The sequence below is a fragment of the Sinohyriopsis cumingii genome, unplaced genomic scaffold (assembly GCF_028554795.1).
Source record: "Sinohyriopsis cumingii isolate HCF-2022 unplaced genomic scaffold, ASM2855479v2 utg002739l, whole genome shotgun sequence".
NCBI lineage: Eukaryota > Metazoa > Mollusca > Bivalvia > Unionida > Unionidae > Sinohyriopsis > Sinohyriopsis cumingii.
The window spans coordinates 7,036-79,124 of NW_028316287.1; the positions used below are offsets into that span (position 1 = coordinate 7,036).

Below are 72,089 nucleotides of genomic sequence, written 5' to 3' on the forward strand. Positions count from 1 at the left end.
TTTGTGTTTCAGCTGCAACAACAATTGCTGGTATCCTTAATATCATCGCAAAAAATATCTGCATGTACAAATACAAAATTGCACAAGTATACAATAAAGTTGCATACAGCGACTCTAGAATACTCCAAATTATCTTCGTTGATATCATCATGCCTTAGCGATGATATTATATCATATACTGAGTTCACATAAATGATTAAGATTTACAATGAGGCAATGACTGTGTCAGAATCTACGTCCAATTAAGAAAATTGGGATTTAGAATCCTGATTTAGAATCAGGATTTAGCAAATAATAAACAATGTCGTCATCGCAACAATTACTGCAGCAGTTCGTCGCTAATACAGCTCGTCAAAAACCACGATGATATCAGCAGGCTCAACCAACCCTGAGTTCAGCGTCAACTTTCCAACTGCAATTCCAGCGAAAACAAAATAGCACCAGCACAATGACGAGTATATCATAGTTGGCCAAATATCAGATCAAATTCATTCGGTGGGTTGCAAGCAAATACTTATCTGGTAGTTGCGTACAAATATAAACACGATGGAAATCCGAACTGCCAAGTTGTTGCTATTCCCACAGGTAATTATCAGAGCGAACAAATCAACGATGACTTCAAGAGCATAATTAAAGAATCCAAAATAGATATCACTGTTAACAAACCAACATTATCAGCCGCGATAGAAATGAATTCGCTAAAATACGACGTAGATATATTCTTCATCGATCAGAACCGTATTAGGTAGGTCAGAAGTTTAACCACCAGCACCTGCAGCGATAACAGAACCACGTGTGGATTTCTCCACGGAAACCAAATATTTGTAAAGTGTCCAGAGCATCAAAAAAAAATAATTCCTCCAAGTATAAAAAACCATTTCTGAATAAAGATAGCAAAATAGATAAAATAACCTAAACAGAATTACCGAAATTCCTAATACCAGTATTGAACACTGATGAACTAAAAAAAATCAGACAATGATATGACAGATGAAAATTTTCCAAAAATATTAGCCGCATGGAGAAAAATGAACCCACTGGCAAGTATTCTCAAACACAACAATTTCTCTCTCTTACAGTAGAGTTGTATTTCAAAAGTAACATACATTTGTTTGTCTTTGAAAATATCGATTTGGTTATATGAATTGCAACACGATGGGGAAAAAATAAACAAAAGTTTTTAATTTATTTTGGTTCATTATACTATTGTAAAATGTAGGCGAGATCACTTTTAATCGCTCTATATTTTACAAGACAAAGTTATCTCCCAATATCCGAGTGTTTGCATATATATATATATATATATATATATATATATATATATATATATATATATATATACATACATACATGCAACAACAAAGGTGTGATCAATGTATGCTACGATGCATGACCAACAAGCTGAGAAGATTTTTAATTATCTCGACAACAGATATTAGTTCAGTGAAAAATATATTGTAATGGTAGATAACGCCGAAGTAAACATAGTTGGATTATCCGTAACAAACGTGACCCTGTTCGATTACATCACACTGGAATATTGTTACGTTTAATACAAATTCCAAAACAGGAATGTTGACTGGTATTGACAAACCGCATTGTGAAATAGCGTAGCCTTAGACAGCAGTTATTTATGCATTGTGTCCGCCGAATGATAAATCTAGCGTTGATGATCTCAAGCCAATGAAATTTTCGACGCTAAATTGTGTAGCCGAACGAGTTTCTGAACACTTCACAAACGCGATACGTGGAAATAGTTTAACGGATCAAAGACATAAAAACATAAATGAGTGGAAAGAAGCAGTTAAAGATACTGGAGCGTCTATCAAAGACGTCGCTGCACTCGGAATGAAATTAATTATTTTAATAATGGTAAAATCAATATCAGGAGAAATTTTGTAGGAATCGAAAATTAAATCGAAAGTAGCTCCGATAAAATTTATTGATCATAATGCGCATGCGTGGACTTCGGCTATAACAATATTTCTACAAAATTGAACTGTTATGTTCTATAACGGTGATATCGAATATCAGAAATATCAACAAAAGCAATCCTGTGTCCGTGCGGCTGTTTCAAACTTCCGATGATGGAAACAATGATTAATTTGTACGACGTAATGGAGATATTTATCGTACATAATCTTTCCACGGAGAAATAAAACATCTTGCTTTGAAATATAGCCATGACAATACTGTACAATTAATTGTTTTACCGTTCTGTCAGTTGATGCTCATTTTGCTCAGAAGGAAAATTCATGGACACCAGCACGGTTGGAAGTTCTTGAAGAAATACAACGCAGCTGTGTTGAATACGGACAAGGTGGATTGTGGAATATTAAATACGACTAAAAGGATGGTATCTCGGTTGATATGGTTGCATGTTATCCCGGACGTTTTCTTGGAATGGGAGAGTATTTTGCATATTTAAGACATTTGGACATCCAACACACGAGATGACCAGAGTTGCAAGAAACAGACCCTTACCAGATTTTGACCTGACTGGATTTGCATGCGTTCAAATTTTCCAGGAAAACATTCATCCGATTGTAGCTGTTTTGGTTTGAAAAACATTTTAGCGAACGCGGTCAGGCTCCATTAGTTGTATTACGATATATGCTGAATGAAACAATATTAATATCCTTGATTGTAAGTGAAGCAATTATATCATATTGTCCACAGATACAAATTTGGTTACCACAGCAAAAGAAATATTCTGATGATGAAAATCCTGATATAACTGATTTTTAGAACAAGATAGCAAAAGATCTTGGCAGAAAAATGATTGGTAACTTTACGCAAGGAGGATCATATGACACTGAACAAGATTAATTATAGACGATGCTGAACTCGATTTCATAATTGCTGATACAACCAAGGGAAACACATTTATAAGTCGAAGTAATGTTAACTTATCGGACGGAACTAAATTAGGTGCAATTGTGAGTTATGCGATGGTGAGTCATCGCAGTTTACTCATTTACTCTTCAATGCTCGCATACGTTTCCATAAATTTATTATCGATGATAAATATATTTGCTGATGCCGCTGCTAAAAATCGCCACATATTCATTTCATATCAATAAAAAATACAGGATTGCTAGAACAACACCATATTAGCATTGATGCGTCATGGGTCAAATGGAGAATAAAGCAAGAAAAGATACTTAGTTATTCTGAATCTGCCGACGATGGAATCAATGATATTTATTAAAAAAATAATCAAATATCAGAATTTTCATCTGTACCATCGGTGTATGGTCCTGTGACCACATATTAGACTGTTTATCTTAATGGACCTGGGATTTCCAGTAAAACAACACGTGTGATCGAATTATTTCGTGGACTTGATATAATTGTATTAACCCATACACATAGACTCGCCTGATAAATGAACGAACGAGGAGTTAACTCTCATATTTATGACAGCTTCTTCCGATGGAAGCGAGATACGTGCACTCCTGAACTAATAGGTGAAACATACATTCCAAAGATTATTATCTGGGATGATATATGCACAGTGTCGTTGGAGACTTTAAAAGTATTTCTTGATTTTTCGTTGACAAAAATATTGCTGCGATAATGTGTGGCGATCATGGTCGGATTGTCTCCAAGTGAATGCCTGAAAAAGTTTGTGTATTATTATAAGGAGATAACTGATGATCATAGTGCCTTTGATCCAGGATTAAGAGAGTTTAAGAAATTAATCAGACTGCAACCAAATAAAGTTCAGTGTGAAATAATGCGTGTGATACATTCAGAAACTCCTATGAAGATTGTTTGGAATTTATGGGGACCAGATGATTTAATAGTTGCGAGTAGAAAGATAGTTCGCGATACACTTCAACAACAACTAGTTCTCTTACATAAAGAAAAAAATTCAAATCTGCCCGTACCATTGTGTTATCGCCCAGCAGATACTCCACGGCAAAATATCGACGTTGAAATTCCACGTTGTGGCAGTAAACAAAATATTGTGTTAAATGATATTGTTTTAGTTCCCCTAAGTGTTTTTGAGAGCGCGTTAACGATGGACTACACTCTATGGACGCTATGATATGCTATAACGATTCATTCGTCACAAGGATTAACTATTTCAGATATTAATATTTGGATTCTTGTTGATCGTATAGAATGGTCAAATTTAGTTTATCTCACAGTGTCTCGAGTCCAAAGAATATCTCAGCTGAGGAATTTTATCGTAGACTTCACTGAAAATAATAATCAAACTCAGGAAATCAACGATGATGTAGTAAGAAAAAAATTAGCTAATTATAAACAGTGCCACCAAAAAGATAAGCGCGACTTTGATCTCAGTCCTAAATTTATCATGAAATTGAAACAACGACATAATAATCATTATGCAAGCTGTAACACATTAATGATGTGGCTGTATCCAAATAATAATACAAGACAGTTTACCGTAGATATAATTGAGAGTCGTCGTGATCATACACGCGAAAATGTGATGCTGACCTGTCTTGAATGTAACCGACGTCGAGGCGCCAGTTAACAAAAGTGAAGCCGGTGGTAATTGTTTGTCTCCAGGAATTACTTGTTGAAGAGCAGTTGAATCTAATCTGTAGATTGCAGGTCTACCCGTGGAATTTACAAACGCTGGGAATGTTATGTGTCGTCACACTATACTTAGGATCAGTTGCTCTTTTATTACCTCTTCAAGTTCACCAGTTTCATATAAATATCTTACAGTCACATTACCTAGTACTGGTTGTTTTGAGAAGGAGTCATGTCGTTGTACTGGTATAAGTCTTGTGTGATCGTATTGATGGGTTTCATAGAAATCGAACGAGTAATTTCATCATTTGACGCAGCCTTTACATTTGGTAGTCTTGCAACACATTCGCGAGATTTCTTGTCTTTCTGAACTTTGTTCAGGGATATTTCCTGCCCATGATGATATCCCAATAACCGCTCAGCAAATGTTCGAATTAATCGTTCAACAATTGCCAGAATGCTAAGAATAGCGGTGTGTCCTCGTTTGATTTTGACGTTATGTTTTTCATCAGAGATGATACTACACCAAGAAATTCCCTGCCAGGATCAACCTGTAGCAACTGTGGACATCGCAAGGGTCCTCGTTGATAAATTCGTTCAAACGCAAATGCAACTTCAATTGTTGTTTTAGTTGATAGTGGTTCAGCTTCTTTATATTTACTTGCTGCATCAGCAACTTTACTAATCGATGCTCTACCCCTCAAATATCCTTTGGGCTATATTAAATTGATTCCATTATTATATTAATAATCGGTTGATTAATTACCAGCCCCTGGCACTAGTTTACCTTTCATCGCGGTTTTACTAGGAGGCTAGCAAGGTTTCCTCTGAGAGATTTATTTTTTTAATGAAATTTAACGAGGGAATCAACTTCACATATGCAATATGTCGTTGTTGTAAATCCTTATTGTTATACGCTATATCATGAATGTGACATGCTTGATCAATCGCATTTATTGGATACTCTCCAGGTCTTGGTTGATCTCGCTATTCAAGTCGGAAATCAAATCGGGTTCCAGGACCACAATAATTATATACAGGAAGACGTTTTTCTCCTGGATACCTATCCCATAGAGTTCCATGTAATTCCTCCAGGGAAGTGGCGATATCACCACCTGCTTTCCTTGATTTGTCAAGTGAGATAAATTTATGTATTTTTTTAAATTCACACACTTGCCTGTAAGTGCGCGCTCTTTATTGTGTTGCTGTTGTTGTTAATCTACTTGTGTGGGTTGGTGCTCTGTATCGAACACAATAACAATCCATGTTATTTGTTTTATTTATACAACATGGATATCATTGATTTCTCAGCGACACGTCAGCAAGAGCCAGTCAAACATCATCTAGCGCTACCAAATGCTATCAGAGCATTTATTATTGGCACATTTGGGTCTGGTAAGATGCAATTATTACTTAATCTCATCATGAGATGGATCAAATGGGATAAGTTATATTTATTGGCACCATCCGTAGATGATCAGCAATGCTACGATGTGCTTAAAGATTTTAATGAAAACGCAAAATTGTTGGACGGGTATGGCAATGATATTATTGAATTTATCACCGATATTGATGAAGCCCCATCTGTAGATGACCTCGATGGATTTATAAATAATCTCGTAATATACGATGATATGATACTAGACAAACAATCAAATCCAGCTCGGATATTTGCACAAAAACACAGACGTGATTTATGTTACTGAGCGATATACACAAATACCTAAAGTGATCAGAGATAACTACAGTATTTTAGTTTTGTTTAATGGAGTCGATACACATTCTCTGCAAAACATTCATCAGACTTGATGTTCAGGGCATATGGATATGATTAAGTTCAAAAACTTCTTTTCACGTGCGCAAGCTACCCCACTCTGATTTATCACGATAAATTTGTATGATCCTAGGTCACGATATCGCGTAGGTCTTGATAAAAATGTTGGTTAAGAGACAGCAGCAGGTAGGGTGACTACCAACAATGAGTGTTCGGGTGGGTAAAACAACACACATACAAATGTGAAAACACAAGCGACAAAGATAAAGTTACAAAATGAGCTAACGCAATTAGAAAAAAATCTCGCTCGGTTAGAGGCTAAGGTTTGACGTTATTTACCTTGTATTTTTAAATTTTTTTCGTAGGAGGTTTTATTTTCAAAAAAGACCTGCTCCAAAACTGGTCTGTTCATCCTCCCTGCTGCTGTATTTCATGACTATGATTCATCAAACACGGTCTGAGTGACTGTCTCAAACTTACTGTGACCTATATTCGCACATATATGGTGCGTGAAGGTTGACTTTGAGTGAATGTACCAACGCTATTGGGGGCTGAGAAATGCACGTCATTGGTACGTAGTGGTGGACATAGTGAAAGTACCAATGTTGATCTACACATAAGTGGTACTTGAAGACCGAATGAGTGAATGTACCAAACCTATTAGGTCCTAGATAGGCACACCAGTGGTACGTAGTGATTGACTTTGAGACAATGTACCAACCTTACTGGGGTCTTGCTATGCACATCAGTGGTATGTTAAGGCTGACTCTGAGTCTATGTTACAAAAGCTATTAGGACCTTGATATCCACATCCGTGGTTCGTAAAGATTGACACTCAGTGACTGTACCGAACCTATTTTGGAACTTGATATGTGTGTCAGTGGTACGTAATGGTAGACTCTGAGTGTATTTACCAAACCTATTGGGACCTTGATATGCATATCAGTGGTACGTAAAGGTTGACCGAGTGAATCTACCAAACCTTAGTGAGGCATAGATATCAGTGGTACGTAAAGGTTGAGTCTGAGTGAATGTACCAGACCTAGTGAGACCTTGAACTACTCATCTCATCCGTGGTACCCAAAGACCGACTGCATTAATGTGCTTAACCTATTGGGGCCTAGATATGCACACCAGTGGTACGTAAAGGCCGACCCTGAATAAATGTACCAAACATATTAGGACCTTAATATGCACATCAGTGATACGTAATGGGTGACTCTGAGTGAATGTACCAAATTTATTGAAGTCTTGATAGGCACATCAGTGGTACATAAATAGCTGTTATGACTCATATATATTGGAGACAAATTCGTGTCACGAAACAACTGTATGTTCTGATTATTAATTTGGTTCAAATGCACAGGTTCTCATCACATACAAAGGCATGGGTAACTTATTTTCTTACCATATTTCATAAACCGATCAACAAAGAAATCCTTGCTAAACTAAATATAGTTCTCTTTTTTGTAATTATTTTAACCTCTGTCTGTATATTTTTAACAGATACATGTGGACAAGAAATAGAAGGATACTTTTGTTGCATCTGCATTTCAAAATGCAATCGTTATGAGCAAGACCTCTGTAATTTTGGGTCTACTTGTCGTGGTCACTAACTTTAATATCTTGTATTGTTCCTTCCTTTCTTCATAAGTTGAAGATATACGCGTTGCACATGCCCACAGACTACATAACCAAACCAATAATAGAGAAATGTGCTTTCGGTGAGGACATGCGGACATGAAACAGTGTCGAGCATGGCCAACAATTTCGGGAAAGGTGGATACATATATACTTCCGCTAGTAAAAACAAAAGAAATGAAACAGAAAAGCAATGGCGGTTTGGCAAACAAGGCATCTATGTTATGAAACCCATCCAGTGGGCCAAGGCTGAAAACAAACATTAATGAAAAGTGCATGTCATTATCTAAGAAACGTGAAAACATTCCACCTCTCATGGCAGGAAAAAGTGTTCTAAGTTTTAATAATGAATCATTACTTAGTAGATTAGCAATGAACTAATAATGAATAAGCATGAAACAAATATCAGCAAAATGAAACAAATATCAGCAAGAATGACCTTTCTCCTCATTTCCTCTCTTTCGGTGTTCCGAGTTTAACGTTTTCTTTTATTGTTAATTATGCAGATTTATGGATGATATTTAATTTGAATGTTGCTTTGCATGACAAAAACAGGATCTATTGTGGCTTTACGGATTCTGGTTCAGGCAACTTTAATCACAACCTGAACAGTGGAAATAGTCGTAACATATTACAAGAGTGGGAAGACTAGGTTAGCTATGTTTCTATAACATATAAGAATTGTATGTATATTGTATGAGTTTTACAAACAAGTAATATAGATGAATAGACCATATAACGAATTTAATTACTACAGTATCAAATGGATTAACAATTTTAAATACAAAATTTAAGGTATCCTTTAAAATCTGTATGATACGGAGTTATCTTTCCTACTCATCACAAGTGTTGTTTTTTTGTGGAGGTTTTTATATTTTTTGTTTTCTTCTGAGTATGATGTTTCTAGAAATGTAATTTGGGTGCTGCTTTAGCATGATTCATTATGATTTTCTTCGGTTCGTACTGGCATGTTAGCCTTAAGTTCAAACTAGTTATTTCCTATGGAGTTTCTTGTGGTGGCTCGTTAGTTTTTTGTTTGTTAGTATTTAGGGGTTGATTGTTTTAATTTATTTAACACCAGATAACATAGAAATCATTTACTAGAGATATCTATACTGTTTCTGTAGTTTTCTCTCCCATGGGAATATCATCATAAAAACTACAATACTTACTGTTAGAAGCCTTAATACTTTCAAATACCATACTGAGCAATAAACATTGTGCATGGGTGAACTATGGAGTTAGCCCCCTTCCTCCATAAAATTTGTTGAGTAAGTGTGTTTAATATTTACTGAACTTATCTGATAAAAATGGACCTCAGTAAACAATTGATATGTAATTCTGATGAAGTGGCTTGAGATACATACAGAACCCTGATTTAATGTTTTTAGATCTTCGTAAAGTCCATATCCAGAACAACGTTTCTTTGGCAGCTAGTCCCCATCGCATTTTCAGTACGAAGGGACAACGATGTTAATATATATCTCTCATCAATATTGCACATACTTTTACAGGGTTATGAAACTGAAGTTTAGTTTTCAAAACATGATCGACTTTAATTGGACACATATTGAACCAATGTCTGTATTTATCCACAACACAATTTCGATGGTGTGTGGGGCCTTTACGAAGAATATTTAAAATTTCCTCGAGCGTGCTACAAACATTCTTCATCTATAACTTTATATTCTGGTATGTATATTTTTAGAACACCTGCTATATGATTTTATATAATTTTTAAAAGTTTTATTCATGGCTATAAATTGTACAGATTATCTTTAGTTAGACGTTCCATACCTGGCTTACAAATGTCTGTTTTAGGAATATTAAGAGCCTAAAATTACGAAGGATCTTTAAATAGGTGCTTACGTACGTTTTGACAGATGCTAATAATAAAATTATTAGTAGATATGACTGTGAGATTCGGCCTTTGTCACATTGGACATATCGATTAGGACGACTCTGTAAGAATTAATTTAATTGTTACTGGACGAGTTGTGTTCATGAATTCTTGTTTGTAATGAGTAGTATGATCTGTCATGTGGGGGTGGGGGTGTTGTGAAGTATACGGCGTAATAGAAGGTGTATATGAGAGAACTGAGCAATCAAATTTCATTCTTACTTTGGATCCATGCTTTATTCTTGTGATTCAGTTGTAACATCATGTATGCATGTGTCGTATGTTGTACTTATATACTATTTGAGATGAACACATTTGCTTCAATGGAAATAGAAAGTGCTCATTTTGTTACTGTACTATTCTCCTGGAACTATTGTGAATAATTCAAAGGAGTTCTGGGCAAAGCCATTTTGATAACGTCACTATTCTAGGTGGTTGAGTACATTACTCTGCTCAAGGTTTCGGTTCATTAGTTTGATCTTCAAGTCTAGATGTATTTTCAACAACAAATCTCCTAATGTTTTGAATGGAAATAATCTTAAAATGCGTTCCAATTGTTATTGAGAAATTAATACAAATATTATGTGTCATCGACGGGAAAACTATTATTAAGTATATTTAATTTGCATTCCAAGTTAGTTTGTTTTTATTTTTATTTCAATATACACTATTTATAATGTAACATTGTATGTTGGATTGACCTTGTCCAAAATCAAGTGCATTTTCTACTTGACCTGAATCATTGTGTTTTGTTGATTTTGTAGACAACTAATACATAGCTAAATATTTTCTCTACGGATATTGTTCAACTATTAGTATCATTAATTTTGCCTGAGTCAAAGACATGGTGTATAGTCCATTGTATATTCTAACTATAACTTTGAAACATTAGGATCCTTCTAGAAGGTGTTTTTCCAGTAGGCAATAGTTTTATTTAGAAAATGTTAGCTGTGTCATGAGGTCAGGTATATAATCTTATTTTTTTCTAGCAATTATTCCTTAGTACTTTAAGATATGAGGAGAATCTCTTGCATTGTTGTTGTGTCCATCTTTGCATTTGGGCTGTAGGTTTATTTATTAAAATGTATTCATTCAATGGAAATTGAAAGTGCTCATCAAAAATATATTCTTTGAAATGGTGACTTGAAATCATAGTTCTGAAGTTTCAAACACGAATTTATTCTTGGATTGTATTATTGTGACTTAACAGACGACTTTTGGCACATCATCACTACACGGGTCACCACATGCATGTCACCACTTCCAGCGCTGGATTTAATTTGGATTTGCACTAAAGTTTATTCATAACGTTAATGATTAGGATTTATATCCGTCATTCTATGTTTTTTTCGAATTGAATACCGTAATTCCTTTCTGCATTTTTCAATCTGTATTTTAAGGAAATAGATTATTTGTTGAATTTTACAAGGCTTGTTGCTTTTCACTCTTTCATGTTGCCTATTTTAAGAGAACATAATCGTGATAGTATTATACAGAGTTTCATTACGTTCATGATTGTGTTTAAAATATTCATATCCACACGTCTTAGTTCTTTTCCAAGCTGTAATTGCATTGAAGGAAACTTGTGTTGCTTTCTCTCACTTTCTTTGAAACTGCTAAATCAAAGACGTCATCATTAATTTATGTAAATAACAATATTTATTTATATATACTAATTGTTTTAGTGTGCAATACGTATTATGTAACATATAGAAATGCACTATTTCTCAGCTTTAGGACTAGTGAACTGTAAATGAAAACACTGAACAGCCCTTATATACCTTTTGCTCATATAAATATCGATCTTCTACAGAATAAAGAAAAACATCAGCAAAATAATAGTCGTATCTTTATGCAATATTACCACAGATTAAAAATTATCAGACATTATCTCAGGTAATTATCGGAAAACTAAATTTGAAATGATCCAAGTATATAAAAGCCAATATATTTCGCCTGAGTAAACAAACATATCATTATATGTTACCAGAAAATGCCATTGATTACACGGTTGAAAAATAAAATAAACCACTGATTAATACAAATTTTTGAAAAAGAATTTGTTACATTTATTTGAAATTTCTTAAGAAGGGCATATAAATTACAATTACAAAACCAAAACATGTCATTATTAAAACTTCAATTATTGTTTGTTTGTAAAAGAGGTATCTGAATGATAAGTATTAAAATTTTTTTGTATTTTCCGTAACAGTATTCATATTTAGTGAGAAATAATCACAAATAATAGTAATAATATGATCTCAACTTGATACACACATTTTGGGCCATTCTTAAACTAGAAAGGGATGAAGAAAACAAACTAATACATATGTTATATGGCCATTTTTAAACTGGAATGTGACGAAGAAAAGAAAGCGCAACGTCTTACTTTTTTCGTAACCACTTTATGTTGCAAAGACAATACCAACACATGTTTAGTAGGTTACAGATACAAGCCGTTTAAAAAATACACGGTCTTGATAATAGCTCTTTCTGTCTAAGCTTAATTGAATGAAAAGTATATTCATTATTTTCTATTCAACAAGATTAAAATGCGATACTATTAGCCCATTGTCAAACAACATGTCGATGTGCAGTCGTGCCTAGTCTTCAAAAGTCATCTGGTTGTAGCGAACTTTATAAGCTGCATCCTTATGTTAGACAAACACTCCTTCAGCATATTGTCTTCATCCAATTTCAGCATGAGTATCTCTTGTTGATAAATATTTAAATTCGAGCATGGACAATGTTATTGGTGGATATATGAGATATACAAGTATTTCATTTGTTTCGTTTTAACACGATGCCAAAATATATGTAACTTTTGATAGCCTTTCAATTTTTATGTTGTCGAAGGAAGCAAATCACATACAAACTTATCCATTACTAAATGTGATTTTAGCGAAGCGAATATTCTTCTTTTGTCTTCTGGCTGAGATCGCTGTGTCTATTCTTATTATGTCACCATGGACAGAGCTTAAAAGTTAAAGTCATCTTCATATATGTCACCTTTAAGTTTTATCAATGATTCTGGATTTTATCGTAAAGACAACCAGAATGAGAATACAAAAGCGGAATACGACAGTCTATAATATATGTATTACTTAGCAAGTAGATTTACAATGAAATTTAATAAAAGACTTTCCAAATAAATATATGCATGTTTATCTATCTCTACTTTTGTTAATGTTGCTTTGCATATAGAGGTATGATATAATGTACTTCACTTGATCAGTACAAAGATTTTGACTCGTGCATTAGACAAAAAAGACTTTACAGACAACATTGATTTGAGAAATACAAAGATCTTTTTGGTTTTAGGACTTAAGAGTCACATGCATGCTGGACTGTAAAAATATTATAAATGTATAACATTCGTATTGCTCAACAAAACATTTAAAACTAAATAACACATACTAAACAAAATGTTAAAACGAAACCTGGTTAATATTTACAGTAAATACAGCATATCATATAACGGCAAGAAGAAATCCTTTAATGTTCTTTAAAATATGTTATTTGTTGAAAGTATGAGGAAACAACTGAATCTTTTAGTGCACACAAGCAAGAAATCACTTTTATTGTGTTTGTTTTATACATGCAAACCAGTTCTATGTGGGACTGGGGCACACACTCATCATTTGCGTTGGCTCACAAAATAAATATGATATACCCATATCAGTGTCCTACATAAATTCCAACTCTCACTTTTTAATAGCGTCATTCACTCACACATAATTTTATACTCTAAGGTAAAATGTACTTTCCGCCCCCTTTTTACTCTCTGCTGCAAACATGTATTCCTATTTACATCATTACAATTGCAATCGCATCAGTTGATCAATCTTCAGAAGCTTTCCATTGGGCAGAACAAAACCATGTGATCGTACACAGTTGTATTTATTTCTGTATAAACAGTACAGAGAACTACTTTATACTTCTATAAATAGAGTCACGTGCAAAGCAATTAATGAAAACAATAATCGGAAGACATAGACACTGCATGCTTTTAAAACTAAAAACGGTGTAGCTATATTTTATTTCTATCCGCACGAGAATTGGTCCACTCGTTGTGAAGTACGGAAGACAGGTTCACGTACAAAACGGATTGCTGAATACGGGAATTGGTTTAATATTGATTGTTATGATCAAGCTCACACATTATTTACAAATCCTACTATTCATTATTCGAGAGATAATTGTAAAGGCAAGATTTATGGACCAACATTTAGACAGATACAAAATTGCAGAACTCGTGACCTAATGAAACACATCTGGCAATAAATTGAACTATTTATTTTCATACTATTTATCCTCTCTCGTTTTCGAAAGGAAAGAAAATCACTTCCTGATATGAATTTCTAACGAAGTAAAAATGTATTAGCTGTTAGAAATGATTCTGCGAATACAGTCTTTAGCATTTCCAAACGAACATCAAAATGAATTTAATCGGCCGGATTAATAAACCGAAACTCATGAGCTGCCTTTTCATCGAGGAATAATTTATTATTGACATAATGCATTCCAACATCATCGTATTAATGTATCACATTCAGTAAAATCAATGTTATCAGGTGCAATTACATTGTATAATTGTATTACAGTACGCGTCTTGGCAAACAATCGAACCATAGTAAATTTACTCTATTCTGAACGACTTCAGTGTAAAGAAGAGTACGACTAAAATTATCTTTGACCTGGGTTTCTCAATGCAACGTTTTGAAAAAGTAATAAAGTGGCATTGGGTATAATTTAAATTGCTTTGTAGCGTTATAAATCAGCTTCTTTGTACCGCTGGATTGTGAGCTTTAAAATAACGATATGTCATTTTATCAGTCAGCTTCTCAGACCGCAACATGTTTGAGCTGAAGGTTAACGGCTACGGCGGGGTGATTAAGAGCACAAACCGAGGCGAGAGGTACACCATTAATACAAGCGGTGTGCAGCCTTTCATTCAGACTATTGCAAAGTTCTGGGAACAATTGCAGGAATTTGAAAAGAGCCGACAATATATCTGCGCTAGCGTATCTTACGATGGAACAGACTTAGGCGATTGACAAACGAACTGATATAGGAACATATAAAGGATGTGCCAAAGACACCAGCACATGTTCCTAATGTACAAAATAATGTTCGGAACACCAATGGTAAAATTAACTGGGCGAAAGTCAATGCCTATAATGTCAAACTAATCCATATTCTGACGGTACAAGCTGTGCTGATCAGCAGTGTTACATGCTGAGTAGAGAGGTGACAGAATAGCACATTCAACACAGCCATTATTGGTGTTTCCCATGTTAAGAACAGACCACTGTGATATACAATTTATGTTCGAATATAGATCCGGCCTGCAAAGGACATTACTGGGACATATCTGTGTCAACCGCATCGAAATGGAAAAATTCCCCTCCAGACCCCTCCAGCATATAATTTCCAATGTGCTTCAGCATGACAACATTAACTTAGCCAGCCAATTGCACAAGTCCATCGCTGCAAACCACGACTACGGCCGTCATATCTCGGGCAGCCTACCGAAGTTCTTTGCAGCAAACATTCTCTTGACTAGGCTCTGTTTTCTCCAGTATTGCCATCAGAATGAAGCTAACCTTTAGGTCATCTCGGTTGCTAAGTTACTCAAATGGATGGCATGTACCTCAGGCATCATAGCATTAGAACATGTTAATGGGCTTGCATAGAGATCAAAATTTTCAGCCACGGTGGAGCAACAGTTTTTCATAACTGTGTTGAGTCTACCATGCCTCTTAACAAGTCGGGCAGTTCCCATAGTATGCCAGTCCGGCGTGGTACTAGAATAGGCATCCGTGGCTGTGTAAATGAATGATTGTAGAATCATATTTATAGTGTCATCGGTAAGCGCAATCTGCTGCGAGTCAATCTCTGGCTCAGGTTTCTGCATCCGCTTGGCACCGCGTCGAGTGTTTGGACGTAGCTCCCGTCGCTCACACCGTGTTTGTGTTGAAACTGGTTTATGAGCCCCATTTTCATATAGCGCAACCAACGCGCCATTTTCAATATGGGTTATCTGCCCTCTATTAGCCCACTGAAACGTGTGATATTTGGCAGGGCAGCGGTATCTCAAAGGTTATACCTATCAACCCCCGTCTCTCAATAAATTTTTGTGCTCAGATAAATCGTTATTGCTATACGCAATCCTATCTAAATGGAAAGCAAAACACGCACAAACACACTCATATAATATATATATATATATATATATATATATATATATATATATATATATATATATATATATATATATATATATATATATATATATATATATATATACACATGCAAATGATTTAGTTACTAATGTAATGAAAAGTAACTATAAAAAGCACTACACCAAAATATATTTTATCCAGGCTGCTTAATAATAATTACTTTAGTTGGAAATGGTAAAGATCCGAAATTGCGGTATACAGAGATTATTTTACATTTTGAATAGATTTATATGTTCTGAGGAAAGGTTTGTTTGTTATGGATTGTAATTTTTATTTAATGATTTCCCACACCACACCACCCTGATTATATAGCAATATAATCTCAATCACAGAACGTGTGATTCAACGATTTAATAAAATTCTGTCAGACTCGTGGTGTTCATAGAAACTATTCTGTTCACATCACTGAAGTATATCATGTTTGGGTGTATAACTGTGGCATGTCAAATCACGATCACATGACTCTGGAAAGTTATCGTTTTGAAGTCATAAACGGTAGAATAATATGTCCAGAACTAATGTAAGCTTTATGTCCATACAGTACATGTAATCACTGAAGCTATACTTGAACTCTGTGTTTTACAAATCCCCAGCAGCAATAAGGGTGAACAGACCACTTGCTGGAAGGTACATTTTTGAAAAATAAGGCTTCCTACGAAAACAAAAAAAATAAGGTCAATAACATCATGCAGAAGCCTGTAACTTGCCGAGAGTTTCTCTAATTGGATTAGTTTATCTTTGTCGTTTGTATTTTTCAAAACTGTGTTTACCCGTCGGGCCACTTATTTGTGGTCGCACCCTCTCTGCTGCTGTAATTAAATCATTAATATATCAATCTCTCAACCAAATATTTTATCAAGACCTATACGATATCGCGATCGAGGATCATGTAAATCTATTGTTATAAATCCGTGTGGAGTAGATTGTGCTTTTGGAAAGAAGGTTTTGAACCAAATCATGTCCATATCTCCCGATCACCAATTCTAATGAATGTCTCGCAGAGTAGGTGTATCGACTCCATTAAACACAACTAACATATTACAATTATCACTGATCACTTTAGGTATTTGTGTATATCACTGAGTAACATCAGTAACATCAGTATTTTTATATCTGTCTCGAGCAAATATTCTAGCTGGATTTGATTGTTTGTCCAGCTTTATATCATCGTAATCCACGAAATTATTAAATAATCCATCAAGGTCATCTACAGATGGAGCTTCATCAATATCGGTGATAAAATCAATAATATCATTACCGTCCTAGTCCAATAATTTTGCATTTTCATTAAAATCTTTAAGAACATCGTAGCATCTCTTATCATCTACGAAGGACTAAACTTATCCCACATGAGCCATCGCATTATCAAATTAAGAGTAATTGTGTTTTACCCGATCCGAATGGACCTATTATTATCATTCTGATGGAATTCGGTAATGCTGAAATATGTTTGACTGGCAATTGTTTTCGTGTCGCTGAGAAATCAATGACACCCATGTTATACAAATATAATAAATAATATGGATTTATATTGTGTTCGATGTACAGCATCCACCTCTACAAGTTGATTAGCAACAATAACAAAATGAAGAGCGTGAACTTACATGTAAATGTGTGAAATGTGGTACAAATAAATATAACTTTATTTCTAATAAAATTGGTGATGATATTGCTACTTCATTAGGAACATTACCAGGATATCCATGGACTAAATATCCAGGAGAAAAACATTTTCCAGGATATAGTTACTGTTGTCCTGGGACCCAGCTTGATATCCGACTTGACGAGCGAGAACAACCAAAACCTGGAGAGTATTCAATAAATGCTATTGATCAAGAATGTCACGTTCATGATATAGCTTATAAAAATCAAGATTTACAACGACATATTGCAGATGTGAAGTTGATTTACTCGTTAAATTCCATAAAAAGTAAATCTGTTTAGACTCATTAGCTACTTGGTTGATAAGACCCACAATGAAAGGTAAACTAGTGAAAGGGGCTGGTAATTAATCATCCAATTATTAAAATAATGTTAATCGATTTATTATAGCCCAAAAGGATATTGGAGGGGTAGAGCAGCGATTAGTAAACTCGCTGATGCAGCAAATGTTACACTTTATGTTGCTCCAAATTGGTTAGCACGATAGGCAATAAGGAAAATGTATCTACCACCACCTAAAAAAATTCACATGCACATTTTGATGTCTGCAGTCCTAATGACGTTCATCAAACAGTTATTTTATTTTTTACCACACGATACTATTAAAATTGGTAGACATCAATCACGTACATACAAATACGCGTTGACTGTCGTTGACGTTGCAAGTAGATGTAAGGAAGAAGAACTACTTTCAACTAAAATAGCAGATGAAGTTTCTTCTGCGTTTGAAGGAATTTATCAACAAGGACCCTTGCGATGGTCATAACTATTACAGGTTGATCCTGGCAATGAATTTCATGGTGCAGTATCGCGAATGGGTTGCAAGATTACCAAATGTGATAACTGCATTAAATAATGAAATTCCTCGAACAACTGCCATGAAACCAAACAATGCGATTACAAAAAAAAAAGAAACATGCTAATTCAACGACATGAATTTTCAGAACAACCAGTATTAGATAATGTTACTGTCAGGTATTTATATGAACCCCGTGAACCTAGGTGGTAACAAAAAGCGACTGATCCTATTTGGAGTATTACGACACACAATTTCTAGCGTGGTACGATCTAAGGGTAGACCTGCAATCTACAGATTAGATTCAACTGCCCCTCAACGTGGATACGTACTTGAACAATTATAAGTAATTCCTGAAGGCACACTATTACAACCGCATTAACCTTTGTAAACTAGCACCTCGACGTCGATAACATTCACGACTAGACAGCATCACATTTTCGCTTGTGTTGTCAAGACTAATATTAATTCTATCTGCGGTAAATTGTCATGGATTATTTTGTAAATATTGCCACAATAGTGTTGTGTTACAACTCGCACAATCACTAGTCTGTTGTTGTTTCAATGTCATGATAAATTCAACATCGAGATCAAAGTCGCGCTTATTTTGTTGTGTCACCCTGTTTGTAACTAGCTAACTGTTTTCTTACTATATCATCGCCATTGCCAGCAATAGTTTCCTGAATTTGAATATTATGTTCTGTGAAGTCTATGACAATTCTCCGCAGCTGAGATATTCTTCTGACTCGAGACACTGCGAGATAAACTAAGCTTGACGAAACATTTGTATCAGAGATGGATGGCCCTGAACGGATGACAACACCACACAATGTGATGAAAGATGATAATTTATGAAATTAATATATATATATATATATATATATATATATATATATATATATATATATATATATATATATATATATATATATATATATATATATATATATATTTCAAATACTCTATCCAAACATTCATAAATTGGTAGACTAAAAATGATTCATGTATTTCTCATGTATGACTAAGATTCAAATAATCTTATGTAACCTCATTTAATGAAAGTGAGATTCAACTAATCTCTAGGAATGAAAATAAGATTTAAATATTCTTCTGTGATGAAAGTGAGATTCAAATAATCTCATGGAATGAAAAAATGTTTCAGATAATCTTATGAAATGAAAGTGAGATTCACATATATCTCAAGTAATCAAAATGACTTAATTCTATTCAATTGAAAAAACAACCAATTGAAACAAACATGACTCAGTCATTTGTACAGCTGTATGATTCATACATATTTGTAAAACTTGCAAATGTGTCCACTGACAAACCACTCAGCTCTCCTGACTTCTTGGGAAGGCCCTCACTTTTATTGGCCGTACACCCTTCATGGATCCACCATGAGCACAAGTTCACAAACTAGCGGTTTAGTCTTTGTATGGCCTTGATGGTTACATAATCTTCTATATCCATATAGACACACATACGGCCCGATATACCCGCACAAACTTACATTACAAACAGCACACAGTTCTCCTGAATTGGGTTGGCCCACTTGTATTGGCTACACGCACCCTTCATGGATCCACCATGCTCATAGACATACGTATAGACATACGTACAGACAGCTACAGACAGCTCTAGACAGCTACAGACTGCCCTAAACAGCTACAATAAAAACAAACTGGTCATAATAATAGGCTCGAAAATAAAATCTATAGATACATGCTACTGAAATAAATCTAATAGCAACTTGTAAGTCAAAAGTTCACAACGTTTCAAATCTGCATAGTAGTAAAGGCATCATTTCACTATATGACATTAATAATTGAATACGCTTCACATATCAAATAAAATACAAATATAAGACTTATCCCTATGGCTGGAGAACACAAATGGAAAACGTTCACTCCTTGACAAGATCCAAAGACCAGTGTGTCAGTTAGAAAAGGGAACTTGCCTTAAATCCACAGGAGATTGAATATTAGTCATGGTAAAATACCCGTGCATACTGTGCATTTAGGGACTCTCGCCGCAAGCGATCTACGACGAGATACATGCTATTTCACTTGCTTACCTAGAAAAACAATTACCCACACTAGATAACGTTGTACGCATATACGACAAAAATGATCAAATTGTTTTAAGGCGAAACAAAGTTATTTCTTGCCTTATTCTGTGACAGATGGTGATGTATGAATTTTCATTGCGCAACCTAGCGTCCATGGAGTTTTGTCAATAGTCAACGCGCTCTCAACAACATTGACAGGAACTAAAACAATATCAGTTAAGACAACATTTTGTTTTTCTGACGATTTTGGTATATCAACGTCGATATTTTGTCGTCGCGTATCTGCTGGTCAATTAAACATAAGTACAGGTTGATTTGAAATTATTTCTTTATGTAACATAAATAATTGTTGTTGAAGTGTATCACGAACTATCTTTCTAATGCCACTACCAAATCATTTAGTCTCCATAAATTCCAAAAATTGTTAATATGAGTTTCTGAAATTATTTCACGCGGTATTTCACATCTAATTTTTTTCGGTTGTAGTCTGATTAATTTCTTAAACTCTCTTAATTCGAGATCAAGTACTCTATGATCATCAGTTATTTCTTCGTAATAATCTATAAAACTCCTCAGCCATTTATGTGGATGACAATCCAACAAAATGTGGTGGTTGACCATGATCGCCACACATTAGTACAGCAGTATGTTTTTGTCAATAACCAATCAAGAAATAGTGTTAACGTTTCTAATGAAACGGTACATATTTCATCCCAAACAATAATCCTTGGAATATATTTCTCGTCCATTCGTTCAGGAGTCCATTTATCTCCCTTCCATCGAAAGAATGTGTGATACGTGCATGATTTAATATTTCTTTCTTTCATTTCCCTTGCGAATCTCTGTGTGTGTGTGTGTGTGTGTGTGTGTGTGTGTGTGTGTGTGTGTGCTGGTGTTAATACAACTATTTCTGAACAACAGTTCAAGAATAATTTAATCACACGGGTTGTTTCACCAGAATCTCCAGGCCCGTTGAAATAAGTTGTTTTATGTCTAGCCTCAGGATCATATACAGATGGTGCAGATGATAATTTTTATAATGGATTTTTTTGGTAATAAATATCCTTAATTTCAACATCGGCGGATTCAGAATAATTAAGAATATTTTCTTGTTTTATTCTCCATTCGCCCAATGATGCAAATGTGTCCATACGTAGTTTTCTGGCAATTCTGTATTCATTTATTGATATAAAATGAATCCGTAGCGACTTTGACAGCAAACTCAGAAACTCTATTTATCATCGATAGTAGATTTATCGAAACGTACGCGAGCATTGAACATCTTGAATGAGTAAACTGCGGTGACACACCATCAATATAACTCATTTACCGATTATTTTTATGCCGAGATCTTTTGCTACTTTATTATCAAAATCAGTTATATTGTGATTTTCATCAACAGAATATTTCTTTTCTTGTGGTATCCAAACTACTTTCTGCGGACGATGCGATATAATTGCCTTACATACTGTTAACGATATTAGTGTTTTTATATCGAGCATATACGTAATAATATTGTCGGTGCCCACATTGTTTCTGAATAATGTTTGCCAAAACAGACATATCAAATCGAATGAAGATTGTCAGCAAACCTACATGACTCGATGCAAGCAAATCCATTCAAATCAAAATCCGGTAATGGTCCATTTATCGTTACTCTGGTCATCTCGTGTGTTGGATATCCAAATCGCTCAAAACACTTAGAACACTCTCCCATACCAAGAAAACTTCCCGGATAACATGTAACCATATCAACCGAAATAACATCCCTATAAACGTATTTAGTATTCCATAATCCACCGTGTCCGTATTCGACACAACTCGATATTACATCATTGAGAAAATCAAACCGAGTTGGTTTCCACGAAATTTTCTCTCTAGCAAAATGAGCCGTAACTGACGGAATCGTAAAACAATTACTCAGTAATTGCTCAGCATCATCGGTATATTTCAACGTAAGATTTTTCATTTCTTTATGGAGAGATTCTGTTCGATATATATATCCATTAGGTCGTCCAAACTGATCATTATTTCCATTATCTAAACTTTGAAAGAGCCACAAGGATACAGAATCATTCTTGCTTATTTCCTTAATAAAATCAAATATATCTCCTTGGTAAATTTTAACAATTCTATTTCGTGCAAATATTGCTGCTCGATTAGTCCACGCATGCGCATTATGATCAATAACTTCAATCGAAGCTCACTTCGATTTATACTTTGATTCGTATAAAATCTCCCCGGTTATTGTTCTTAATGTTATTGGGAATTTTAATTTCTTTCCTAATTCAGCAACATCGTTGCTCTTTTATCTTTGACTGATTCAGCCAATTTGTTTATTTTTTCACGTCGCTGATCTGTTAGTTTATTTCCACGTATCGCGTTTGTAAAATGTTCCGTTACTCTTTCGGCCACACAATTTAGCCTTAACAAAGTCAAAGACGAAAATTTCATCGGTTTTAGATCATGAACGCTGAGTTTATCATTTATCGGATAAATTCCATAAATAACCGCGGTTACATGATACGTTCTTTCATAATACGGTTGTCAATGCCAGTCAACATTCCTGGTTTGGAATGTTTACTTAATACGGCGAGTTTTTCATTATGAAGGGATGGGTCACATTTGTCACTGATAATCCAAGTGTCGTCTACTTCCTTAATAAAATTTATTCTGAAAAAATATCTTTGATTGTCGAGATAATTAATAATCGTCGCCGCTCGTTGGTCGTTCATTGTAGCATCGACACCATCGGTGTTGTGTATGATTTTGAACGTTGACCACACATGAGTTGTGCCATCTATTCTTTTTTAGGGTACTTGTAATCAACCAGATCTCGTCTTCGTGGGTCAGGTTTTTTCTATCAAGATCGAATCTAGAATCTAGATATAGAATGGTGCTCTTTTGAACTCTCCCTGGGCTGATTACTGGGGGGGGGGGGTGTTTGCAAATATCTGTTGAGTATAGAGAAGGCCCCGTATATGTGTTGTGTCGTCCTTAGAATTAAGATTATGTGTGTTTTGCCGTCCTGTACAATTGTATATAGTGTTGTAAATAGCTTGATATATGTTGTGCCGTCCTTAGAATTAAGGTTATATATACGCTGTAAATAGCTTAATGCAATGCTGTAAATATACTACTATATACGCAGTAAGTAGCTTAATATATATATATATATATATATATATATATATATATATATATATATATATATATATATATATATATATATATATATATATATATATATATATATATATATATAAATGAATTACGAAAATATTAATGATATTAAAAAAGACGGCATAAACATTTAACTTGATTGAGAAAAAATTATTTGTGATTTTGAATTATTACAGGCACGTAAATTTGAAGATAGATATAACCTACTAGCGGATTATAGTTTTTTAAAGCAGTTCCAACAGTGTAAGTACCACTCTTTGGCTACTGTGAAGGATGCAGAAGTTAAAAAATTCGTATCTCTCTCAAGCGTGATTGAGAAAATTAGATCACAATTAGCTCAGGAATACGAAACGTAAACAATTATTAACACACGCGTGAGGCAGTTGAAAAAGTGTATGTCATATAACAATGACAAAGTTATTGATGAAAATAGTAAAGCGAATTTTGAAAGTGAAAGTAGTGAAAATGTTACTGACGAACATGAAAATTTTGGCAATTGGGGTCGTGGTTAATTATCATTTGACTTTATTCTACCTGAGAAATAAAAAAAATATATTGAATTTTTTCGATAATTTGAATATACCCTGAAATCGTTAAGATTTTACGTAGAGATTAAAATTCAGATTTTCATTTCGTGAATCAAGTAACCGTCCGCTTTGGTTAGTAAGTTTGTAATGTATTCTTAATAATAACGGATTATGACAACGTAGATAAACAGGATTAATAGGCTCTTGTACAATCAAATATCCAGGAGGTACTTGAGGTGTAAATGTATATAAAATATTTCCTTTCTGAGCCTGACTAGAGATTTCAAGATAAATTTGATAGCTGTCATCAATTGCATCACATACAAGATTGACTGCGACTGTTTAAGTTATGTTAACAATTTCTGGTGAAATATGTCTGCCGCCAGCGTATGGATCATTGTTATGATTGAGAATATTTGATGGTGGAGCTGTTTTCCTCCATGCATCAACGATTTTTGGAAAGTTTTCATTAATAAGATCGTTGACTGATTCTTTTTAGTTCATCAGTGGAAAGTACTGGTATTACAAATTTTAACAGATCTGCTTTGGTTATTTCTTAATGATCGAGAAATATTTTTAGTGTAGTATTAAATTTAATACCTTTTGGGGTTTCTCCACTTATTTCTTCATCAAACATCACCTCTTCAACAATAAGCCAGTTGACGTATTCAAGATATGATATAACTTGATTTAGATGTATTGTTTCGATGATTTGTTGTTTTACATCGTTATTATAGTATTGCGTGATATTAGTGAATACATTTCGTAGGTCACCAAGTACACGTGTGTATTCAGGTTTAATAGCGTTAGGAAAATGTCTTCATCGATAACTAGAAGAAAGGTTTCGTCTTCAAGATCATATAATGTTCTTGCTAAGTTAGGAAGTTCTTTTACCATCAGATGTAGCAAAATAATTTTCAGGAGGAGAAAGATATCTTCGTACTCGTCCTGTTGTATTCCATGGGTATTCTTTTCGACATTCTAGAAGATTTATAAATATTTTCTTATCCTTGAGAAAATCAGCAAGTCTTGGTTCTGGCGGTCCTTAATATTCAGGTTGAATTTCAGGCCATCCTAACACAGCTCATGAAGTTGGTTCGTGAACGGTGATAACTATTTTTGATTCTGCGCTGGAATTCATCATTGATTTATTCGATTTAATAATTACCTGTGGGAATACCAACAATTGACCAATCGGGAGTTCCATCATCTGTATTTTTGTTTGCAAATACCAGTGAATTATTTGCTTGCAACAACCAAATGAATTTGATCTGGTATTTGGCCAGCTGTAATATACTCGTAACAGTGCTAGCTCTATTTCTTTCGCTGGAATTGCAGTTGGAAAGTTAACACTAAATTCCGGATTTGTTGAGCTCACTGACATCATCGTGGTTTTTGACGGAGTTGTATTAACGACAATCTGCTGAAGTAGCTCGTTCGGAGTTGATATTCTTAATTAAATCCTGATTTTCTAAATCAGGAGGGATTTCTATCAAAATCAGTATTTCCTTGTAAATTTTAATCATCTCCGTGATCTCAAAATCTGATATTTTTCCATCACTAAGGCTTGTTGATAATAACGAGGATAATTTGGAGTATGCTAATGTTGCTGTGTGTCATTTTATTATATAATCATGCAATTTTACATTTGTGCATGTACATATTTTTTGCGATGATATTAAGAAGGCGAGCAATTATTGTTACAGCTGAAACACAAATTGTTACAATTGCTGGTGATGTCATTGTTATTATTGATAATAATACACCGGTTCCTGCAATAACAGAAGAAGCCGAATATACAATTATGTCAACAGCAACTACACGTCTGCGATTGTATTTACCTTTATTGTATTTTCGTCAACGGTATTTTTTAGTTTTGTTTGCCATTCACGTGCGTGATTGTACCTAAAACGATAAACTTTGATTGGGGAACTCATTATATTTTAAGTAGGTGGTAATTTAGCAACTAATTCAAGACACCAATAGTACAACACAGAGTTGCCTTTTCCTCAGGTTCCACCCCGACTAGTCCCTCATCGTTGTGATTTGACATCACTAGCATATATCCAGAGGATCCGGTTAGTGGAAAACGCCGTGAAATTGTAGTATATATTGTATATACCGTTAACCTCAGCGTGATGTTTGATAGATTTATTGAGTGATGACCATAATGCTGATCCAGATGTTACCGTATATATTACACGATCGGTAATTGGTTTTATATCAGAGAACTTAATGTCGATGTCTGGTGCATTTCCAAAATTCTTCATTAATGGCTCTATTTATGTTTCTACGAAAATTTAAAAATGTTTGTACATGATTAGAATATTCAGATCTAAATGTGGTCGTTCCATCGTTGATTGTCGTTAAAGAGTTCATCATGGGAATGTTGCTGTCATCGCCATATCCCTTCGTTGAAGCTTCGTCGCTTGATTCTGGTTCTCCAAGATCAGAAATTCTTTTCTAAGTCATATTGAGAGAACCAGTAATTGTATCATCTATGGTTTATAAACGATCATTGATCTCAGTTCTGCTCATGTTGTTGTTGCTGTCTACATATCTTTTTGTTACCACATCATCAGCTGATTTTGGTTCTCTCACATTAATAATTGTATTTTTACTCATACTGAGATCGCCGTACATAATATCTCCAATTCTTTTTATACGTCCAGCAATTTCTACCACGATTGATTGAACTGATTTTTTAATTTTACCGTTTTTAGTAAACACCACTAAGTTATCTTCTGCTGCATCTGGAACCCGCAGAATAATATATGTCAACGGGATATTACTCGTCTTTAATCTTCCTTGCTTATCCTGAAAAACAAGGATTTTTTTTATCCACATTTGCAAAACTCAAAAGATTAGCGAGTTCATCCTTGACCTCGTCAAGGGTTTTATATTTGGATAAGTCGCCTTGCTGAGTCTTACTCGGGCGAGAAGATCTTCCGTAAATATCTACCATTATACTTCAAGATCTTTTTAAAACGATTAGTGGCTATTTGTATTCACATGCACGACATTATGGTACTGTTGATGAAGATATATCGTCGAGTACAGCAATTGCTTCACGCCCACATATTGGCGGATCGGTTAATGTTGTGTTGGTAATGTTGAATACCAGACTGGAGTCTGTATTATGTTTACGCAATTTAAAGATTATTTTGATGGAGCCACGACATACAAATCAAAATAAATAATTCCACGTGGATCAGTTGCGTCCGCCACCCAATGAGTACCAGGACCAGAACTATTATGGAGATTAATGATACCGGTTTCAATATTATTTGGTTGTTTTGGTAACTGATGACTCATAAATACACCTCTAATTTTTTTAATGTCGGTTTAGCAGCATGAAGTAAATCAAATTTGGCATTGGAATGATTAACGTTCCTGGTAGTCTCAGACTTTTTTTCGTATCGATAAGAGGTTCCTGGTAATCTTAGACCCTTCCCCTTTTTTAAATCCTTGTATAGCTGCAAGAAGCCGAAATATACCGCCTGTTTTAATTGTGTCTAACGCCTGTTTTTTGAATGTTTGGCGCTATTGAAATATCTGACAATGTTTATTTTGACCACCTCTGATCTGATCATTTTTAGTGATATTTTTACTATTTGATCGAAGCTTTTTAATTTGCCCAAGACTCGGACTGACACTAACATGATGATATGACATTACAAATACCGTGATCGATTTAATTACATGTTTTCTACTGGAACATCAATAACTCTCATTCGTCCACCAACACCTTCAAGTATCATTGCTTTGTCTGAGAGTATAACAGCGATTGCTCTGTAACCACCAGAGGCAGTCGAGCTACACGGGCTCGTAAATGTATATCAACGACAGATTTGCCTGAATGTATATAAATGTTCCAACTAAACATAATTGATTGGATATAATGTTGTGAAATCCCGTTGAAATATATGCAAACCAGTGTCAACATTTTGATCATGCCACATAAATGTCATCAAGCACGTGCAACATGATTTTGATCAAAATTTAACAAAACTTCTTCAGAAGGTTCTTGATGTCCGTTTATCTTCAAAGCAACTTCAGAAACTACAAGTGTGCCAGATGCCATTGGATTTCGTTCCTGTGAATCTATTCTAACATTTTCCTGAAAAGCAATAAATATATGTCGTGGGGCAGAAACTCCTTGCTTTGATGCTATCTGCCGTGTGAATAACCCAGCCGCATAACTTTGAACGCTATCTGTAATCATTGTCGACCATGATAACAATGTTTTACCACCTGAGTTCATAAAAGCAGGTAGTTTGTCTTCTTCAGCAAACAATGGAGTTAATACAATACAAGCACCCACAATGACAGTTTTGTTAGTATTACTTGACCAGCATCAACTGCGTTGGGTCGCCAGATCGCATCATTGGAAGTGGCTTTTTTTTACAAGTACCACAATGTGTTTAGCTCCAAATATAACTTTTCTAACATTTCTACAAAATCCAAAGATATGTGACAATGGAATCACACATGACAAATTTTCTTCTCCATTTAATATTGATCTACGTGCGGCAAATTCTAAGTTGAAATTTTCGTTCATCGATGCAACTGCATCCCCAGCTGCATTTAGTCTCACTTTGCTACTCTCGGGGTGACCAGTATCGTCGTGGCAACATCAACATTTTTGAGACACGATATTTTTTCCGTCAATCTTGCATATGGCACTATTAAATAATGCCATAACACCATTATTAACAAATCCAGGTCGATCTAAAAGTCCGTACGCTGTATCATCTGCTTTCAAACGTCTACCTTCTACTTCGATAAACACTTCAGCAGGCAAAATATATCTCTTGAAACCGGCTTATTAGCATATTCAGGCTTTAAATATCTTTCTCTATTACTATAACTTGCAGCAGCAAAAATGTAGCTAGATATGCTGCTGTTTGCTTTTTCCTATTGTCTTAATATCATCTTCAGTAAATGTATCAATCATTTGAAATGTTTCTTTTTCTGTCATTAGCTTTGGTTCTTCACCAACAGCACCTTCGAGTTGAGTCGGTTGAGCAGCAGCTATTTCAGCATCAAGATCTCTTAAAATCTTTTTTGTCTGTTTGGTTCTTCTTACTATCTTTTCAGTTTGCTCAGCAGTTTGTTTTAATGCCGGAAGAAGACTCTCAGTAACTTTTGCAATTTTCTCAGTAGCCTTTGTAACAGGTTTAAAAAATTGTTGTTTTTTTTTCTTCTGCATATGCAACTTGTGCTTCTTGACGTTGTTGTAGTTTTTGCTTGAGAGCGTCACGAAAAATGAGATATTTTCTAATTTCTTCAAATCTTTCTCGAGCTAATCTACTAGTGTTAGATTCCATTATTGATATATTAATAATTTAAATGCTGCAACAGAGAGGGTGCGACCACAAATAACTGTCCCGACGGGTGAACAAAATTTTGAAAACCACAAACGACAAAGATAAACAAACCCAATTAGAGAAACTCTCGGTAAGTTACAGGCTTCAGTTTGACGTTATTGACCTTATTGTTTTCGCTTTCAGCAAGTGGTCTGCTCACCCCAAAGTTCGGACCTGATCACTAAAGACGAATTCAGTCCTGTACCCGACTTAGGTCTTTAGGTTAATCCCAACACCATGGAGCTCATCTTAAGAAAAGGACAAAAGAGGTGACTGCCTTTTTCAAACAATTTATTGAATCCGAAGCTATGTCGACTGAGCTACCAAGACTCCCGCGCAATTCTGTTTTAGTATAGACATTGAAGTTAGAATGACTAATAGCGTGTTTTAAGATATATTGAAGTTTTTATTGACAGCAACTGCGGTATTTTTTATAACTATTGGCACTTGTGTCGTTGAGTTGACAAGGTCAATTAGTATATCTGTCATTCAGACAGCACAGTCGAAGACATTTTGACTTCATGAACCTTACGTATTGGCTATTCTCTTCGGGTATGGCTGAACTTCAATCTTTAATCGTTTAGTCTTTCGAATGATGACATGTTTCCTATCGTAAATATACTTTTCAGAATTTTGTATTTTTCCAACGTATATACTATAAACAATAAAACAGCTTGTTTTAAAAGATCTGATTGAAATGACGACGTTTTTGTACATATTTTTATTTTACAACCTGAGATGAGACCTGTTTAATCTACATAGATGATAACTAACAATAAATGAACTTACATAAATACACCCATATATGTTATGTCATATATATATATATATATATACATATATATATATATATATATATATATATATATATATATATATATATATATATATATATAGGTTACCATAGCCGAGAACGTGTGGATTTTGTGTCGCGTGCAAAACACCGGTAACAATTATGGATCACTCTTCCAAAGGCGTTGTCAGTGTTGGCCTCAGTTATACTTTTTTGCATTTACATCAGATTATCAGACGGTTTATGTGTCTTGTAACATTATGGGTATATTTATTTTAGAGGTTGCTAGTAGGCACGGTTAAAAATAGGTCACCGTGATACATGTTTTTGCTTTTAGCTCAGGTTCTCGCACACTCTTGAGTGGACAGCTATGAAACTTAATTGGTATATTTATCTTTACAGTAGAACTTACCTGGGACAAAACTATGTCATGGTAACCTTTTTCTCTCTAGCGAATCTGCATGCTTCTTTAATTATAACATGGCGACCTATTTCCGCAGAAATTTTATGCACATTTCTTACCCATGTTACAAGAACGTTAATCGTAAACAGAAAGTGCCTGTAAAAGCTTATAGTGAATTTATCTAATTATGTTTTTCCTTTTCTGAATAAGCAGTTTCATATCTAAGTATACAGCTTGTCTTATGAGAGTATTTCTAACTTTGTCGTCACTAAACATTGTAGTACTTGTGTTCTCGATTTTGATACACACCACTTGGTATTATTGTCTATCTCAACATGAAAATGTTTGCGTGCCTGCATGCTTCTTCTTTATCTTAATAATTCGGGAGATTATAATTCAGACATTTATCACCTTATTACACACCTCAATACGAGATTTGACGAGATTTAACACATTATTACACTCAACAATACCGGTGTTCGGCCGAATGATATATTTTGTCACAACCTTATTAAGGTTTTCTTCGTTTCATCGTCTCGGGAAAACAGCAAACGTCCCAAGCTGGCCAGTTATCAAGCCATATACTTATTCCAAATAATACGAAACAATACTATCAATGCATCAAAGAGGAAAGCGTTTCTTCATGGCACTGGATAATGGTGTTTCTAAATAGTTAATAAGATTTATAACGTTACAGTCTAAATTATAGATAAATAGATGAATGTAGCTTAGGTATGATTGTATTAAAATTTACACAATTTATATTTATAAATATTTTATTGGAATTACCCGATCATATATGTCGAGTATTTTTCGGAAAGTTTTTCATTAAACTTAAATATGTTATAATACCAGCTACTGCTTTTTATTCAGTTTGATCTGGAGCCATGGTGGTACAATGGTTAGCGTGCTGGACACACGACCGAAAGAGTGCGGGTTCGAATCCTAGCATCGGACTACCATGGACCAACTACCATAGCATCCGAAAATGTTGAAGAGACTGACTCTATTCCTATCGGGTTACGGTGATATGTTTGGGCAAGGTACTTGACTCCAAATGTCCACGCACAAAATAACACACTTGTGTTGCTGTACCATAAAGTACTAAATCAAAACCAATGCTCCATCTCTTCTCGAACTTTGTTTGCCTCTCTTTCTTTAGGTTGTTGTTGGTCAGTGGTAGAATATTTCCGTATTGAATATGGATGCAGTTGAAGCGTTTGCATATTAGACCTTATGTCTTGAACAACAATAAATCTCCTTGTGAAAGACCTGGTTTATAGGAAAACCATCTTAAGGTTCATATTTATGTTATCTGGGTCATGTATGTTATATTGATACGACTGGTAGCTACCTATTTTATATATGACATTTTCACAGAGTATACTATTAACAGTTTTTGCGATCTTGCAATAAATATCTAAACGTTAACCTTCCGGATAGAATAAACCAATTGGAAAGATGCAAAGCAAAGAAATTTAAACAAAGAACACTTGAAAATTAAACAAAGCTGATATTGTCCTTACATAATGTGGTTGACATAGCTGCTCAAAAATGGTGCTCCTAAATTTTCTAATCAGATCCCTCTTATGTTGCAAAGAGGAATACTTCAATAATTGTTTTTTACGCAGGGCTCCCTACCTTTTGTCTTGCCAGGCAGCAGAGTGTTTAAAACTTTCCTCTACTCTGTTTTCATAGGTTTCAATGATTAATATCAGCCAATTGAAATACCAACTGTTATATATGCGTTGCTGGTTTTAGAGGTTAGAAACGATCGTAACTGATACTGTATCATTTCTGTCCAGGAATTCATAATTTCACTTTTCTTCATTCAAACCCATACACATTCACAAGGTTTTCAGAAAATAACACATAAATAAATTTGAACTAAAGAACTGTCGACGGTTCAGACATTTAACACACACACACACACACACACACACACACACACCACATTTATATCCCATCTCCTAGCTACGCACTAAGGGAGATAGTCAAATTACTGTTTCGCATATTTATAAACCATTTTAAAATTGCACACTAGTATGAAGCTTCGAAAACGTTCCCTGATTATCACCTTTTGTTTGAATGGGTGACCTTTATGACCTTTATGATGCAGCCTTCTCTAATCAATTTCAATCTTGTTTTCATTTTATTTTAAATTTATACAAAAGAACCTTTAGGATATGCATCAGCTAACATTTTAAAAAAATAACTTAAATAGATGTACCTATTCCGATAGATGCATGTATTGAATGTTGCACATTTTCATATGCCCAGTGGGCAACAAAACAACGGCAAAATTTACAAAAAGGTTGAAGCTTGGAGTCAGATTTATGTCAATTGAAATACACGCTAATTTCTGATATTTATGTCAATTCTAACAGGCAAGATAAGCAGAGGGTTGGTTTGTAATAACGGGGTGGTCCCCTTATGACCAACTTGCAACAAACAGCTTCTGGCTGAAACGCTGTGAAATGGAAGGTTGTTGTTGGTGACACATACAACTCTAATGAGGTACAAAACCAAGCCAATATTCTCAATAGCTATATATTGAGGAAGATGGCAAACTGTGTATGTAAAGTCATCATATATGATTTCTTAACAATAGAGACAATCAAAGATAGCGCCTCCACACATATTACTACGGAGACTTCAAAACTAGTAAAGTAGCTGATAAGTATTAATTGACATTTAATGTAGCTGAATAATTGTATTTAATTGCAATAAACAAATGATATTAGAACATATATATTGAGGCAGACATACATATATAGGTATAACCTCATGGACAGACATACATATATAGGTATAGACTTACGGATAGACATACATATGTATGTATAGACTAATGGTCAGATATATAAAGATAAATATAATAAACAACATATCAAACATTTTCAATTTTATTGAGATAAGATGGTGAAAAGTACCCATTTTGGAGTTATAAAGCAATATATATATATATATATATATATATATATATATATATATATATATATATATATATATATATATATATATATATAAACTTTGTGAGTTCAACTTTAAGACAACGTATTATATATGCAAATATTACGCAAAAGGCAATGTCATATGAAATCGCACTAACCTTTGAAAGATATGCATGTGTATATTCCATGGAAATATAAACCGAAGACGTTCGATATTTATTGCTTTCCACATTGGTGCATATTAACAATGGATGCGCTTCTAATAATACAAAACAGACATCAGACCAAGTTTAAAATATTGAAAAATAAATATTCAATTAAATATTTTATTTCGTACAAACTGCAGTAAATGGATGTGATTTTTGTGTTTGCTCTTCAAAATTAATACATTTTGTGTAAAATGAAATAGAAAGCAAGGTAATAGACAAGGCACACGTTAATTCCAAGATACATTCTATATTTTCCTACAGTCTGTCCATGTTATGCAGAAATATGTGGATACTTTATCTTCGATGATAAATCTGCTCCCGACAAATCACCTGTCCCTCCACATTTGACAATCATCGGTTCTACGTTCTGTTAAAATTATTGTAAAAAGTGATATGCGCACTCAAGCAAACGTTTACCAAATACACTAGAAATGCAATTGCAGTGGAATAATATAAATTCAAGAATTCTCCGTGTTTTGAGGAGTATAGAGACTCACACTAACGTCATTTTACAAGGAACTCCACGTGCATTTTCAATAAGTAACTGAGGTTTGCTGGCATTTTGAACGATGATGATTAATTTGTGATACATGTAAGAACATACAATTTATCGGGCACCAACTATTGTTGGATGTTAAATATACTGAGGTGTCGTTGAGAAGGTTTTCGATGTAGTGTTGATTTTGTGTTTCGTTTCCATATCATCTAGCGTGAAATATCATCCTAAAAAGTACCATACTTACACATAAAGCCACAAAGAAATGCTTGCCTTTAAGTTAATATTTTAGCGTACGTTGATTGCAAAATACGGCTAAAACATGTACAGACCTTAACATATAAACATAAATGAAATTTATGTCACAGTCGTTAAAACTAAGCTCGTGATAAAACAGCTGTTTACGAGTGTATCCAACGTACTACATAAAAACGTGTTTATATGTCACAGGAAGTCTGATGCGCACTTCTCTCATTTTTCTATCTGGTCCATTATCGTGAAGGTAGCACGATTAAAAATTATACACAGGTTGATAAAAACAATTACACAATAACATGACAATGTACCAATTTACCAGTTGAACGTTACGCTGATTTTATGCAGTATGTACGTATAATGCCATAAAAGCTAGATCAATAATGAATTAGACATAATAGGAATTGTACGTGTATCTCTAGCTTCAAGAATTGTGATAGAAAGTAGCAAGTGCATCCCTGCTGTGACAGAAAACAAGTTTTTAACTACTAGTAGCTACTCTAAATGTAATATTGGATGATTTCATGATCTCTGCATCTCCGCCACTTGGCGTTTTTACATGAAGTTTATCTTCAAGGTAGCCTTTTCCTGTAAAGAAAACAATACGACTTTTTAAGGACTATATGATTTGTAGAATTGGAAATTGGCAAGTATATACTTCTACTGAAACCTTTTAATCTTATCCGAAAAATCCAATTAAGTTATAAAGTCTCACAGTTTGCTTCATTTATTTGAACATAATCTGTTGCGATAAACAGATGAAGGTATCAACAATGAAACATTGGCCCCAAAACAGAAAGTTCCACCGACAGTGTCCAAGACTTTGGCTGAATTCAAACTTTAAGTTCATCTATCCATCCATCCATCCATCCATCCATAATTATATATCTACATACCGCTCCTTTATCATCAACCAGCACAAATGTTCCACTTCCGCTAGCCCATGCTTGGTCCTCAAGCACCTGATCCATGCCATGAGCAAGGTTACTCCATTTCTTTCCATATATCTGTTAATTTCAAAATTACAAAATGAATTGATATGACACTTTATTGTCGTTGTTTGAGGATGAACAGATAATGACAGCTTACTTGCATTTTATTTCAGTCTTATTAAAGTATGATTTTTTGAGAAACTCATTTCCTTGCAAAAATAATTCTTTCCAAATCTACACTCTAGAACTGTAATATTCTTTGTGAGTTATATTACTGGAAATATAAAAAAGTTAATAAGTATGTGTAAGACGTTTGACACATTTTCCACAACAGTATTCCTTAATACCTTAATATCAGCTCTTGCAGACAAGAAAAATTTTAATTATCATTTTGTCTCAAATTTCGATCTGGCTTTTGTACATATAATAAAATTAGCCAGGGAACAAATCTTGCAGGCGGACTGGAGTGGGGGTTAAAAGTTACGATCTTTCGAATTATTTTGAAACTTTAAAACCGCAATATACATCAATAAATGTTCAAGAAAGTGCCAAGCAAAACGGCGAGTATTGCTTCTGCAACTACAACAGCTACTACTACTACTAGTTTCAAACATTTGACTCAAGCAGAAAAGCGCCTCGTCAATCAATGAAAATACATCATACTGTAACAAATGCGGGTATGTGTGTGTTTCGTCTACTTTTAACACTTGTTGCATTAATTATTAGAATCAAACATGGATCTGAAACAAATTAATAAGAACTTACAAAGTTCTTCGCGTTGTGCGTGTATGTGTGTGTGTAATGAAGGGAGGGGAAGGGAAAAAGAGATTATTAAATACCGTGAGAGTCTGTTTCGCTGCGAGACTGACATTGTCTCCAAAAGTAAAGGAGTTGTCTACCATGCCGGAACCATCTTTCCTCAAGACCTTCCATGATTTCAGATCAAAAGCCTGAAAAATATCGATTTCAAATAAACATTATGGGTTTATCTACACCTCTTTACTAAAATACAGGGTCAGGAAAAAATAAAGATATGTTTATCATCTTACGTCATTTTTTTTGACATGGCATTCTAAAACATAGTGTTTCTATTGGTCACCATTCGGTTATTAATTGTCTAATGTAAAATTTCACACTTAATAACGTTTCACTTCTTATACTACTATCTATTCATGTATATATTTCAGATCATACTATTATAACTACTGCTTCTTTTAATATACCCATTTCGTCTGCACATGTGTCTTCGTCAACTCGAAATAAAAATAACATTATATGTTCCCAGAGAGGCATCTTCAAGTTCAAAAGGAAATTTCAAATATCCCCCCAATAAAAACCAACAAAAAACAAACAAACAAAAAACAAATTGGTAACTGGATGGTAGACATACCTGAGAAGGGGAAGTATTTTCAATAGAGACGAACTTTCCTTCAGGGCTGTATTCCTGGAATGCCACTTTTCCACGGCTGGTGCGCTGAACAGTGATTTGGCCCGTGCCTGGTGAGAGATAGTGCAGAAGGCGGCGGTTACGGAAGATTCCACAACAGCTTGAACAGTGTAGATGGCTTTAGAGACAGCTGGTTTAACTACAGCTAGAACAGCCAGGGGAAAGGTCGACAACTGTGTCTTGAATACATTTCGCCGGGATCCCATAGCGCGCGAGAGATTCTTAAATTCTTGTTAATTATTTTGAATTGATTTACTTTCATCTAGTCTGTTTTCTGTTTGTCAACGTTATTTTCGTTATCTTTGACTTAATTAATAGATTAATCTTTGGTTCAAATTAATTGATAATCATTTTGCCTAACCACAACGATCGTTTATAAACCAAACTCCCTGTGTTTGCGGCGCTAATATCGCTGCGATCTGCAGGTGATTTGAGTTTATTCTGTATTCCTTGAACATTCTTAAATTTTCTAGTGTTTTGCCGGTCTTTGCTTTAAATAAATAATTGAGCGAATTGTGTCTGGAAGATATAATTATTGCTTTGTAACAAGTATATAGTTGTCTTGAGTCTATTTACAATTCTCAATATAAGGGTGTTATATAAAAATGCAATATGATTACATCGTACTTAAGCAACCAGTGAAACGTTCTGAACTGAATGTATTCCGTGTGTAACAATGTTCGTGGATTTCTTGTTGAGTACGAGATTAGAAATTTCAATTACCAGTGTAAAATATTTATCCCGTAGACATAAAAAATACCTATGGATTGACTTGTCGAATACTACTGACATGCCTAACTACAAAATGTGATCTTCGCATATATAAAGGAATTTATTTACATTATTTTAGGACTTCAATTGTATCATACTTAGACCTCTCTGTTCTACGTCCACAAGTAGAAAAAAGAAGTATAATAGAAAACAAATTGAAATTTATAATAATGAGATAATGTGCAACATAATTAGTTTATAATTAAAGAATGAGTCAAAAGACATAATGATACAATGTAACTAACATATGAAAATTATAAATTATAACAGATAAAATTATGTTTGCTCCAATTTGAAAATGGACATATAGACATAACTGTTTAAAATCGTCAATCACACATTCGTTCATATTGTCTTTTGACTTTCACAAATCAAAGCTGAGTCACATTGAGGAAAATAGTCGCGAGGATGTGACAAAATACATGCGTAATTAATTTCTGGTTTTAGAAATCATGAAGTGATAAAAAAAAATTAATTCAAATTTATCAATGTTTAATTAGTGGTCACAGAATATATCTGCGTAATGTCTTTAGCTGCTTAACTTTCCTCCTTGTAACCTCCAATATTATAATGTATAAAGGAGAAAGGTTCCACCATATGGAAATTGTTTTTGTAGACAAGTAGTGCAAAATTTGACATCAAGCAAACGATTCAAAGATGATTCGCACTGGTCAAATGTCATTGTCATTTCCAATTGCCTAAGTACATAAAAATGAAACGTTGATGATAAACGATGAACAATAGGAACTAGTATAAGGTGTAACGACTTAATTACTTACCGGCTTCAAACGGCACAGTTATTCCAAATGAAATGTAATGATAATACCTACTTTTGTAAATACCATATTAGTTATAAAAAAGATAGATGACAGCTTCTATATTTCATGTTAATGGTCTAAGAATAATAACCCAGTCAGCCTACGAATGTATTAATTGTTACAAAAACAAACTTAATGGTGCAGCAGTGACGAGACGTATGTTGTGACCTGCTGTCCGATTTACATCACAGTAGGGCTGTTGCAAATATATTTTAAACGCGCCATGGGTTAAAACGTAGGTGTATATGTGTGTTGTTTTCTTGAATATTTGATATTTTGACATATGTTCACGCCTCTTCTTTACAAAGACATTTCTAATTGATACTCCGTGCATATTTTCGTTAATACTAGGATGTGCCAAGACTTTCAAAGAAGAATACAGATTAAAACCAAACCTTCAAGTATATGCATTATCCTAGCAGCGACTTCCACTAATATCCTCGCTTAACGTCTAATTTAAAACTAATATTTGTCCTCAAAGTGACTATATATTGATTAATATATCGAAGTGAGCTACGTGGGTTTTCAGGTTATTGCTGCTTTTTGAAGGGTCTGCATCATCTAGATACCAATGTCAAATAGCATTTTCTGTTTTAAGGAGAGCAAAATGCTTGGAAACAGATTACAAATATTTTGATTTCAATTGTATATAATATGTTACAGTATTTTCTTCTGCTTCTCTTGGGAGCTTCTATCTACTTGAAAAACTAAGTGGTTACCTAAATATAGTCACACAGAAGGAATACAAGTTGTCCATAACCAATTAAAACTACAGGTCATTGCACAAGATGTGATTCATAAATATTGCACATAATAAGAAACGTGGGTTTCATTTGAACTAACATGCTCATCGATGCTTAGTGCAGAAGTATATAATACATCGAATAAAATACGTGGCTGAATAGTTCCTCGGCTGAATATTAGTTAAAGCCCATCAAAAGAGTAAAGATATTTGATAACTTTGGAATCTTTAAAGAATTTCACGTGGAAAAGCATATGTCCAGAAGGATACGAAAATATGTCTCAAAGTTGGAAAACAAAGTCTTTAACATGAAAAACAAAATGTATTTCTGTTTGCATCCTACATATCTAAGACTAGCAGTTCCACCCTCAAAATAAAAAATAAGTTAAAACGATTGTAAATACATGTGTCATCCACAAAAACGATTAAAGATACATGTGTCATCCTCATGCGGTTAGTAATAAACTATTGGAGTGCAAAATAAAATATATGAATGTGCTTCAGATAATAAATGACAAGAAAAGAAGTAAGATTAAATCTTGATAAAAGAAAATATATGCTTCAAATATAATCGCTAAGGATCCCAAATACTCTATTTGAAAACAAAACCTATCACATCAACCGACATCGTTTTGTACATCCCTGTAAAATATGAAAAGTGTAAAACATTACCATCTGTGTGTGTTTTAAAATGTGTAGAAAGTTGCCATCTGTGTATGCTTTGAAGCCATTTGAAGAATTTTCATGGGCATGGATGTAAAGACGGATAAAACTTTAACATCTCTTGTACATACCTGACCGCATTCACTAGTATATGGTGTCACGTGGCTATAACAATAAGGCAATGGAATAACGCTATGAATTATGAATTACCAAGATGATACTAATGTACTCTGAGTCATGCAGAAAATTATATTCTCTTAATAAGGCGTGTATTTTTATATGATGATGATAGCGTCTGTGATTCTGCATGTAACAAGGTATTCAAAGATAAGCGCTATTCCTCTCAAACATTCAGCAATCGACAATTTCAAAAACAGAATGATTTCAGAGTTACTTTTGACCATTCTTGTCTACTCGAATGTATGTCTGATATGTTACCGTTATACCTAATATTTTAACCTTTGATACAACTAGTATTTAATATCACAACCTTTCATTTCTTAGAATTCGTATGCAAAAAGAAAATATCTTAATAACTGGCGTCAAAGCAAATGCAAGCAGTATTGAAGATATCTTAAAAGAATATTATTTCGTTGAAGGATAACGAAAGGAAAGCTCGGTAAAACTAGCCTTATTTCTCTATCAACCTTTGAGTATATGGACCACAATTGGCTACTATTATTTTAAAAGAGCTAGCTTTAAAACAGAATTTCTAAGGAAATAATGAAATTTTTCCTGTTGTGACTGTGTAGCTAAATGTAGACGTATTGTTTTATTAATCTCTCCAGGAATGTACATTCCTTGGCAAATTTAATTCTCTTTGACTACTTGTAACACGATTTCAAGATTTATTTACCTTCTACATATGGGATTTTCACAAAAGAATTTCTATATCGATGCATGTAATGTTGGCTTATACAAATAATAACTGCAATGTGAAGAACATATGCAAAGTTTGTTGCACAATTTAGCTATGGACAAAACCAATCTGTTCGAAATTTGATTGCAACTGTTAGATAATCTTTGAGCTCATCAAGCTGAACTAGGTCAGATAGGTTTAAATAAATAACATTTCAGGTTTAACTCCACCCCAACTCCGCTATTATTACCCCACCCCAGAATAATTGTACTTCTCTAATGCAGTCACTTTAAGCAAAAACATCAAATTTATATATAGTTTTCAGTCAGTTCATAATAAATGTTTGCAGACAGATTATGCATTAAAATTTCTCTTGTAAGACATGTTTTGTACCATTTACATGCCATTCACAAGGACTTGAATATCTTTCGGCGATGTTAGGTTTGAGTAATGACATGAAAGTAAAGGGATATTCCTTCTATATACGTAAAGGATCTTGACGTAGGTTACTTGTTAGCGTTCATCATGCACGTATTGTATGACGTCGATGGACACACATACCAATCTTGTTAATAATGGGTTCCGTTGACACAAGGCTGCTCATGTTGGTCATATCTACTAATATTATGATATAAACAGTTGTAATATTGTGTTAATAAGAGATTTTCACACAAATGACCTCCTCAATTGTCTGTAGGAAATCTATTTAAAATTTACGACAATTGTAAATATCAACATGATTCTTCTTTGAAATAACGACGTACCAAATACAAAGAACAGGGCAGTACCATTTCAATTGATTACATTTCGCTACAAATATTAATATGTGCGCACATTGATCTTTAGCATGTTTCATAAATTATTGTATGTGATACTTTACCAAATACCCAACCAGAGCAGCCTTGTAGAAGTGTGTTGATCCGGGAATATGGGAATTTTATGATATAGGTCTTTGTTCATCTTCGTGGTCGTTCACAGCTGCAGTTATAATAAACCTGTATCTTGCAAGGAAAGAGATAGTCTCTGGGGGAAAGTGAATGAGTTATATTTTCCAATATATAGGCACATCAACTTACAATGCTTTTCCTACTGTATTTTATGTACGTTATACCAATGTAGAAAGCGGCCAGTTTATGGCTCAAGAACTTTTTGAGAACATATTTCTAACAGAAACCCTACGCCAACAAATATTTTCAGAAAAAGTTGCATATGTATTTTTTATTCTTGAAGCAATCTCCAAGAAGCAGGTAGATCTTTTTATGGAACAATAAATAATCATGAATCAAGTTTTCGTAACTTGTAAGATCATAATTAATTTACTAGTAAAGTTTTAGTAATATTTCCCCATGCACATTTAAGAAAGATATTAATTTCGAAGCTTTATATATTTTATTTTCAGCAATACAAATAGCCTTAAAATGGAATTGCATAAATTTTGAAATGAAAAAGCTGTATTCTATAGTGACTTTGTCGTCATAGATCACAATATGCTTGCATTATGGCAAAGCTTTATTGTGCCAGCGTTGCAAATGTACAACGTTAACGTATTGAAAATACAGCTGTGTAGCAGTGTAAGCTTGTAATGTTATACTCGAAAAACATATGACACTAACCACCATCTCTGTGTCTAAATACAAGAAAATCTGTTATGTGTCATGCATTCTGTAGGGCCTGGCAATGGTCCATCAAAAGGATTTCAGATTTCCTTGTTTAGATACAGTAATCCCGTGTATAACCCAATCACCGCTAATGGATAACACAAGCATTCATTTCCAAAGCGAAAGTATTTTTATTTACTTTTTGTTCAAAAGCTTAATAAACTTGAGAAAGACTAATAAGGTAAGAAAAGCGTGAGACAATATGCATCTGATAAAGAACGTACCAAAGAAAGATTTTATAAACATTTCAACCTCAAAATTATGGAATCGGTATAATAATACAATGTATTTATATAACAATTAAGACTACATAGCGTATATAGGACACTTTATATCACATATGCGAGAAAATATGGGCAAACAATGGAAACTTCATTTAAAGTCCCAAACAATTTCCAAAAGCACTAAATGTTCGGAACGCCTCGACGCGTATAATATTGCAAAAGCCCCACTGCGCATGCATGCAAACATATAGCTTCAAGGATGTGAATGACCAATCATATGGATTATTTTACTAACTGCTGGACTGCGACATGCTAGACTGAATGATATCGGTGAGCTTGGATCCCCCTTTGCTCATTGCTCCAGTGCGTGACTCCACGATACTTTCCAAGCTGAAAGAAAGAAATTAGTCGCTGTGGACTTCCGTCAATAAATTAACATTGATCAAACAATATGGGTATTTTAATGTACTGGGCCTGACACAGTGATTTGTACGATTAATTCATTTGCGGCAAAAGACAGCATAACATAAAATATTGTTCACGGCTTTAATGTTTTTAAAGTTGGGAAGTTTATTCCTAATCTTAGAGATTTATTATTTGAGATGCTGGCATGTGGTAATCATCTGCATCTCATTTTGTGAATTCTTCTAAAACACATAACTAACTTACATAACTGGTTTTAATCGTATGCAAAGAGTAATCTGCCTCATGAAAATTATTGCCCATGAAATTTAAATAAAGTATTTTTAATTTCTTCAAGACATTTCATCAACAACTTTAAATTAGTAATACGCAGACATATTTGTATGTCTGTATTTTGAATTAGGTCAGCAATCTTTAAATGCAGTTCTTCGGCCTTACCTATAAAAACCCAACACGTGTGAAGCGAACCTAAATGAATGACAAGATGCTATCAATTATGACAGCCCAGTAAGGATCGTCTGAAGCAGATAACATGATCAACATATTCTGATTTCTCCCGAATAGTTTACAAGTACATATGATCCGCTTATAACTATTCACTATTATTTCTAAAGTCTCTGACAATATTTTTGGGAAAAGTTTTAGCCCTCATTTGCCTTGTGCATGTGTGTCTGTACTGATGTTTTATTTTTATTTTAAATGCCTTTTCTATTTATTTACTCATGAATGTATGCATGCATACAAATTACATTTAAATATGTGTACATGAGTGTGTGTGTGTGTGTGGGGGGGGGTTTCTAGCGGATTCAGAAGGCATAAGTCATTAATTTTATATTAATGCAATATTATTGTATATTATATGATCTAATGTTTTGTTGCTGCTCGGGTTAATCTGATATATTATCTGTCTATCAGCAAGACAACTGCTAAAGAAAGTATTTCTGTGTGTTCTCTTTAATGAGTAACCATTTAAATTAATTTCCACAACCCTAAGTTTTACCTTCTAAGGGGAGTTAATTTCAATATCCTTCTAACGTTCTACTGAATCCCCAGATAACACAGTGTTTCGAATTATACGTGCAGATATTTCCATGAATGAATCTTGCTAAAAAAGTGGTAAATTCTATCATGACCATCTTCGGGAGCGTTTACGTAGTAGCTTAAACAATAGTCATCTATTTGTTTTGTTTTGTGATGTTTAGCAGTGCGTTGGGTTACTGATTTGTTTTCTTATAGTTGCAGATCGTGAGCACTTTTGGAGAAAATGTGAAATTAAAATACCACTACGCCGTTATAAAAACAAGGCACTTACTTTTTATAGGAAATAAATGTATATTGTTTTAGCATTTAGCATATTCAGTTGAACTTTTATTCATTTACTTTCCCAAAAGTTCCCCATTCATTTAATATAGTAAAAGATGACTTAACATGCTGCTTACCTATGTTCCTGCTGCTCGAGGAGTTTCCTGTAGGTACCTATTTCCATTTCGAGTGTCAGCTTGTCGCTGCTTAATTGGTTCAAATCTGAAGTCACTTCGGCCAATTCGTCCTCCAGCTCACGTATTCTTCCAGCACAATCCAACTTGTGAATCTTATATTCCTCTTCCATGGAATCCAGTTCCCTTTCCTTGGCCGCCAGTTGTTCCCTCAGGGAGGCAATCTATATGATTGAGGCATATGTATCACGTCTTTTGTTTTAAATATGTTACACAAGGCATTTGTTTCCGTAGGCTGTGGCCAGAATAATTAACGCCTTCTTAGGCTACAAAATCAATACCTATGTAATACCTGAACTATACCATTCCAAAAGTTCCGTTTTTGAAACTGCATATGTGATATTTTAACAATCTTTCATTTTTCTGCCTATCAATATCGTTATTTATATATACATAATAAGAAATTATAAATGTATCCACCAACTAAACCATCGATTAGAGAATCTACTTACAAATAAGAGTAACGTTTGCTTTCAGATTTGATTATTAGTCATGTATGATTCGAAATAATGATTAATGATCCCTGATAATCAATATTTACCTGGCCTTGGAGAGCTCCTAGCTCGCTCTGAGCAGAGTTCACTTGGGATTTCAATTTTCTAGTCTCCTCCTTTACGATGCTTGAGTCTGGTTGCTCCTTCTTCATGCTTGATTGGATGTTTCTCAGCTATAAATATTAACAATTTAAGTGTCAAGATAAATACACAGCTCTCCATATTAAAATAATAACGTGAACCAAGTATTTTAAATTATTTCATTTACTTGCTTATCTTTTGATTTTATTTCCAATGAACAAGGGTATTCAGTATTTCACCAGTTAGCCAGTAATGTGCTGACTGCATGGAAATAATGTCCGAAGGAAACATACTGCATTCTCACTTAGAAATAGTATGGGTTATTCCTAAAAGGGTTTAGTCGATTTATTATTATTATTATTATTATTATTATCCACATTCTTTAAAGTAATTCCTTTCAGACCCTGAAATGTTTCATATCATTACCTTTGCCATGTTTAAATGACACAGACAAAACGTAAGAAATAACTGAAGCAGTTGAAATTTCGTACCCTACAACGAGTGGGACATTTCAATACCAATATTTATGAAACCAATGTACATATAATTTAAGTATAAATAGCAGAAAATATTACTATGTCCTCTTGTGTCGCAAAGATATCCGTTTCTAGTATCTATTCAGACTTCAGAACTGTTATTAGATGTGAGAGTACTATAGACAGCTTGCTTAAGCTATGTTTAAGACGTATACAAGTTGTTATATTCGCAAATCTGCTACATTGCTCTGAAATTCGAGCAAATATTAAAATAGATGAACAAAAGTGAGACTTAATGTACGTGACTGAGTCATACATGGAAGTGATTTTTTATTTACATTCACATATGCACTACCTGTAATTCGTATTGAGCTTCGCAGTTGGCCTGGATGTTTCTCAGTTCATCGTCATAGGCCTGTCTGATGGCTGCAATTGCCTGCTTCATCTTGCCCTCCCACATGGCACGAACATCAGGCATGGCGGAGTCCTGTTTCAGAAGTCTTCGGAGCTCCTCATTTTCCTTTGATTGCATAGAGAACAACGGTTACCACTTCAATGCAATTTTAGAGGCATATTTTTCACGTGTTACATAAAGTGATAGTATCAGTGTTACTGAATGAACGATAACAAATGTAGTATGCCGAAGAGACTGTGTCTAACGATCTTTCAGACTTGATGAAGTGAATGAAATATGTTCTTTCCCATTTTTAACTTCATTTCTTCTGTAATTGTTTCAACTGAAAAATTATTTGTTAGCAGATGCAGTGTTCTGATACTGAACCGAATGCTTCATATTAACATCTCATTATTTTCTTTTAGTCCTTCGAATGCATTGTACACCTACAAAGGAATATTAAGAAATAATCGCCACATATCGGTGTTACTGGTGTCGCTAATTTATGGCTGATACAGTGATTATCAAGTCTTTACATCCGGATGCTGCCTTATATCACCTGAAATCAAAGCCGTTGTCAAGAGTAAAAAAAAATGTAAATATGCATTAGTAAAACAAAGCACGTGATATCCCTATATACTAATATAAAAAAAGATCTACTGATCCTCCAAAATGTTTAGTTCAATTAATATATATATATATATATATATATATATATATATATATATATATATATAGAGAGAGAGAGAGAGAGAGAGAGAGAGAGAGAGAGAGATAGAGAGAGAGAGAGAGAGAGAGAGAGAGAATGAGAGAGACAGATAGACAGACAGAGAGACAAAGAGACAGACAGACAGAGACAGACAGACAGATAGAGACAGAGAGACGGAGACAGACATGCTCATACAGTCATTAGGGCATTCTTCGTGAATTCCAATTCCTCTTCTAACGTCTGGGCCCGGTTCGCTTCTTCCAGCTGGGCATTGGTAGCCTCTGTCAAGTCCTGTAAGAAGTTATGACCCAGGTTTAGAAAGTATAGTGACGCTTGTCGTAGAAATGTTTATATTTCATCCATTAATTAATTCAAACTTGTAAACAATTTCAAACACCTGTTTAAAATGTGTTCCGAAATACTGGAAAATGACATCGTTAATTTATGAACACAATGGAAAGTTTGCACAAGAATTGTTTGTACCAACTTGAAAAGCATACGCTTGTAATACTAGCCGTACAGTGCGTTGTTTTATAAATATGTCACTAAATCATGCGTAAATAAATTGATTCGCGATTCGTTTTACAATACTTCTATTGATCATTATGAATCTATTCGAGATGCCAAATATGCGAAAGACATCAAATAGAGATATCTTAGATGACGGACATCAGATCAACAAAGTCAGATAGACATAATCCATGCTCCTCGACGGAAATAATGTAGATATTACTGTGTCCATCAAATTGGTATGATTCTTACCTCCCGTAGCCTGGCATTGTCGTCTTGGAGCTTCTGAAGCTGCATCTTCAGGCGGTTGTTCTCATCCTCCACGAGAGTTTGGTTTCGCCTCAGCAGTTCAATGTCTCCTACGAGTCCAGCTATTTCGTTGTTCAGCTTCTCCATCTTGGATACATAATCCTCGATTGATTTTTCAAGATCGGCAACCCTAAAATTGTAAAATGAAATCGTGTCATATGCCTGTTGTATTTTATCTGTAGTGTAACAACTATCAACAAACATCCCCTACCCCGACTTCAAGACAAAACCGCATCAAAACTAACTCTATACATTAAAGCTCTGATTTATATCTGTAATTCTGTCGTATCAGTATGAATCAAAACAAGAAATGACAATAAAGGAAATACAAATAAACATATATATCTCAAGCGTGTGTGACCAATCAATTTCGGCAAAAATACAGTATGTGTGAAATTTTATTAATTTGTCTCAATATTTATGCTTGACAAAACGAAACAAAGCAGAGTTCAGGATTAACTGCCATTTAGAAAAGAAAACACAAAAAAATGAAAACGATAATATATTTTTTATGGCCCCAACTAGTTCATTGTGACATAAAAACATAATTATCATTTATAAATATGTTAATGTCATCTGTTTTACGCCTTCTTTCCTCGCAATTGACTGTGAAAGTCATGCTTGTCAATAGGATGTATTAATTCTTTATTACTGTGTGCTATCCTGGGGAAACTAGTTTTAATGGCGGATAATTCAAACAAGATTTCAGTGCTTGATATCGGTATGCAGGAATTGGTATGCTTTATCCTTGTGATATATCCAAGATTAATTCAGACATCGGTTCATTAAAATTTGACGCCTTACAGCCAAACTAGGATTCAAATTCTGCCATAAAACAGTTATAATATCATCAGATAAAAGATTATTTCGTTTTCAAACGATTTGAAAATCGTATGGCTTCGTTCCGTATGCCGTCATAAGTTCCAGGAAGACACAGCTTATCAAAATCAAATTATGCTTTTGACAGTGGAAGTGGGAGCAAATTGTTTCCACAAACGTTAGCAAGAAAACGGCAGCCTAATTATCAGATGTCGGAGATGGATAGTTGAGTTATCTCCCTTGCATTGCTTTAATATATTTGTTGTATTCACTGCCGCCATTAATTGAAAATAGGTAAGACTGTTATTTGCAAGAGGAAATTACCAACAGGATATACCACCGAAAACTACATAGGTCTCCGCCAGTCAGTATATTTTCTATTTAATAATTGCGATCACAAAACATGACAACAAAATTAAAGAATTATGAAAGAAGATAACTTTTCACAAATGAATAGCACCAAACCATCAATCCATCATCAATGCATTATTCTTTGCATGTATAAGTACATTTGTTTATTTCAATCCTTAAGCAGTAATTGATGGTATACTATGGGGTTAGAAAGACGAAATGATTATAAATACCAAACATACATTTAATCTTTGATCTTCGACTCTTAAATATAGTAAATGTGATTAAAATTAGATAGACCCAACGTATAAAAACAGCAGTATTCGTTTTATTATTATTATTCTTTCTTTTATCTTATTTTTTTTTTGTTTCGTTTTTTTCGTGTCTGTCGACAAGCAACTGATGACTTCATACTTTTTAGGTAGCATTCTCTTACACAATCTTAATCAAGCCTTAATTGGTTTTGTTGAGCAAAAGTACTTAGACAAGGGGTAAAGCGCTCGCACATATAGATAGATTAATGGTTTAATGTTATTTGTGCGTAAATTATTGTCTCCTGGTGTAACTATCAAATTTTGTTGTCATGTATTTAATTTTCGGGAAAGCAATGTTTTCTCGTTGCTTTGTTCGTGATGCGGGTCTTTAAAAACAAATTAAATTAGAAATGGCCGAGAAGTCATTTTGAGTGGTTTGCTAAATCGGAAAAAATACCATTTTACGTCAATAATGTGCTGAGTTGATAACACGAAACGCATCCAAATATGGTAAAATTTTCTTAAAGTGTTCAACAAGAAGTACTTGACTTTATTACCATGTGTTCCAACTTTAAATTCAGTTTTAAAAGTGTCCTGAAATACAGACTCAGGTTTCCGTGCTAAAGGCTACCTAAAAGCCAGCCACTTGCAAACATGCTGCGCAAGTTGTATATAACAATCTTCGAAGCGGTATAGAACTGGTCTGTTTTCATAGATACCTGGTGTATGTTACAACCAGACGTGCCTTTACCGTGTTTACAGTTTATACACTCACGTTTACTAATCAGTTAAATTATATTCATATGCTTGAAAGATGTTGCCAACAGCGATATTTGGGTAAAATTAGACAACTACATGTTGAATTAGTGCGCAGGTCTTTCATAGTAAGAATATATAAGCACAGGTTTATGTTTCTTTATTTATCTATTTAAAAGTTCAGTTCTAAAATTATGTCAGCATTTTAAACCAATTAAATTATCTTAGCTGTAGATTGTTGATCATTTGGCTATAGTCAAAAAGCGATGCGTGAATATATATAAAAAGTTGTACATATATGCGAGCTTTTGAGTAACAATCATTCATTCAGACTATGGCTTACAACCATTCGGACCCGTTTACTGTGAAGGTATGCTCCATCTGTAATATCAAAGGTGACACCGGTTGAGTAATGCAGACATCATTGTTAAAATGTATATGTTTACTTCAACCATGTTAAGAAATCGTTTGGAGAAATATATTCACTCGAGCCATTCATTTTAATAGATACTTCAGGCTTCATTGCATCTTCAATAGCAAAGCCAAATACATTGTTTTACTGTCAAAATTATCCAATAAATAAACCATGTTATTGCAGCTGTGTGAATTGTTTGAATTTGAAACTGATTTAAACATTAATTGCCCATCACAATAATTGGAGGTCTCAAACTGTAACGGTGTTTTCATCAAAATAGTCAAGTAAAAGAACGAATATATTGGTTTCTTCGTATCACATATACGATCTAAAATTAGAAAATCGTATATCAAACTATGTGTACCTCTAAATGTGTTTTCACAATGTTATAGAGCAAACTAAGAAGGTATATACTTTGGCGTGATATGTGTAGGTAGGTTTGATTATGGCGTGACATTTTCGATGAATACACGCATGGCTTATTTAACACTGTATGATAGTGTGTGTGTGTGTGTGTGTGTGTGTGTGTGTGTGATTTGTATTTTTAACGTAGCTTTAACAATATTGCTACGATGTCTGCAATGCGGCAGTTTATAGTGATGTCTAGCACTCGGGCATCATGCCGTAGACATGTAGCATAATGTCCCACCCAGTTACATTATTCTGACACCAGGTCGACCAGTCCTAACACTAACCTCTTAATGCTGAGCGCCAAGCGAGGCAGCTATTAGTACAATTTTTGTAAGTCTTTGGTATGGCTCGGTCGGGGATCGATCCCACGACTTCCCGCATCCTAGGCGGACGCTCTAACCACTAGGCCACCGGACCGGTCGTATGATATTGTGACTGCTTATATAAACCTTAAGTCCTATACATTTACCTAGATGATGTGTCCTAGCACTCGAACAAGAATTTCTGCATTTTCATTACTGACAATATTTTTACCCGTTACCGAAATGTGCTCTGGAAAATCATGAAAGTAATTCGACAACCTGCTCAAAAAACTATGTCAAAAAAGTAAAAGTGGATAAATTATTTTATTTTTTTGCAAAATTGCACATAACCGATTAAGATCTCATAGAACCTGTTGTTTCATAGTTATCCATCAAGAAAATGGTAACAATCTCTGAAGGTCAAGGTCAGTTTAAGTATATGGATGATATCGATAGATCGCAAGTTTGTAGCGGATACTAATGGCTGAATGTACATGATAAATTCAAATAAATAAACAGTGACAACTTTAATTTTCATCCAAAACGATATGCCTAACGTTATTGTAAGGACCTATCACAGATAAACTGATTACAAAACACATACATAGTATGGAAATCAAGAATATATGGCGGAATTTCAAGAGTTTTAGAATGTGCACGTGGTATTTTTGTATCTCTCTAAATATAGGTTTTACTGGTAAAAACAGTCACGGAAAACCCCACGTATCCCTTTATGAGTACTGTCAAGCACTTTATCTACTATAAATAGATGACTATGATATCCAGTAGAAGGGAACAAATACAGAGTAGTTCTGATAACAAAATTGGTGACATTTTCTAACCGCAGATATTGGTACCCAACCTTTTTAACATAAAGATGTAATGTTGGCACAACGAGTCGATAAAATGACTGCTGATTAGAGAATAAAGGAACTGACCACTATAAACAAAGTAATGACGGTTGACCTTGACTTTTAGATATGACATTGCAAGAATTTTCATAGTGACATATATTCAAAATTGGATATATTACGGCTAATACTCTGATATGTTGTCAAACAAAGATGTATTGTTCCTAGCAGACGGGTTAGCGTTGCATGTCATGCCACTTTAATGGCACATCAATTTGACATGACAATAGAGAGTTGGTCGGTTGTAAATCTGTTAAGGACGCCATGCACAGTCAATGCTACTTGGCTTACGAGTCAGTAAGTGCTCACAGTTGCCATTTGGTGTCCTGGTATTGAGGCTATTGATCGGTTTCTGTCGGCAGAGCGACCCTGCTTCTTGGACATATTTGGTATCAGCTTTTAGTGGCTGCAGTCAGCTAATGACCTTGCAGACATAGCAGTCTGTGAATATGGGTAAATGAATGTACATTAGATTTATCAATCTTTAAGAAGACACTATTTTATCCAGTCAAGACCACAAAACAGGTGCAAAACGAACGAACAAAGATTAAAACTATAGAAACAACAAAACTTTTGAATTACTTAAAAGCACGTATTTGTATTATCTTCTAAATGAACATGGCACAGGTCTGTGTTATTTAGATCAAACAAGAAAAGTGATGTCTTGTTTTGTTATATTATATTACTAAATCAGCGTAAGTACACGCACATGCTATCACAACCGGGGGTGGGGAGGAGGTGGCGTGGGATATAGTAATTGACATCATGCATCTCTGTTTCGGGTATTTTTTCATAACAGCTTTGGGACAATGAAACAATCTCTTTTGTTCTTTTTGATGCAAAGTGTGTCATTCAATCTACTGCGTTTATTTCTTAACATCTCATGTAAAGATGAGATTGCGACAAACAAAACTAGAGCAAAATGTGTTTATAAAACCAGAGAGAAGCTTGTGATACATTCTTCACAGAGGTAAACAGCCATGGAGTTTTGTTTTCATTTCGCAGGTCATCGATCTCCAAAATAGTAATACCGGTTTCAGTCTCTTACATACTTGGAGTAGAAAAAACGTTTGAATGATCATGAGCAATGGGTGTATTGTACAAACCGATATTTGGTAGTAAGAGATTTACATTATCGGCCTAGCCCTTTTGTCTTCGTTACAAAAGCCCTAAATAGCAATTGGCGCTATCGTTTTACTAAACTAATGAGCTCCGAGTACTATTCTTTTTGTCATTTTGAGATAGTAACATCTGCGTACTATGGTCAGCACTTGTGGAAGCCAAAGTCAAAACAACGAGCCTCTAAATATAGCATTTTCAAACTGACAACATCTTCTATTTTATGTGATTTGGATTTGTTCTTTGTTGCATCTGTTTAATTACCATTTCTGTTTATTTTATGTATACCGCCAATAACCTGATAATCATAAAAAGGATATAAATATGTATGCCCCTCCCCCGAATAAAAATGTACGCATGCCTGACTCGTTAAGATTGTATATATATTTACTATGGCAAACATGGATGCGTTGTATAATCCAATTAAAGTCAAACGTATCCCGTATATCGCACATATGTTTCGCGCTATATTTTGTTCAAGAAAATGGTAGAAAGGTGCTCCTTGAAAATTACTATTCTGTTCCTCTTAGTACTACATTAATCTTCACCGAAAATTCACAGAAAGTCATGGAAGATCTTAATCAGAATATGTAATCTGGACGAGTAAAAGATAATGCTGTTGCAGAGTTTAACGCTCCACATCGCGGCCAGTATTACTGGTGGAGGAAGAACCCAGCGAAACCCCGGGAAGAAACATCGATCCAAGAGAAGGTGCAGGCAAGCTTTCTCACGTACCCACGTTAGTCGAGCCTGAGACTCGAACCCATGCAGACAGAGGTGAGATGGCAGTGATCAGGAATGGTGAGCGCTTTAGACCACTAGGGGCCCCGAGTAAACGAAAGAAATATTTATCTTTAGCACTTGAAACATATATGGTAATACGTTTTGAAGCAAAATGACTCTTTCGCAGCATCTCTCCCGCATGTTATATATTTTTATTATTTTTGTCTCGAAGTGCATGAAATATCGCGCTTCAAAAACTCATTTGCATAGTATGCAGAATAAAAAGCAGCAGTGACGCTTATCGTTCTGATCATCTTCTTTCTGTAGTCGACCATTCGAGATACATGCTGGTATTTGAAACCTCGTGTCAGACTGACAAAAATCTGGGACACACTGTGTACATAGTATGTTTCAAGCAGAAATACATGCCCTGACATATAAAGCTTTCATTGTCAAAATGTAAGCTTCGTTCAAGTTTTGGTCATGTCTCGTGAGTCTTGAATGGGACATAATGTAAACAGCCCCATTCTATTGAAATTGTATCCATTTATGAATAGTAAAAAATGTAGAGGGTTGTGAAGGGGCATCTCCTTCATATTTACATAGTATGTATGTTACGGGCATCTCTTTGGTTAAGTAACATTTTTAAGATTGCAATATTTACCGTTAAAGTGTTAATATTGAAACAGGTGGTTCTTTTTTGTAGAATCTATATTTACCTATGATAACTGTTATTGGATTGTGGAATTGGAAAATTGTCTGTTACAGTGTAGACATACATCATAGCAGTTATATTCTACGGTCTGTATTTATATTAGTTGGCGTATCTGAGATTGCAAAATTTATCAACAAATTTGCAACAGTGTGGTTCTGTTGCACCTTTGACACAAGCAATTTAAAAAAAAAGCAGGTTTCGATCAGCAAAGTTGAACTGATTAAAGATATTTATAAGATTCATTTAAAGACCCTTGCTCAAATTTTGGTCATGTCTCGTGAGCTATGTATATTACTTTTCATAAGTCTGGTGGGTAAATAATAGGTCTTCAATAACGACAAGGAAAAGGCAAAACAGAAGTTTGAAAATGATTTTTACAAACAACTTCAGGAAATTTTATTCTAAATATATAAAAATGAGTTTGATAAACTACATATTAAATACCTTTCCCATTTGTCCTTAATAACGCATCCTGGTAATAGAACTGATTACTAACAAACACTGTCTTACACACTAGTTATTAAGAAAATATGAAGGTGGCAAGGCGACAAGAACTCTTATGTCTGTTTTCACGCATGCATACTGGTGGTCGGGCCTCGTTTATTCCATACTTTACATTGCAGGAGGCTTTCTTACAGTAATTAACATATCTAAATATTAAAATATAAACGCAACCATTCATTTCGCTCTTTCGGGAGAAAATTTAAAAAATAAATGTACACATATGGACTGAAGAGGGGTTGAGATGAAACATTAATAATAATAATAATAACAATAATAATACTAATAATAAAATTATTATTGTTGCTATTATTATTATTACTATTATTATTAAAAGTTAGATTGTTTAATGATCTTCTAAATGGCATTTACAAATGACAACAGTATTATTATTAGTAGTATCATTATTAATATTATTATTATTATTAATGGCGGCGGCGGTGGTAGTTGGTTAGTATTTGTGGTTCTGCAATTGTTTCAATATTTTATATATGGCATATTTTGTAGCTAATTCTCAAATGAGAAAATGAAATCTTCATGATTAGTGTTAATGTTTACAAAGTTTGTTTTAAAGGAGAATACAAATGTTGGTTTTTTTTTTTTTTTTTGTCTTTTGTTCAACTATCCCATACACCGAAGTTTAACTTGAGTGTACAACAGGAGGAGTAGGCACAATGCATCCTGTGGGCGGAATCCGGCCTGTGTCCTGGTTTTATCCGTTAATTTACATTATAGGGTGTGGCATTAAAAATCCGGACCGCGCCGTGGAGGATATTGCCCATGACTGGTGTAGAACATTGCAATGGCCATTTTCAAATTAAATATTATCTTAGAATGCACAGGAATAAATTTGGCATTAGTGTTTTGCACAATACTTATTAAATGCAATGCGTATTCCATGACACCTCCTTGTATTTTTGTCCTACCAACCTCTTACTAGCTATTGATTGACTGCCTGTATCATTAATATGTATGTATGGCTCATAAAGTAAAGTTGCCGAACAGCAGAACCAACTATATAAGTTAGGTCACGATCCACTGCACGTTGCTAGACTAGGTTTCGGTGCAGAAGCTCAAAAAGCAAGTCGATCACATGCCATGTGACGTAATCGTATGAGTAGGCGTTGCTAATATTGCAAGGTCGTCTAAAGCCAAGGCCGGGAAGCCGGCCGGCACGTTGCGATTAGAAAAGGCTTCAAGTCAGTTTCATAAACCATCTAATAATTGTCCTAAATCTGTGTTAACTGTTGTTCCATATGCTTTCTAATTAAAACGAAACATCTCTTACATAACTAACCATTAACAAAACTGATGCATTTTAATAGATTAAAACGTTACGTTGTTGAATAAGATTTCTGAATTAAAACAAACAGCAAAACAAAAATAATATAGCATCAATTACCTCATGAGAATTGATTCTAAAAATTGCATGTTGCAGAAGAAACGTTGACATGAAAAGACAGAAACTGAATAATCAAAGTAACATTAGCAGACAATAAATCTAGGATGAGAAAAATGTTTCAATAGACACTTACTTCAATTTTTCTGTGTCCCGAGCATCAGTGAGTGCCAGTATCTGCGATTCCAGTTCCCCTCTATCCTTTCCACATCTTTCCAATTCCTCTCTTGCTGACTTAAGCTCATCCTCGTACATTTCCCTAATCTTCTGATCATTAAATCCCTTTAACTTTTTCAACCTCTCCACTTCATCCAGCAAAGCCTTATTTTGGCCTTCCAGATAGCTGACTTTTTCGATGTAACTTGCAAATCGCTCGTTTAACCCTTGCATTTCAGCCCTTTCCTTTTCTCTTTCATTTCTCACTGTTTTAACACTTTCCTTGGACATATTGTGAACGGTGCCGGAACTCAAATTGTACCCGAGTCCCCCTACTGATGCCCTGAGGGTCCTGGTGGAAGATGCTACTATTCTGTCTCCTCCCAAAGACAGCCTCACCCCTGGAGAAGACCGTTGTACAACGGTCATTGCTCCTCTCTGCTTAATAGTAGATTTTGTTGCCATATTAATTGATATTCTTAACCAGTTTTAAATTCCTTGCTAAATGCAGCTGGTGTTTGTAGTGCTAGCCCTTCCAAGACGTATGCGGTCTCGATAGCTATTCAACGATCTCCAATCCCGTCTGCGCAGGGAAAATGAGCTAGCGTTCTTTTAAAGGTAGAAAACCTAGGCAAACTGGAGAGCGTGTCGTCTGTCGCACTAGGATTGGCTGATCGAAAAGTCGCGTCTCTGTGGCTAATTTGCAAACTGGTTGAGCGTGTTTAGATATACATGTTTATATCTGATATATTTATAGATTTATTCCTAACATAAAGCAAAAAATAACTTCCTCAGATAAATTTCGATTGCAACATTTGAAACGCTTCCATTGCAGACGATATTCCTTTTATGGAAAATCAATATAGGCTAGCTGTTATGTCTCGTTGTGGATATTTATTTACAGTGTATACGTACATGCACGTATATATGTATTACCTATGGACATATAGATGTTTATATTACGCTGAACGTCTAAACATTAGCCACTCCCGGCAAAAGCATGCATTATTTTTCGGAAGTCTCTTCAAAAGTTATGTACCGTTTTAAAACTAAAGCTTTTATGTCGGTTAGTTCATACTTCCATGGTTACGAAGCTGCTAAATTTTGCAATAATTTGATAGAAAAAAAGTGAACGGTGATAGATAGACTAACATATATTTAAGACAGGCAAGAAAAGTTGATACATGCATATGGTTGTGAGCGTGGATAATCCTCATGAAGTGAGGTAGCTGTATTGTTTACCATTTGTACAACTGATGAAAGAGAATATCGTTTTTACTCCTTTTAACATTTATGACGTGAAACTGGCACAATTGTGACTACGACCACCACGAACTCACTCCTACTTCCACAGCTACTATCACCACACCCAAAATATTTACTTTGATAAAACTTGCACCAAAGTTCTCGTACTCCCCCCCCCCCTTATAAGGTAGTACCGCCTATATATTTTCCTATCAATTCAGTGCATAGTTAAACAGCTTCATATATATATATATATATATATATATATATATATATATATATATATATATATATATATATATATATATATATCATGATATCTGAATACGAAATTGGAATACTAGCTACAGGCCTGCATGTTTTGATTTATAAAGATACATTTTGGACTTCTCAAGCTATTTATCTCGCTTGTTCCAATATATTCACTCAAGCATTGAATTAAATACCTATTACAGACGATAAAAGCAAACTGCAGTTAACAAACGTTCGCCCACCTCTTTGATGTGTGTGGAAAGGCAAATATGGCCATGGGCAAATGTTTATCAAAACACTCAATCATCGCTCACACTTTTTCGTATTGTCTTCATGAATGTGCAGAAATTTCAAATGAGCTTATCACGATATCAATGATACATTTTACTATGATGTACATTTCCTTTTCATGGAAAGCATCATATAAGCCTGTAGACTTCCTTAATGAACGAATGACACCAGTATTTGTGTGTGTGAAACAGACAAACGCGTTGGTTTTAACACGCCCTTATTCAATGGGCATTAAATAGGGCCATTGAAATATGATCATATAATAATTTATTCATGTCATACATTCAATTACAATGAGTTTATAAGTTTCAGGTTGTTTAAACAAAGAGAATTGCTTGTGACAAACTGGTTTTACTCCTTGTACCATTTGTGGGAAAAAATCATTATCTACATTTACTTTTGAACAGTCATTGAAATGATTCTCTCTTTCTTTTCAAATAAGTATGAATTTAATTATATTCAACTTGATTTCATCTACCTACACAAAAATTCAAATATTTTATTGACAGTCATTTTGGTGTCACCCCCTCTGATGATGTCACTCGAAGCGGTCCGCATCCCCCGCATTCCCTAGTGACGCCACTGCAAATATTTAAGTAATGAAACAGTATATGTCTTAGTGTTATTTCAATGTATCTTGTACAAATTTTGGTTTACCTAACGAATATGTAGACGTTGTCTAGTTGTAGTGAAAAGCTATCGGTTCCCTGAGAAGGCTGCATAAATGACATGCAACCTGGTTCTGAGTACGGGTGTAATTTCCAAAGAAATTTTTACTGTGACAAAAGAAAGAGGTTGTGTAGGCTCGAGAAGATGACGCCAGATAATTCTATGCCAACTGCAGTATTGTTTCCACCTCGTGAACTGTGCGCTTTAAAATGAACCCTTAAAAGCTAGAGGATTGTTCAATGCGGTTAGAAGATATCATGCGCGCGTTCCACACAGACACTCACACACACACACACACACACACACTCTCTCTCTCTCTCTCTCTCTCTCTCTCTCTCTCTCTCTCTCTCTCTATATATATATATATATATATATATATATATATATATATATATATATATATATATATATATATATATATATGGGTCGAATTTGTATGGTGAAAAGCGGAAACACGTTTATTTTCAGATTAAAGATGTTTTGGTATGGTGGTTTAACGAGAACATAATAAGCCGGAATGAATGGATTAGAGATAAGCTGGTTCTATACTATAGAACCAATAACTGAAAATAGATGAAAACAGAACAAGATGAAGACAGATCGATTTAGAGGAGAAAAGACAATCACAATATATAACTTTATATTACTTACTGGATTTAAAGATATGTAAATATACATATATACAGAGAGACAGAAAGAGAAACAAATAGATACATAATTCTATTCCATGGATTGGGATTGGGTCGATTAGCAACTTGCTGCAGCTAATATATATCCGATGCTATGTAAAGAATTATTGATCTGTTAGATGTCACAGTCAATCAATGAAATTCCGAATACTGTTGAGTAGCTAAAACAAAACTACATAAATATTACATGAGAAGTATCAGTATTCGATCATCTGTGAGTTTCTTCAAGGAGAAGATTAAATGTATGCAGGGCACTTCAAAATTATGAAAAAGTGATCAAATTCATTGGTACCAGTCATGTTGTGACAAGTATACGTAGATCACTGTCGGCCTTACTAGTTATACCGTGATCACTAAGCTTAGAAATATCATATTCAACCGTATGATTTATACTGTGATCACTAAGCTTAGAAATATCATATTCAACCGTATGATTTATACTGTGATCACTAAGCTTAGAAATATCATATTCAACCGTATGATTTATACTGTGATCACTAAGCTTAGAAATATCATATTCAACCGTATGAGTTATACTCTGATCACTAAGCTTAGAAAGATCATATTCGACAGTACGGGTTATGCTGTAATCATTAAGCATATAGGGACAAAGTTCATTAATTCCAGTCAAAACTGTATTATAGTTCTCACATATAAATAAAATTACGAGTTGGATAAATTTAAACTAATAGATTGAGAATCTATATATACCGATGAAATCTATTGATATATGCATGATACGCAGTTGATACCGTGTATACCATACCAGAAAGTATGGGCATTTCGATGTGCACGAATGCGTGACCAAAGAAGGTAATGGCTTATCCGATGATAGATTGTTGTTTAGTGTGAGACTAGATAGCTAGAGGAATATACTAATCAGTGGCGTCGCTAAGGGGGTGCGGGGGGTGCGGACCGCACCGGGTAACACCATCTCAGAGGGGTGACACCAAAATGAAAAATTGCAAATTTTACAGAGCACACACTGCTCGGTCTAGTCGGATTTCATAAGCGGATAACCGATCATAGTTAAATACATGACTAGCAGGCACACAGTGGCGTCGCTAGGGGGATGCGGGGGGTGCGGACTGCACCGGGTGACACCATCAGAGGGGGTGACACCAAAGTGACATTACTAAGGATTCTGTATGGTCTGTTACGAAAGGAGGACCATGGGGGTGACACCATGAGCTACCGCACTGGGTGACACCAACCCGAGTGAGGCCACTGATACTAATGTCCTTGTGTATGTTCGGACAGGAAGCTTTTAGGGACCGGAGGAGCAGTAGGAGACAGAAGGGAAATGCCCTGGTACAGTTGGTACAGTTGGTCCCGAGTCCCTGGGAGACAAGAAAAGGAGAGAACGGACGTGGAGGAAGTGGAAGGGTGAAGGACGTGGTTGTTGGACGAAGGTGTACTGGGTACCAGTCAAAAAATACAGATGAGTAGAAACACAGACAGGAGGAAAATCAATCACACTAAGTCAGATGATGAAATAGGCCGTCACTTGGTCGAGTGAAAGACGAGTGATAGGGTTTTTAATATTGAATTTCATTTGAGGAAGGACTATCTGTAATTGAATGGCATTACATTTGTTGTTTATTTGAATTTCACCTTTGTGTATTCAGTAATTTAACTGTCGGCATCGCTGATTGGGGGCTCGGAGCTTTGCATCTCTATCACTACTTCAATTTCTGACAAAAACGGGCCAGGGTGGGTCTTCTGTAATAATTAAAGATAATACTGGGAGCACCCCACCCCAACTTAAGGTAGTCTTCGAGACCCCTTTACAAGTAGTAGTAGTAGAAGTAGTAATAGTTCAAGTTAACCAATTACCACTGCTAATAATAATGAAACCGCCATTGGCGCTATTGCTGCTGCTATTACCCTCACTGCATCTACTACATTTACTACTGCTACTTCTACGCCACAATAAGTGAGATGCCACTATAACTACTAATGCTGCTAATACCAGCATGTATAGTGCTGCTTCTTGTGCTAATACTGTTGCCTCAGATGCTAATCTTGCTACAGCTGATTCTCATCATTGGCGTACTAAGGCTAAATGCCGCCCGAAGCAACGACAAAGGCATAAGGGGTTTTGTCGCTCCAAGACCGTTCACCACCCCTCCGCCCCCACTTTAATACGCTACTGATCCCAATCCGACTGATGTTGCTATTGCCGCTGATGCTACTAATTACTACTAATGTTGTTGATAACACTACTGTTATTAGACGCCCAATCACCCCTACCATTAAAGGACTCATGAGTACCCATAGTAAACCTATGCAAACACCATGATATTAAAAATTCAATAACTTAACATTTTTGAGTGCTCGTGATCAAACCTATATTTATCAGTATAGATGAAACGTGGATGTCAGCTTCTGTGTTGAGGAAAGGATATGATCCGCGGTTTCTTCTGGACCTGTGTTTGAAACATTTGTTTTTAATTCCGCACCAAAGAGTCAGGTGCTAATTTTAGTAATGAGTGTTTCAAACTCAAGACTGTTAAAGGACTGAAATTCCAAAAATACAACAATGTCTCTATTTTTTTCACTACAACTAGGATAAGCTCTCAAAAGATTCTTTTTCCTAAAACATAACTTACATTATTAAAAAATCTAGGTCAGCCAAACCCATATATACTTTATTTTATGTTCACCCATTTCCAGGCTGGTTCCCAGTTTTCCATATCATTAGTACCATGTGTCCTAGACATATTACCAGTTCAGATGTTTCCATCTTTAATTATTTGAAACAACTGTTAAATGGCCCCTACATTCACGCCAGATTGTTGGCCCAGCGCATTGCGACTGGCCTCAGTGCAAAGTTAGCTATTTTTGGACAATTCATTTGTCACATATCAAGTCTAAATATATGCAGAGACATTGCAAGAAGCCTGTTTGCTAAAACAGTGAAGGACAACTACTTACATCTTCCTAACCTATTTATTCTTCATAAGTGATTTTGTTATTTCGCAACACGAAGATGGAGGAGGGGTGAAAACAAAAGTGAACGTTTTAATTTGACGCTGAAGGCAAGGGATGAGATGAGTGAACATTATAGTTGTCTAGTTTTCAACGTATTCGGTTTTAATAATATTTCTATTACTATAGCTGTTATTAACACGGGGCTATTAAATAGTACTGACAGTAATTTCAAGATTGTGGAATCTCTCCCCCTCCCTTAAGCTTTCCGCCTGTCTATTTGCGTGACACCTTTTAGCTGTCCTTATACGAGGGCCCCGAATGGCCAAGTGGTCTAAAGCATTCACCGTTTCAGATTACTGCCACATCACCTCTGTCTGCGTGGGCTCTTCGAGGCTCGGGCTAGGTTAACGTGAGTACTTGAGAAAGCTTGTCAGTAGCTTCTCGTAGGTAGTTGGTTCTTCCCGGAGTTTTTCCGCGTTCTTCCTCCACCAACTATACTGGCTGCCATTTATAGCCTGTCTTGTGTTACAAAATGGCGTTGAACCCCATAACAACAGCTCTTCGTGTATCTGACCACCTCTCTTGAGTTCTCTCTCAATCTGTCTCATTGTCTTGTATCCATCCTCTCACCCTCTTTCTCTCTTTATATATATATATATATATATATATATATATATATATATATATATATATATATATATATATATATATAGAGAGAGAGAGAGAGAGAGAGAGAGAGAGAGAGAGAGGGGTAAGAGAGAGAACGCAACAGAGGTGATCAGAATCATAGGGATAATTGTTTCTATATACATGTGTGTGTGTGTGTGTGTGTGTGTGTGTGTGTGTGTGTGTTAAAAATTCATCTCATCTTCCGCCGCTTGGAATTCATGTTAAAGCTCACTGATATAGCAAGAGTCCATACAGGGTTCCGGTGTCTCTCTTCATATCGATTTCCAGTACGCACAGCATCTTATTATTGATGATTATATCATCCAGGCGTACCTTCCGCATGTATGCAGCAAAACAGCTTTACAGCTTTATGTCAACCAGCGTATATACATTATACTTTGTTACATATTGTATATACTGTACTTACTTTACATAAGTACACTCCAATGTGGTAGATATATACATCTATTTTGTTTCATATATTCACAGGACATTGTTACACATATACACTAGACCCCGTTACGGTAAGTATTCTTGTTTCGTTCGTCTTCCTTTGACTGGCTCGTAACTGTTCATCCATTATTTATTCATCCATCATCACATCCATCCATCCATCCATCCATCCATTCATCTCCTCGTACATCTCGCTATCTATCTGCTATTAACTATTTAATATAAACTGGGCATGCGACATTAAATGGGGCCATCCAAGTGAAGCCTTTATCTTTGACATTATCATATAAATAGCACTTGCCTTATTATCTGCAAGTATCCGCGGTGTCTAACGAGCTCGCTTTACCGATCACTGCCATCTCCCCTTTGTCCGTATTTTTCGAGTCTTGACAATGTGGCTATATGAGAAAGCTTGCCAGTAGCTTCCCGTAGTTTCCCGTAGCTTTACGTTTTCGAGAAAGCATCAAGGATGATGCGATGATCTTGCTTTTGCTATCTGTGTGTCTGTTCATCTTTATCTTTGGTATACTATAGAATATGCCCTTCAACATCATTTAGCAGACATGCGTTAATTTTGAAGTACAAATACCCTTAGAGTGAGGCGGCGTGAGACGATCCCATCGTAACTGAGGGTTAAAAGGTCTGGTGCATACCAATTTCCATTACAAGCACATTTTCATTATTTTGATCATATTTTTTTATATCGCGACATAATGGCACAACGGAAATACAATGTTATCTGGGGTGGAATTTTCAAGACATAAAAACATGGGGCAAAAGAATAGTACTTTTGGGGGCAGATGAGAGTTTTTATGTACAAATTTAATGCCGCAATCAGTGACCAAGTATAAAAAACATAAAAAATAAAATACACAAGTGAGGTCAAAAAGGTCCGTATTTTTAGATACCTTTAATAAAACAAAGCATAAACATATTATCCACTTGACCAGATAAGTCAATGGCAGTTCATAGTAGAAGTTTATGCATCCCAATCCCAAATTTATACCTACAATTTTCATGTCCGAAGGTCATTTTTGACACGATGTGATGCTCACAGTGCAAACACAAGCCCTTTTCCTATATGACAATTCTGCAAAACAGTATGTACTAAATAGGCTGATGCAATTGAAAATAATTGTCATCCAAAACGTTTTTGAGATATTCTACTTCCCCCAAACCCATGTGTTTACTGCTATGGGAGGCTAGATCTTCTTCCTAGCCAACTATTGTTGTTTCACTATCAACATACCACAGAGTAGCTATGGAAGGTGTACATGCCTGACATCAATTTCAAGAACAACACAAGCCCGAAATACCTAGTTCACAAATATATCCATATATTTAATTAGTAAACAATGATAGCTGGAAAAGTCACACCATCGCCTTAAGTTAAGAAATTTGCCAAGGACCAATTTACGAAACTGTACACTGCCACCTTTGTCGTGATGGTGAAGAGCCATTTGTTACTTTGTAGACTTTTGCCCTTCCACAACAATATTCCTGCCAAGCGTATTGATTTTATTTTCTTTTGCAAACCGTCATTGTATCACTCGCTTTAGCATGGCTCTAACGTGATGGTTTATACTGCTTGAACATATTTATAGTGAAGTATCTGATTCCTTTCCAAACAGATTTATGATGCAAATAATTCTATCTTGCACGCCATTTTATCAATATGTCATAAACTTCTCAAATTTCTGCATTTGAACCAGTCGCCCCTTTCCAATTTTGTGCAAGACTTCCAACTGCTTTTAAGTAGCACGTCTATCCTTATAGATGATTATAGATGATGCAAGTCGAGAAGATCGAAACATTTAGTCTTAACCAGACCCTAGACAGTATCCAACCGCATCAGGTTTGATGTTATTATTGTGAGTTAAGCGCCATTTTTCAGCACATAATAGGCTATACATGGAGGAAGAATCTGGGAATACCCCGGTAAGTAGCAAGGACCCAGGGAAAGCTCCTGTCAAATTTTCTCACTAACCCACATAGGCTGAGCCCGAGACTCGAACGCACGCGGACAGAGGTCAGAAAGCAGTGATTGGTAATGGCGACCGCTTTAGACACTAGGCTACTACCTAAAATGTAGAAAATTGAATAATTAATCAAATGTAATTTAAAATCAGAAAAAATCTACATAACATTCGATCTCTATAATTAAATTTTGAAAGTTCTGCGAGGTTTCATTGATCACCACATTGATGCAAAAGCTGTGTTGCTGAATTGATTCATCTGCTGATGACTGTATCTGTAAAATATGTACGAATTAATTCGTTGACTGAGTAAAATGTGTATGAATTAATATGTCTACTGATGATTAAGATGTGTATAAATTAATGCGTCCACTGATGACTGAGTAACATGTGTATGAATTACTTTGCTGATAACTGTAAAATGTGTATGAATTAATATGTCTAGTGATGACCACATGCATAAAATGTGTACGAAGTAATGCGTCTACTGCTAATTGGGTAAAATGTGTATGAATTAATGTGTTTGGTGTGATGACCATATGTATAGCATGTGTATGAATTAATGCGTCTATTGCAGATTGAGTAAACTGTGCATGAATTAATGTGTCTGCTGATGATTGTGCAAAATAATAACGAATTAATGCGTCTACTTATGATTGTGCAAAATGTGTATGAATTAATTCGTCTACTGATTATTGTGCAAAATGTGTATGAATTAATGCGTCAACTACAGATTGAGTAAACTGTGCATGAATTAATGCGTCTACTGATGATTGTGCAAAATGTGTATGAATTAATTCATCTACTGATTATTGTGCAAAATGTGTATGAATTAATGCGTCTACTGAGGATTGTGCAAAATGTGTATGAATTAATTTGTCTACTGATGATGTGCAAAATGTGTATGAATTAATGCGTCTACTGATTATTGTGCAAAATGTATATGAATTAATTCGTCTACTTATGATTGTGCAAAATATGTATGAATTAATTCGTCTACTGATGATTGTGCAAAATGTGTATGAATTAATTCGTGTACTGATCATTGTGCAAAATGTGTATGAATTAATGCGTCTACTGATGATTGTATAAAATGTGTATAAATTAATTCGTCTACTGATGATTATGCAAAATGTGTATGAATTAATGCGTATACTGATGATTGTGCAAAATGTGTAATGAATTAATTCGTCTACTGATGACTGAGTAAAATGTGTATCAATGTGTTTAGCGATGACCATATGAATAGCATGTGTATGAACTGATGCGTCTACTTATGATTATGCAAAATGTGTATGAATTAATTCGTCTACTGATGATTGCGCAAACTTTGTATAATGCGTCTACTGATGATTGCGTAAAATGTGTTTGAATTAATGCTTCTACTGATGATTGTACAAAATGTGTATGACTTAATTCGATTACTTATGATTGTGCAAAATGTGTATGAATTAATTCGTCTACTGATGATTGCGCAAACTGTGTATGAATTAATGCGGCTACTGATGATTGTGCAAAATATGTATGAATTAATTCGTCTACTGATGATTGTGCAAATGTATATAATTTAATGACTCTTCTGATGACCGTATTTGTAAAATGTATATGAATTAATGCGTGTACAAATGACTGCAAGTGTAAAATGTGTATGATTTAATGAGACTACTGATGATTATGAGTGTAAAATCTGTATGAATTTATGAGTCTACTGATGACTCTATGTGTAAAATGTGTATGAACTAATGAGTCTACATATTATTGCAAGTGTAAAATGTGAATGAATTAATAAGTCTACTGATGATTATAAGTGTAAAACGTGTATGAATTAATGAGTCTACTGATGATTGTACGTGTAAAATATGAATGAATTATTGCGTCTGCTGATGATAGTATGTGTAAAATGTGCATGAATTAATGAGTTGACAAATTATTGCAAGTGTAAAATGTGTTTGAATTAATGAGACTACTGATGACTATATGTCTAAAATGTATATAAATTATTGGGTCTACTGTCGAACGTATGTGTAAAATGTGTATGAATTAATGAGTCTAATGCTGACAGTAAGTGTAAAATGTCTATGAATTAAAGAGTCTTTTGATGATTGTACGTGTAAAATGTATATGAATTACTGCGTCTACTAATTACCGTATTTGTAAAATGTGTGTGAATTAATGAGTCTACAAATGATTGCAAGCGTAAAATGTGTATGAATTAATGAGACTGCTGATGACTTTAAGTGTAAATGTGTATGCATTTATGAGTATACTGATGACCGTATGTGTAAAATGTGTATGAACTAATGAGTCTACAAATTATTACAAGTGTAAAATGTGTATGAATTAATGAGTCTACAAATTATTACAAGTGTAAAATGTGTATGACTTAATAAGTCTACTGATGACCGTATTTATAAAATGTGCATGAATTAATGAGTCGACAAATGATTGCAAGTGTAAACTGTATATGAATTAATATGTCTACTTATGATTGTTCAAAATGTGTTTGAATTAACGCGTCTACTGATGAATGTGCAAAAGATGTATGATGTAATGACTCTTCTGACCGTATTTGTAAAATGTGTATGAATTAATGAGTCTACAAGTGACTGGAAGTGTAAAATGTGTCTGAATTAATGAGACTACTGATGATTATAAGTGTAAAATGTGTATGAATTTATGAGTCTACAAATTATTGCAAGTGTTAAACGTGTATGTATTAATGAGTCTTCTGTTGATTGTAGGTGTAAAATGTCTATGAATTAACGAGTCTAATGATGATTGTAAGTGTAAAATATGTATGAATTAATGCGTCTACTGATGACCGTATATGTAAATTGTGTATGAACTAATGAGTAGACAAATGATTGCAAGTGTAAAATGTGAATGAATTAATGAGTCTACTGATGATTATAAGTGTAAAATATGTATGAATTTATGAGTCTACTGATGACTATATATCTAAATTGCATATGAATTGTTGGGTCTACTGACGAACGTATGTGTAAAACGGGTATGAATTAATGAGTCTACTGTTGACTGTAAGTGTAAAATGTGTATGAATTAATGAGTCTACTGATGACTGTAAGTGTAAAATGTGTATGAATTATTGCGTCTTCTGATGACTGTATGTGTAAAATGTGAATGAACTAATGAGTCGACAAATCATTGCAAGTGTAAAATGTAAATGAATTAATACGTCTACTGATACCTTGAGGTGTAAAATGTGTATGAATTTATGAGTCTACTGATGACTATATGTCTAAACTGTATATGAAATATTGGGTCTACTGACGACCGTATGTGTAAAACGTGTATAAATTAATGAGTCTGCTGATGACTGTAAGTGTAGAAGGTGTATGAAATAATGACTCTACTGATGACCATATTTGTAAAAAAATGTATAAATTAATGAGTCTTTTCATGATTGTAAGTGTAAAATGTGTATGAATTACTGAGTGTACAAATGATTATAAGTGTAAATTGTGTATGAATTAAAGAGTCTAATGCTGGCTATAAGTGTACAACGTGTATGAATTAATGAGTCTACTGATGATTGTAAGTGTCAAATGTATATGAATTATTGCGTCTCCAGATGACGTATGTGTAAAATGTGTATGAATTAATAAGTCTACTGATGATCATAAGTGTAAAACGTGTATGAATTTATGAGTCTACTGATGACCGTATTTGTAAAATGTGTATGAACTAATGAATCTAAAAATTATTGCAGGTGTAACATGTATGTGAAATAATGAGTCTAATGATGATTGTAAGTGTAAAATGTGTATGAATTGATGAGTCTACTGATGACTGTAAGTGTAAAAGTTGTATGAATTAAGTCGCTACTGATGACCATATTTGTACAATGTGTATACATTAATGGGTCTACTGATGATTGTAAGTGTAAGCTGTGTATGAATTAATATGTCTACTTATGAGGTGTATGAATTGATGAGTGTACAAATGATTTTAAGTGTAAAACGTGTATGAATTAATAAGTCTACTGATGACTATATTTATAAAATGTGTATGAATTTATGAGTCTAATGATGACTGTGTGTGTAAAATGTATATGAATTATTGGGTCTACTGACGACCGTATGTGTAAAATGTGTATGAACTAATTAGTCTACAAATTATTTCAAGTGTAAAAGGTGTATGAATTAATGAGTCTACTGGTGACCGTAAGCGTAAAATGTTTATGAATTTATGACTCTACTGATGACCATATTTGTAAAATGTGCATACATTAATGAGCCTACTCATGATTGTAAGTGTCAAATGTGCATGAATTAATGAGCCTAAGTGTAAAATGGGTATGAATTAATGAGTCTACTGATTGCATGTGAAAATGTTTACGAATCAATGCGTCTACTGATGATTGTAAGTGTAAAATGTTTATCAATCAATGCGTCTTGTGATGACTGTTTGGGTGTAATGTGTATGAATTAATGCGTCTACTGATGATTGTTTGCGTGTAATGTGTATGAATTAATGCGTCTACTGATGACTGTGTAAACTGTGTATGAGTCAATGCGTCTGTTGATGACTATATGTGTTAAGCCCACTTTCTAAATCATTTAGATATTAGATAAGTTTCATTGATTATTTAAACTTTCATATTTATTGATCACAGAAAACGACGCTTGCCTAAAATTATTGTATAAATATGTATAAATACTAAGGTTTTGATATTATGATCACCTCCAAAGTGCTAATAACAAATGTTTAAGAGATATTATCCGATTATTGAAAAGACTGGTTGACACATTTACTTCTTTGCGAACAGTTGTGAATTTCTTATTGGTCATTTCTCTTCAATTCTTTGTATTCTTTGCGGTTCAAGTTCGTTTGATTTCTGCATTTCCCACGCTCATAGTCTTAGAGACATTAAAACATGTAGTGTATACATATCGTTAAGTTCTTTTTAGGTTCTCTTTCTATATTATAAATGTCTTTTTCATGCTGAAATATTCATATAGTTAAGATCAACAATTATAGACGCCTGACTTATTTTATGAAATACATAATGATCTGCGAGTGGGAGTTTTCTTTCTGTCAGGTTCGATAACTTGATTTTATTGGAATTTTATTATCTCTTAGGTTATGGTAATGGAGTATAAAGAAAACAGCAAGCTATAGTATCATAAATATTTCCCAAAGGAAAGAAGACCATGGTCATAACCCGTTCACTACGAAGCTAAGTGTCTTTATAACACATACACTAAATGGGAAGATAAAAGCACCACATCACTGGTATTCTCTTGCATCGATGAACCGTAGTCTCACCTTACCCTTTAGTCACTATGTTCTTTCCACAGTTGTTTAACCGCCCTTTCATTGTGTTGCTAAATACTTATCACACCCATTGGAAGTACATATATATCTTTACTTATTATTGCGGAAAAAATTCAAGAGTATTGATACACACCTCAGTTTGTATTAGTTTAAGTGAAGGAACTCTAAGTGAGTGCCCTTGAAACTCTACAGAAATGATATTTTGGTGATCATTACTCCCGTACTCAGCGAAGCAATATTTATCTACATGTAGCTCTTGGACGTCTTTCACCGAAATTCATACTCTGTCTCTATTTTCATACGTTATTTTGTATTAAATCGCTGATCTTGTTTGGATCTGCTAAACCAAATGTTGCCTTTATAGTACGCCATAAAAGTAATTATAAACCATTTTTAATCAAAATGATAGTCTCAGTTTTATTTTATATCATCGCCTCGTACTTCTTTTCACTTTCTATTTTCTTAATACACGTGTACAAATATTCACTATGACATGTTTCTGTATCAGAAATAGTAAAATATACTTCAATTACGTAAAGACTGCGAATTTCCTTTTTTCTGATTTCTTAAATCAAACTGACTTAATTAAGAAGCCATGGAGTAGAATTAAATATTTCATGCATCTGACCTCTTTTATTGACCTATCAGCTGTTCGCCCCTGGCTCATTTGCATATCATCTTTATGAAAATCGACAATTGTCTTATAAAACAATGCTGACAATTTTTCTGCAGTATATTATTTGCATATGTTCCAGTAAAGACAGCATAAATGTCAGAGTTCGCTGCACGAGAGCTTTGAGAAGCTTCAGTGGCATAACCTAGCTAGCTAATGGATGATTCATACCACACTGTACAAGTCGTATGTAGTCAGCTGGAATCAGTTAATAACACTGTACAAGTCGTATGTAGTCAGCTGGAATCAGTTAATAACACTGACTGATTGACAGTTCTTGATAGGGCAGTTTAGTTCAATTGTTTAATTTCC

General features: G+C 34.6%; 1 protein-coding gene across 1 annotated transcript; it reads right to left on the reverse strand.

Moving 5' to 3' along the window:
* Positions 1 to 33,768: 33,768 nt before the first annotated feature.
* Positions 33,769 to 57,232, reverse strand: LOC149770064 (retrograde protein of 51 kDa-like). Its single transcript, XM_089949456.1, has 11 exons — positions 56,609 to 57,232; positions 47,740 to 47,926; positions 47,173 to 47,268; positions 46,230 to 46,394; positions 45,365 to 45,490; positions 44,767 to 44,987; positions 43,200 to 43,294; positions 37,113 to 37,219; positions 36,562 to 36,672; positions 35,687 to 35,797; positions 33,769 to 35,378 (listed from the first exon to the last, which is right to left on the reverse strand). Exons 1-11 carry the CDS (start codon positions 57,091 to 57,093, stop codon positions 35,346 to 35,348), a joined length of 1,737 nt encoding a protein of 578 aa, XP_089805582.1. The 5' UTR covers positions 57,094 to 57,232; the 3' UTR covers positions 33,769 to 35,345.
* Between the last annotated feature and the right edge of the window lie 14,857 nt (positions 57,233 to 72,089).

Coding starts and splice junctions, on each gene's coding strand:
- LOC149770064 (XM_089949456.1), bottom strand. CDS start 57,093: ATGGCAACAAAATCTACTATTAAGCAGAGAGGAGCAATGACCGTTGTA. Junction 47,269..47,739: donor ACAATGCCAGGCTACGGGAG/GTAAGAATCATA, acceptor AACTTCTTACAG/GACTTGACAGAGGCTACCAA. Junction 45,491..46,229: donor AAGCTCAATACGAATTACAG/GTAGTGCATATG, acceptor TAATATTTATAG/CTGAGAAACATCCAATCAAG.